Raw genomic sequence first — 61,680 nt, forward strand, 5'->3', positions numbered from 1 at the left:
CTGTCCTCACTGGGACCGTCTGACATCAGCACAGTTATAATTATCAGCCATCCTCATCTGAGCCAGGCAGGGCACGGAATGTGTTATAGGAACCGCCTGTAACAACATATGAACTCATGGCCTTTTCACACAACTAAATACATGTGCACACACATACGCACACTCATCTAATCACACAGACAGATGCGCATTGCGCGCACACTCACTCACTCTCTCTCTCTCTCTCTCTCTCACAATCACTCATAAACAGAAACACATTCTGGCTAAATAAGATACACAAAAGACAAAAGCCAGAAGTGATCGTGAAGACATTGTGACGGCATGAGTTATACCTGTTCAAAGGGCCTGTTATTGCTGCTTGCAGCTATATAATTTTGTACAATTTGTTTGTTTGTACAAACTTCTCTTCAACTGGGATTTCAGATAATGGTCCATAGATTGTGTGTAAAAACTTTCACGCAAATTGCTCAAAAAAACCTTTTTTTTCAAAGTGCTGAAAATGTCGGAAACTCTGAGGGCGGAGCTTATTGGTCAAAGTGCCATGTATTTTGGCCAAACGAGGCATGAGTTATGCCTGTTTGCATGCTGGTTTCAGTGCTATTTGGCATTGCCCTCTACCATACTGTAAAGTTTCATACACATGTGATGCTGCTGAATGTATGTATTTATTTTCATAAAACTGCTATTTTCATTGGCTCATAAAACCTTCATTTTTTCACTTAAAAAAATGCATTCCCGATTTTTTGTCTGTACAGGTCCAAAGTTCATGTGTAGAAAATTCCGTGCATTTTGATCAATGATCAAAGCGGGAGGAGATATATTTTTTACTTTTTTTCCCAATAATTTAAAATGGTGGGTGATCTAAAGGTCAGAGGTCAAAAGTCAGAACACGAAAGTTGTTCGGCATGAGGAGACAAGTTGTATTGCCAAGTTACGGTTCAGCCAGAACTGCTATTTGTGGCGGGAGGAGGCCAGAAAAAACAGTGAAAAACAATAAGGGAGCAAGAAGTCCCTTCAGGCTTGGTCCTTTAATTAATTCATCCAAATGGCTAGGTTACACAGACACCACTGCTTCTAGTCAGTTTTCATGAACATTAATGCTAATGGTGATTTCATAGTAAAAGCACATCCTGGAGCCATGGTTGGGACCAAACCTCTTTGCACTTTTGAAATCATGTTCAACACAGACACAGTAGGAAATGTCCACAACAGCACAGTGATAATTTTATATCTTTGGCCTGGAAAGCTCCCTGTTTGTAACCTCGCATCACCAGGCTTTCCACCGCCTCGGAGGAAAGCCTGGTCTCTGTTCCAAAAGTCCGTATGCCGGATGATATGCCTACGTCACGTTGTATGCAGCTTCCCAAACAGGATGTACCCAAAATAATCCCCCCTCCCCCGCGATCAAAATGTTAGTTCCTACCAATTAATATGCTTCTGATGCGGCGTACTTTAGTTTCGTTGAATTTTAAAATACAAAATAAATATAAATGTGAGTGTGCTTTTTAGAGATTATTTAGCGTCTTTGCTATCCCTTTGTTATACGTTTTGTTTAGTTTGTTATCCCACGAGGAAATTCTATTCTCATCGGCTACGAGAGAGAGTCACTCATGCACAAGTAATTGAGTTACTTACAGGTTATATGCGGGTCCTCCTGTTGTCGATCTATTTACCTCTTAGAGTATACTCCAAGATTTACCTCTAAAGAAAAGATATAGAAATGGCATCGCAAAAAACCCCGACCAAAAATGTCAAAGGAGACCCAACAAGACGGAAAAGATGCGGAAAGGAATTGGTTCGTTCACCACATGTACTTTTTGGAGAAGATTCGCCCTTGGAGGTTGAATTAACGGTAATGTAACATACTTTAAACTGCGTGTATAATGTCATATTAATGCATTAAGCTTGGACATTATAGGCATAATTGGAAACATTATAAAATACTGTGTACTACATTTAAATGCCATATGACTTTCTAAAATCCCAATCATGACAAAATTGATTTAATAGGCTACTATAGTCCAACTTTTTCCCCTTTTTCTCATTTTCAGTTTTTATTTCATATTGCTCACAAATGAGAGGCCTACATCAGAATCAGCTTTGTAACATCAAGGTTTACATAATTGAAAACATGGGTGACATTGTGTGAAATGTTTTGTGCATAATTTACATCGTAGCCTACGTGTTGTTATTTACATGTTAGTACATAGAAAAAAATGGAAGAAGGGGGTTGGTCAATGAAAAAATAAAAGCAAAGAAAACATTGATAGGCCTATAACATATACATGTCGACAGTTAATGCAATACAATAACAACAATGTACAGAAAATTCCAGAGGTGATCTGGTATGGCTATAATATACGATCCCTTACTGTAATTTTTTTATGGAGGGTCCCCTCCCCCATGCTCTCTCTCTCTCTCTCTCTCTCTCTCTCTCTCTCTACCTTTACTTTCACATTCTTTATCGTTTTCGAAAACGAGATTATGTTCTTTTTGCATTTTATATTATATTCTTAATTTCTGATGTTTGTTTTTATGTGTATATTATTATGTTTAAAGAATGAAAACATTTATGGAATTGGGCAAGACCAATGGACCTGGATAGAAAGTTGTCATTCTATATAAAAGTTATAGTTTATTTTATGCAGTCATGCAGTTGTGAATGAAACTGATGTCTTGACTTTAGTCCAATTCATTTTATTTTTCAATACATGCTTGAATGTATGTTTAGAAATGAAGTGTGTAAAAGTAAGCACCCAAATATGAATGATATAACGTGACAGGATTTTGAGGTTTGCATATTTATATTCGTCAGGTGAACCATTGTGGAAAACACAATTTTGAATAAGGGTTTTTGTAGCACATCTCTCCAGTAGTCGTTTCCAACAAAAAGTTCAGGTGAGCCAAATACAATAGAGAACTCTCCCTTTGCTATTCTCTCGTCAATGTCCATTTGTTTTCCTGCACGCGCCGCAGATATGCCTTTGGAGTTCAGTAGCTGGACTTGATCCTCCATGATCGAGATAAGCAGACAGATAACTAGCACAATTCCATCATTGGGCCATTTGACCGAAAACTTTCCTAGAAGATTGCATACCGTTGGCCACGATTGAAATATAAGACTTTTACCGAAAGAAGTCGGTAAGCAAGCAAGAACGTCTCTGTTGTCAATTAAACTTCTAATGCAAAGCCGCTGTAGTGGCTTAAAATCAGGAATTTTATGAATCCGACAAGTTTCTTGAATTACTTCTTTGAATAGTTCGTTTGGTATATCCATATTGCAATCCAACTCGTAGCGAGAGTGCGGCACAATGGCAACTGGCGAGTAAAGTCGGGGGGGGAACCTTAATACTCTATGGGGGGAACTAACATTTTGATCGCGGGGGAGGGGGGATTATTTTGGGTACATCCTGTTTGGGAAGCTGCATACAACGTGACGTAGGCATATCATCCGGGCTCATACCGAAATGAAATGGTGCCCAGGCTACCCTGTTTGATATTCTGTGAGGTTGTGACTCGGGGGAGAACACACAGTGGAATGTGCAGTTCTAGTTAACTTACTGTGTCTATAGTAGCAAGTTCACCATGACTCAAATAATTAACTAGATAAACGGCACCTTGCTCCACACTAAACCAAAAACCAAACAATTCTTCTGCCTAATCACACATCGTACAGATCAAGGACTTTATTTTCCAGTTGTTTCTGCTGCAGCAGAAAGCTAGAATTCACACATTCACAGTATTGAACAAACTTTCCAATATCAAGGAAAACATCTGTTTTAGGGTGGACTTCCCAAATAATAATAATTTAAAAATATATAGTAATAATACAAAGGGAAAGATATATCACACTGATATATCTGATATACTGATATATATATGGATGCTGCACATCCATACACAAGTACAGTACATAACACTGGGGTCATACTTGTGTGTGAGCATCACATCAGAGAGTAATGAAATGACTTGTGACCAACTGGGCTGCAGGGAGTGAAATAAGAGATAATCATTCTACTGTACCAACAGTAGAATGATATTACAGATAACCTGCATTGTTAGTCTACACTTCACAGTTTAGAGTTTACAGAACTCTAGTTTGAGATTAAGAACGTTAAGCCCTATACTTTGTCAAATGCTAAATACAGCTAAAATGGCCTACAGTATTTTTGTTGCAATTGATAGGCTATCCAATATTAAAATTGCCTAATGGGAGGACCACAGCCACAGCACTCATCACCTGATATGCCCATATAATTTATATATAGGCATGTCACTATGTGCATATAGGGGACTAACCAACCAACTTCAAATTTGGTGCGCACATCGACAAAGACCTGAGCAATGTCGTACGTGGTGCCCGTTAATGCGGTTGTCCAGTTGTATCCATAGTGGATAGAGTGAGGCTGTATGATAATCAGAAGGTCACCGATTCGCCTCTCAACCCGGGCCTATGCGTCAAAGTGTCCCTGCGAGTCTTCACTTAACTTCTAACTGCCCCCCACTCCTGCCCAAGTGCACATCATATGCAATGCATCTGAAGCTGAAACTGAATTTCCCCCGGGTAGGACTAACAAATGTCTCTTTAATTTCAGATTCAAGATTGGATGAATTTGGTGTCCTTGACCTGAAAATGCATTTTTTGAGGGGCGCTAGCCCCTCCTATATACAGGTTTAATGTTTGTTTTTAAAACACCATTGACAATGAAGGGAAAATGTACGTCATATTGTCCCTCATTACATCATATTGTCTCTTTATTGTTAATGGCATTTAATGTTTGTGTTGCACCGTTTGTTACATCACCTAATCAACATGAGTTGGACTTTAATATATTAGCGCCCCTCACTTAACACAGGTGTGATTTTTCTGTTGTTAAACAGCTGGAGAGATGGGGAGACCCCTACTGAACAATCGGAATATAGAGGTAATGAACAATTAACAATGTTGTTATTAGTTACAAAAGTTATAGATTCCTGTGAAAGGACAAAAAAGGCCCTAATTTAACCAATATCCTTTTGCTTTTGCATAGCAAGATGCTGACTATTAATAAGACTGACCCACTGTACGAGTAAGGCAAGACAAACTTGGCTGACCAAGCATGGTGGAGGACAGAAATTCTGTTCCTGTTATCCATGGCAACTAAACCAACTCCAGAGTGTATCGAATCTGTAAGGTTTCACCATTGAGAGACACACACACACACACACACACACACACACACACACACACACACACACACACACACACACACACACACACACACACACACACACACACACACACACCCCTCTGAGGTTAAAAGTAGTAATTAACAGTGTTGGCTGACAATGCTAAATACCACCTTCAGGTCTAAAGGGCAAGAGAGACAAGCAGTTACATCACTCACAGACAGTGACAGGGGTGCTTGTGCGTGCCTCTCTGTGTGTGTGTGCGTGCGTGCGTGCGTGCGTGCGTGTGTGTGTGTGTGTGCGTGCGATAGAAAGAGGGAGAGAGCGCAAGCATTTGTATTTTCAAATGCATTGTGTCACTGTCTCCATTGATGGAACTAAATACTCCTTTGTACTGAAGCTAAAGCCTGATATACGCCTCGTCTCTCAATGTTGTCGCTCACCGAAAATAGCTGTAGCTGATATTGGCATTTTCTATTTTAAACCTGCAATACAATGAAACACAAATTAAGCTAAATTCATTCACAGCCTTCTAATAATGCTAATATTCTCACGCAGGAAGAAAGAAGAGACATGCAGCAATGATGACAGATGAAAGTTGTTGTAAGGGTTGAGAATGTTCTGTGGTCACAAGAGCGGAAGTGCTGACCAGATGTAACTCTTTGCAGAGTAAAGTCTTGACTAAAGATTTAAATATGGACAAGTTAAAGATAAGCTTAGTTTTAAGGCTTAGGTTTATATTCTCATACAGACTAGATTGAAGTTTATAATCCGACAGAGAATGGTTCTGGCAAGATGCCTTATAAAGGGTGGGGATGACATAACGACTAGGTAGATGACGTAACAACTAGGTAGTCGTGACGTCAACCCTGACAGTTGTACTGTAAGTAAGACTACTGTTGATATGACTCTGAGACAGGTCCATTTTTCACACTCAAAATGAACTAAAAGAATACAGAGAATTGTACTGTACTGTATTTACTTCCAGGGTTCCATTTACATCCCTCTGGCATGTCTTGCAGCCCCCTGTTCATTTCCCAGCCCCTCCCCTCCCCACATTCCACCCATACCAGCTGGACATTCCTCCAATACCACATCCCACACACACACTGGGAAATTGTCCGTGCTCATTTAACTGGTGGTTGAAACCATTAAGGTTACATTTGTACATGCACTCTCTGACACACAGAGACATTTGCATAATGTACTTTTCTGACACCACAAATAATGCTAGGGTATGGTAGATGATTGAATGACAGTCTGAAACAGACAGACGTGCCATGGACACTACACTGTAAGATCCTCAGGCGAGAGGGAATCCCCGCTTGTCCAGGAGCGGGTTTGGGGCCTATGAGCTTCAGGCGGGTTTACTTGTCATCCAGGTGGTGTCCTACCTGACCATGGTCTAAATGGATCAATGGACGAGTAGGGAGACCACCTCCAACCACTGCAGATGTGCTATAATATGTACTAACTACTATAATATTCTACCTACCATACTGATTGGGTCAAATGATTCCTTAAGTTCTTGATTGTAGATTTAACTCAATTAAATTGACCCATTGATTCAAATTAAACTCAAATTAAGTTGATTACGTTTGTATACACTCTCAGAGTTATACATTTATACAATTAACACTATGGATTTTAGTCTATAGCCGTCTCACCTGTTTGGGATTCAGTGGCCTGTACGTGGTCTGTATTTCATCGAATAGATAGGAGGAACACCCATCCTCCTTCTCGACGTGTGAAACGTCACATCATGGAGGCTCCAGTTCAGGCCAAACAGGTGAACATGAGGTCATGTTTCGAGTTTTCATGTTATACGTTGCTCAACAAAACAATCACAGGCGAAGCTGCAGACAGTAACGATACCCATGACACTGATACACAAGTGCAAGCGCACTGCACATACCACACGTGCATAAGCATTATATGTGGATGGTAGGGAGACCAGAGGAGAGGAGAGAGAAGGGGGGAGAGGGAGAGATGCTGTGATGGATGGAGGATGGCGGCATGGTGGTGTGTCATACAGCGCGAGAGAGAGAGAGAGAGAGGGCTGTTCTCACCTGATGGAGGAGAGAGAGATAGAGGAGCAATCAACTGTCAACGGGAAGCAGCCGATCTTCTCCGGAGGGAGAGACATCCAACATTAAAGGCCGACATCGCAATAAGAGCCAAGAGGAAATACCACAAACAGAAAGAGAGGGGCAGGAAGAGACAAGCAGCAGCAGCAGTTCGACGCATGTACAATATGTGTATCTGTGTGCGATCGTGATTGGGATGTTGAATGCACGTATGTGTGGAGAAAGAGAGGGTGGCAATTTGTGATCGAGAGACAGAGGGAGATTGTAATAAGCTGATTGGCCAGAGTGAAAATGGGAGGGGGGAATTTAACTGACCAATAGCAAGACAGATGAGCAGAGGGAGACGGAGATGGCAACAAAGAGAGAATTTTCATTCCATTATTCCTCCCTTGAGTCTCTCTCTCTGTCTGTCTGTGTGCGTGTGTGTATCTCATGCCAATAAAGCCCTTTGAATTGAATTGAATTGTGTATCTGTGCGTGTGTGTGTGCGTGCGTGCGTGCGTGTGGGCATGTTAAGAGAGGAGAGGAAAAGCAAGCGGTCAGAGTGTATGTGTGTGTGTGTGTGTGTGTGCGCGTGCGCGCACGCGTGTCTACGTGTGTAGAGCGAGAAAATCCTGCTGGGAATTCCAATATTTGAAGGAGACAGAGTGACAAATGTGAACCCTAAGAGAAAAGGAGGGGCAAGAAGAAGGATATGGAATGATACAGAGAGAGAGGGACAGAGGGAATGATACAGAGAGAGAGAGGGACAGAGGGAATGATACAGAGGGAATGATACAGAGAGAGGGACAGAGGGAATGATACAGAGAGAGAGGGACAGAGGGGATGATACAGAGAGAGAGGGACAGAGGGAATGATACAGAGAGAGAGGGACAGAGGGGATGATACAGAGATAGGGACAGAGGGAATGATACAGAGAGAGAGGGACAGAGGGAATCATACGAAGAGAGGGACAGAGGGAATGATACAGAGAGAGGGACAGAGGGAATGATACAGAGATAGGGACAGAGGAATCATACGAAGAGAGAGGGACAGAGGGAATGATACAGAGAGAGAGGGACAGAGGGAATGATACAGAGAGAGAGGGACAGAGGGAATGATACAGAGAGAGAGGGACAGAGGGAATGATACAGAGAGAGAGGGACAGAGGGAATGATACAGAGAGAGAGGGACAGAGGGAATGATACAGAGAGAGGGACAGAGGGAATGATACAGAGAGAGAGGGACAGAGGGAATGATACAGAGAGAGAGGGACAGAGGGAATGATACAGAGAGAGGGACAGAGGGGATGATACAGAGATAGGGACAGAGGAATCATACGAAGAGAGAGGGACAGAGGGAATGATACAGAGAGAGAGGGACAGAGGGAATGATACAGAGAGAGAGGGACAGAGGGAATGATACAGAGAGAGGGACAGAGGGAATGATACAGAGAGAGAGGGACAGAGGGAATGATACAGAGAGAGAGGGACAGAGGGAATGATACAGAGAGAGAGGGACAGAGGGAATGATACAGAGAGAGAGGGACAGAGGGAATGATACAGAGAGAGGGACAGAGGGAATGATACAGAGAGAGAGGGACAGAGGGAATGATACAGAGAGAGGGACAGAGGGAATGATACAGAGAGAGAGGGACAGAGGGAATGATACAGAGAGAGAGGGACAGAGGAATCATACGAAGAGAGAGGGACAGAGGGAATGATACAGAGAGAGAGGGACAGAGGGAATGATACAGAGAGAGAGGGACAGAGGGGATGATACAGAGAGAGGGACAGAGGGAATGATACAGAGAGAGAGGGACAGAGGGGATGATACAGAGATAGGGACAGAGGGACAGAGGGAATCATACGAAGAGAGAGGGACAGAGGGAATGATAGAGAGATAGGGACAGAGGAATCATACGAAGAGAGAGGGACAGAGGGAATGATACAGAGAGAGGGACAGAGGGAATGATACAGAGAGAGAGGGACAGAGGGAATGATACAGAGAGAGAGGGACAGAGGGAATGATACAGAGAGAGAGGGACAGAGGGAATGATACAGAGAGAGAGGGACAGAGGGAATGATACAGAGAGAGAGGGACAGAGGGAGAAAGGGAATTAAGAGAGACACAGGTGAATGGGAAACAGGACAGATTTTGTGTGTGATCAATGGATATATACAGTAGAATGCATATATATATATATATATATATACGAATAATTATATAATGCAATAATATAGCCAATAAACATTTAATTTATTTATATGCCTTTAAATTAGACGGGTGTGTGTGTGTGTGTGTGTGTGTGTGTGTGTGTGTGTGTGTGTGTGTGTGTGTGTGTGTAATCTGTGCATGCGTGCCAGCGTGAGAGAGAGAGAGAGAGAGAGAGAGAGAGAGAGAGAGAGAGAGAGAGAGAGAGAGCATGAGAGCGAGAGAGCATTGTGCATGAGCGTGGGGGGTTGGGGGCTAGTTCAACTTGCTAATTCTACTGCGGGAGCACTATGTTGCCATGGAGACTGCATCCGTTGCAGCAGAACACACAGATGGCTGCTCTCTCTCTCTCTCTCTCTCTCCTCTGCACTTTATATGTCTCTCTATCATCAACCACCTCCCCTTCTTTCTCTCAGACTCTCTCAGTGGCGCTAGCCTCTTAGCAGCAGCATGAACACTGCTACCCTGACCTGTGGATAAGATAAGCTCACAGTATCCTCCAGGTACAGACAGTCCTGTGACTCAGCAACTGTCATTGTTTTTCATTTATGTCAGAAGTGAATCCTCATTCCACATTTCTTGTATGTATGTACCGCCTGCGTGTATGTGCCCCTACACTACAGGTATGTGGCTCCATGTGGTCCATGTGGCTATGGACCACAGACACAGCTATGGACGTAAGTATATAAAGATTTCCCCAATCAGAATCAGTTATGTTCAGGCAAATGGAACAATGCATATTTATTTCCCCCACTAGAACATGTACCGTAATTTCCGGACTATAAGCCGCTACTTTTTCCCATGCTTTGAACCCTATACAACGATGCGGCCGCTAATCTATGGATTGTTACAGCTAACGGCCACTAGGGGACCTTCTAAATCTATCTCTATGGCCGGCTATGGCCTCTATGCGGTTTATAGACCATCTGTAATCCACCAAGTCTCTGTAATCCACGTAACTCGAGAACCGTTCGCCCCACCGACTTCAACACACGACACACGCGTTCCACCCCACCACAGGGGGTGCAGTGCCCGTTGTCGAGTCGGACAGAGTGACAGACCCACTGTTGACCAGAACCGCCCTCTGTTCTAAATGTGCCTTATGATCTGGTCGGGAGCGGATGACATCATTACGTCATGTTGTAGTATTGTTTTGTAGTCATCAGGCAGGAACAATCAAATGGAACTTCCTTTTCCCTCAAACCGGAAGAATAACAATAAAAGCTCTCGTAGCCTGTAGCTTTAATTGAGAAAAATCGTTTTTGAGGGAAAAGGAAGTTCCGGAAGATTGACGACTACAAAACAATACTACAACATGATGTAGCGATATCATCCGCTCCCGACCGGTTCATGAACCCGAAATGGAATGGTGCCCAGGATAGTTCTGACATAATTCTGACGGCTGCATAGACTCCATATTTGGGCATGCCTGACAAAGAACTCAAAATCTGTGCATAAAAGGGACACAGACATAATATCTGGATGGGGCATGTATTTCCAACTTGCATCGTTCCAAGTAGGCCAGAGCCCAACGGGCACTGCTCTAGTCTAGCACTCATTAAAGCATTTCAACTTTCTGCCTCACTGCGTCTTAGATGCTTTCAAAACGTCTGTGAATGCAGGTAAACGGGTATTGGTTGAGCTAGAATAGACAGCATACTGTGAGGTCACGACACAGCTTTGCCTGTGTGAAGTGCCCATGTGAAGTGAGGGGCGCTCTTGTCGTCGTCCAGTAAAAAATTAAGTCAGTGTTGGGTTTTTTCAGGAGAGGTTGAACAACTGCATGCTTGAAGCAGTTGGGAACTGTGCCAGTGGCCAGGGAGCTATTTATTATTGCCAGGATGCTGGGACCAGTCCAGCGGTGTTGGCAACCTCTTTCAGGAGGGCAGAGGGGACAATATCAAGATGACAGGCGGCAGGCTTCATGGTGGAAATTATCTTGATGAGGGTGGGGAGTGTGGTGGGAAGGTAGCTGTGTAATGTGGAGGTGCATGCCGATGGGGTCGATAGGTCAGATGTGGCATGTGGGTGGGGGGAATATTCTGTCTGATGTTATTTACTTTGGTGATTAAAAATTGAAGGAACTCGTTACATTTTGCAGCAGAGATGTCCATATTATCGCTAGGGGGAGGGTGGATAGCTGAGTTTATGGTTTTGAAGAGGATCTGTGGATTATGGGAGTTGTTAGAAATGAGGTATGGATAGACAAACGGACGGATGAACGGATCTTTATTGATCCCACAAGGGAAATTAAGTTGTCATGTCAGCACCGCAGTGTCAGACAGGACAGATACAGGACAGCATACTGTAAGTCTACAAACGTGTGTGTCATGCTGGTACCAGAGGACCTAGCAAGATAACAATCTCAGCAATCAGAGACAGTGTGCTAAGTGGCTGTGCAATACAGTTCATACATTTTCACAAACATGAAATAATTATATTAAGTGCATTGTATGCCCCAACCCACCTCACCCCTGTCCATTTAGACAGGCTGGAATGTCCAGAGTACCAGAGTACAGCATCTTGGGTCTGGTCTACAAGATTCGCTACACCACTAAGACTTGTCTAAATACTTCCTTAAGGTCAACGAACTCCACACTCGCAACACCAGAGGGAGTTCAACAAACCATGTGCAACCTAGATTCAGCTCAAACAAGTGACTAAATTAATTTCGCTCCTATGACGCTCAAAATATGGAACACCCTACCAATAGCCATTAAGACATGTGAATCCCTTGACTCCTTCAAAACCGCTCTCAAAGGGCACCTACGGACGGCTGCAATTTAAAATTGGCCCCCCGTCTGAGTCCGCCCACCCACAGACACCCCCTTTTCCCCATACCGTAAATGATTTCCCCTTTTTACTTTCTTTATATGATGATTTCCTGATTTTTTTTAAATAGAAGTGTATGTCTCAAAATATTCAGATGAATTGAAAATGGTGGACCCTGTTGTAAACAAGTGTAAATGCTTTATCATGGTTCGTCCACAAGTAACAGTTTTTGTATTGACTTGTGCTTTCATTTGAAATGTACCCATTCTACATACTGTGAAATAAAAATGTCAATCAATCAATATTTCAACAGTGCAAACCAAGTCCAACATATTCCCTGTCTTTCATTAGCTAATCGCTTTAAACTCCACCCCATCCACTAATATCAGTTACAGCAGCCTAGGGTGTTCAAATATAACTTCAGTTCTGGTTTGGTCATTTTAGTAATGAAGGGGGGGGGGAATACAGACTAGTACATTTGTAGAATGTAGTTCCACACACACACACACACACACACACACACACACACACACACACACACACACACACACACACACACACACACACACACACACACACACACTTACCTATCCATCTTGCTGTGAGAAACGTTGGTCCGTGGGACTTTTCCAAATGCTCCTCGTTTCCTGATCGGAAAAACAGCTTGGATTAATAATATACATTAGATCTGAACAGTCAAAAAACATTTTACTATTTTAAGAATATATGTTTGTGAAACACTGCTCTCTTCCCCCATCTTGTGACTGACAATAGTAACAATCAAATAATGGACCATCAATGGAGAGATGAGTGCATGTTAGAACATCATTGTGTAGAGGAGACCGGAGTGGTTTCAGGTTTAGATTGAAAAACAACACTCCACCAGGTGTTGTGAAAAAGGTGTACAAATGTATGTATTATACAGGAAACCTGACACATTTAAGAGCCTTTTTATATATACCATTGAGCTAATAGAGCCGAGCTGCTTGCTCAGGTAATACATTTAATCTGGTAAACATTTGTCAGATCCTGTCTAAGTGAGACATGACCTGGCTTTGACATGACCTAAATGTTTCAATAGAAGAGCAGGGAGACGAAATACAACCACCCCAATTGTATCAATTATATTGTATTAATAATACTCAAAATTACATTTTATTTACAAAATAAAGTTACATAGTGTGAGGCTTTAAAAACATAGCAATTCTTTAATATTATTATCATCTCATTATCTAAGAAAACACCTTAAAATGGAGTGCATAACAAATACAATACAACAATACAGTGCAGTACAATACTACATTACAAAGAGGCATTTGAATGCACTTTGAAAACTAAACAACTGGTTTCCAGGGAGAGAGCAGTAATCTCCCTAGATATTTGTAATGTCTTTTAGTCTTTACATTACACTGAGCAGAGTAAAGTGCAGGTGTTGTGGTCTTTTTTGGATAAAGGCTTAATGGTGTGTAAATGCTAATGAGAGAACAATGTCTCCCACAAAAGACACACACTTGAGAACAGGACTCCATGATGGTGTCAGTATTACTCAACATTCGACAATTAATATCAATACCATAATATCAATAAATGATATGATATACTTAATAATATATATTTATCATCTTAACACATTTGTTTTGTCAAAACTTCTGACATTATATCATTCTTATTACAGTTCATACATTGTAGTATTGCGATAATAAAATGGTGCCCAGCATATACGTTAAATCATCTCATCATACTGCTTTTATTACAGGGGGGTCTATAAAAATAATGAACTACTGTCAGAGGACATCACGTTGCATCACAAGAGTGGTTTATTCACTCAAGTCTATTTTAACCTCAAATCCAATTGCAACACTCACAAACATAGCGTAATGTTATTACTTTATGGTGTGTACTGTGTACACAGTTAAAGTGCAAACCACCACAGTCTTTGGACAATGTGATCTTGTGTCTGCCTTCTGAGAAGCATTGGGATTGGATTTCAGAGCGGATTGGTTTCACTTTTTCTCCACAGAGTTCCCAGGGTATACAATAGTTTTACAATTTAAGCTTCCAATTACAAAATCTTACATTGCAATACAGTGGTACATTCCACACAAAAGGTTATATTGATTTCTTGTTGAGTGCCAAACAGATATTTCTGATTATTTCTTTTAGATGTGAAGTACATTTGCAGTAGGCCTACTGTATATTCAATATAAACAAATGAGAAAAAAAAAGGATACCGTGTCAGTTTCAGGCAGCCAGCAGTTCAGATTTAACAGTTATCCAGTCGTCAACATACAGTATTTTTCTCCACTCTTGCTGTTTAGAAACATCTTAAGTCAATGGCTTCTTCCCCTCATCCCTGCCTCTGATTCTCTGCTCTGGTTAAATGCACCGGCACAATACAACTTTATTTCCCCTTGTTTCTGGGCTGGGCTCTGTACCAAGCCCCCCCTCCACTTAATCCCACCCTCACCCACTACCCCTTTTCATGCCACTCTGAGCTCAGTCTGTGTACTCGCCTTTCACTTGGACACACACACACACACGCACGCACGCACGCACGCACGCACGCACGCACGCACACACGCACACACACACACGCACCTACAGAATACACATGCACAGGGACAGGGATAACTAATAGACTAGTCTCTCTAGACAGACTGTTGCCTCGCATTAACTAAGGAAAAGAGGGTGCTGTTTCTCCTATATTTGCAGACAGGTTCTCAGGTTGCTAATAGACAGAGCGCAAGTACTGTTTTCGGCCAATCAGGGTTTTGTGTATTTTTGGTGGCCCCAAATATTATTTGCCCATTTGCCAAAGAAGCTTGCTATTTACAATGGGAAAGAGAATATACATAATATACATCCTCACACTTTGGACATTCTTGACACCCCTGGTCTATTCTAGACCATGGTCTAGAATAGACCAGGGGTGTCAAACTGGTGGCAGAAGGAGGGGACGGACGGTAAGTTGACAAGAGTCTGCAGAGGTAAGTTGCGCGCACAAGTAGGCCATTCATGGCCAACTTGTGTGCAAAGTGCAAGTTGGCAGCTCGACAGAGTGCATTTCTAGTTTAGATCAGTGGAACCCATCTCAAGTCCTCATGAGACTCTGCACTGCAGTGCTCAGCATTATGACCATCACAATGGCCTAATTGTATTGTGACTCTCACTTTACTTCGCATGCATCATGATTCATGACACATGCCATTTTTCTCGCCTATGTGAAGTGCAAGTCTATGCTTTATATGGAATTTATTTATTTAGTTTACATTGGCTACACGATTGTCACACTGAAAATGAAATGTTTAATAAATAATCAAGACTGACCAGATATTTTATGAGTTGTTCATTCCTTCTTGATGATTCTTCTATTTCCAAACTTCCCCCTTTGCCAGGCTATTCATCAGACCCCTTCTTTTGAAATACAGATGTCAGCCATTGTCTCCACTGAACTGGCTGCCAAAAAAGAAGGGATGGAGGGAGGGATTGAACACAGCACCTAGAAAGGAGCCTATGTGGGGCAGTTCGTTCCAGAGGGTATGATTTCACTGCGACACCAGCCAAACAAACTGGTTGTAAACAAACACCGTTACCCTAGCAACAAAGCCTCTATCCTCTGCCTGTCCTGAAGACAAGAGCTACAGACAAACTACATGCAGTTGGGACATTTAGGGCAATCTGACATTTAGAATTTTAGGCAGTGTACTGAGTCTACTGAGTCTACAAAGCAAACATAACATAGACAAAAGACTTACCCACTGTAAAATACTCAAAATACATGTAATAATAATCTGTTTGATTATTTTATATTAGGGATGTTACGAAGACCGAAGACAAATGCACATTTCATTCATTGGTGCAAAAACTCTGGGTTACTTTAGTAACCTCAGTTTATTAATCGAATGGAGCCATGAGGATCGCCAATGATTAAATAAACGTGGTAAAAAGCGATATGGTCAGAACATTTTCTCGCTTGCCGAGGTCAAGCATTCATGCCTGTCTGACTCATCTGACCGTCAGATGAGTCAGACAGACAGACAGACAGGCATGAATGCTTAACAGGCACATTGCCTTCCCACTGCCGAGGTCAAGCATTCATGCCTGTCTGACTCATGTCAGACAGTCAGACAGGCATGAATGCTTGACCTCGGCAGTGGGAAGGCAATGTACCTGTTAAGGTAACTGTCTGCAAATCTACAGTATCTTGTTATTGTGGATCATCATGCCGCACCATTTCACTACTCACATTTGTATGAGATCTACATTATGGACAGACATGTTGACATGTTACTTTGACAGCACCATAATTATTTAAAAAGAATAGCACATCTACAAGCTCAAAACACGTCGAACTGCAACACGTTTTGAGCATGTACATTTTTTGCACATTTTGTGTGACATAATGTCGAAGCATTAATTACAAGAAAAGAAAAGTTAAAATACTGCCCGACAGTACAGGTGTAACAAACATCAAAGATCCTTTGCTACAAGCAGAATAGAGCTACTTACAGGTGGTAATCCTTGGTGGCAGGATGGTCTAAGCATTGCGACTACCAGCTGTCAGGGTCATGAGCTTGGAGCCATCCTTTACTGATGTTTCGCCACCTTTCATCCCAGAACATCTCTGGATGGTGGGCCCCACGGTCAGCGACGTCTCCCTGTCGCTCTCTGCAGCTGGACTCAGGACTATGCATGGCAGGGGCGTCCTACTCCCTGAGCCAGGTCTGAACCTGGCTGCATACCTTCTGCTTCTTGACTGGGAGCCGTCAGTGAGGCCAAGATTCACCTGCTCCAGCCTCCAGGGTTCTAACTGCAGGCTCTCATAAGCCATATCCATCTTGATTTAGGCTACAGTATATGCAATGCAATGTGGCCTGGGAAATATACGTGGCCCTCGTCTCCATCATATATATATATATATACACACACACACACACACACACACACACACAATACATATATACATTACACAGAGCAAAATGTACACAAGGCTGGCATAGCCATATGACATATCCTAAATAAATATTGCATATTTAAAGTCTACACTTTACTCCCACGGTCTACTCTATACTATAGGATACATTTACTTACATTTATACATTATATTTGTACAGTCATTCACTCCAGGAGTAGGCTACGTATATGTGGCAGTGTTTGAACTGAACAGAAAGAAATCTTTAAATAGTGACTATAGCACCACTAGGATGTTATGTCTAGTTTTTAACCATTAACATTTACTGTCCCATAACGAGCAGGGTATTTTCTACTGACTTCTTAATTTACCGATTACCTGTCTCAACTCATTTTGCAAATTCTTTCATGAACGTGAAGTAGCCTACTGTAAAGTGCACAGAAAACCATGCACTTTACGGCACAAGCAAGTACTTTGTCATGCAGAGAAATATACCGGTATGTTTAAACCTCAAACACCGTGCCCAACCCTCACAGAAACTTTGCCTAAACACACGTAAATATGGGCGAAACACCAGTAAATGAGAGTGCCTATTTTACCAGTGGTTGTAGACCACCTATGGCAAGCCGTTTTAACATCGAACCACACTCCTATCTGTAATTAAATTGTACTACATACATTTCTCCTACATAAAATTGTATTCTCTATTGAAAATGATAATAAATAATTGTATAACAAATGTATCCTATAAAAAGTAAATTTAAGATATATAGTTTTAAAGTGTCCATTTTAACATTTAGCTAGACTGGATAGCCTATGTATTCTAGATTAATTGAATTCTTCCTAGTCAAAAGTAACCTTTCACAATCCACAATAACATTTGTTGATTTTTTTTTACAATGGTGTGGGCAGATAACATTATGGACCTTTTAAGGCAATAGTAAATACCTGTTTAGATCAGTCATAGGACAATATTAGTTTAACAGTGCTGAAAAACACATTTTCACATGGTTTTAAAAGTTTATTAAAAATTGACATTGGGTAGAAATCCACCCTTTATTAAAACAGACAAAAATATTAAAAAAGCCAGCATAGACAAAAAGCCAGCATAGACAAAAAGTTAAATGAAGACGAAAGACAAACTCAAATAAAACTACAAGCTAATTCCTGTCTTAATTTCTATACTGGTAGTTTTACTCCTCCTGTACTCCTGGTCCGTGAACGTTTTGAAAACCAAGATAACCCAGAAGTGTGTTCCTCTGCACTGCGAATCAAGGAAGAGTCAGAGGAAACTCTAGCTCTCTCCACCTTCAAAGACTCTGTTGAGGTCGTTTTTTGATGTACGCCTCTCTTGAAAAGGTTCCCCAGCCAAGAGCCGTACCCCTTGTGGTCATCCAGGGAGATAGACCTTGGGATCGCACCTTGGGAGGCTACTCTCTGCAGAGCTGGGCAATCAGGAAGAGAAGCAGACTCCACCGATGCTTTTCTGGAAGACGCTGGACTGTCAGGGAAACAGGGTGGGTGATGGTCACCGCCACCACCACCATTTTGTCCGGCAGAGAGAGAGGACATGCGGGGGAAGGTGGGGGTGGTCGGGGTAGAGGTGGAGTATGGTGAGCCGGGATTTGGGGACAGCTGCCAAATTCCTTCATCCAAGTCGTCTCCGCTGGGCGGAGACAGGATTTTGTCGAGGCGGAGATTGCGTCTGTTGCGCTGCCGGGGAGTGTTCACCCGAGGGCAGGACAAGGGGCTGAGTATAGTCCAGGGGGAATTGCTACCGAGGGAGACCAAATCCCTGTTTCTGGGCTCCGGGGTACCTATGACGACAGGGGAATCGAGGGAAGCGTCCACTCTGCGTGGGCTGTCTGGGCCTTTGTGGCTGTGGCGGTGGCAGACCACCTTATGCATCTTCTCAGCCTTCTGCTCGTTCACCACAGCAGGTTTGGTCCCCTCTCCCTCCCCGTCTCCTTGCAGCTTGGGTTGTTTCTTCTCAGGGCTTCGCGCCTGGCCTCTGCCCGAGTCCTCTGGTTCTTCTGTCGACATGTCGATCAGGGAGAAGACCTCTACGGAGGATACTACTACCGGTACAGGGGATCCTGTGATCGGGGAAAGGGCACGTCTCCTGCTTCGGACACATCCCTCCCGAGATGTACTGAGGAAGCTGTGGAGGACATTCTCCAAGCTGGAAGCTACCATGGAAGACTGGGAATCGTCACTGGTTACAGATCGTGCGGAGCGACGTCTTGTAGAATTATTAAGGATCTCCCTATTAATGCTCTCCCTATTAATGCTCTCCCTCTGCTGGCGCCTGAGGTCTGCTGCCTCACGCACACGATTCTCCTGCAAAAGAGTTTGAATTTAAACCAGTCAGTGTGTTTTCTGTTTGTACAGCTTCATTTCGGGTACTATTATTAATTTGATTATACTAGCCCTTACCCGTTGTGAGATATTTGCCCCCCTCTTGTGGCCGTGGGGGGGTACTGCGCCCGGTGGGTTTTTAATTCACTAATAAATCTTGCATCCTTTGGTATTCTTCTCCTGATAAACTACACGGTTTGCACACATCTCACCATGCACAACGGCGACAGGTAGCCTGTCCACACATGGACCGCTACTTTGCATTCATATTCATGTCATATTGACAGTACAATACCCATTTTTGCATTTTTTAATCCACTAATAAATTCATTATAAATCATTAATGTGTCAAATTGGAAAAAGGGCTCCATTAAGACCTCCATATAATTATGGTCCATGCCTGTGTGAAAAGTGGGAGTGATTGGGCCAGCCAATGTTGAGATAAAGCGCTGTCAGGGACATTCAGACATTCAGACATTCGCTGAATTTTAGTATGATTTATTCAGGGACAGGGTACTAGGTTTACTAAGCCAATGTTGACCAATGAATGAATGAGGGTTAGGGGTTAAGTGCCTTGCTCAAGGGCACTTCAAATGTGGGCGTTGAAGGGGTTGGTCATTCACCCACCCAGGTTATTCCTGCTGGTCTGGGGAAACTCTTGGCCACAATAGCACATCACTAACATTTAGGCCACCATGACCTATACATTACCTTGTAACGCCATCAGTCTCACCTGTATGGCCACATCAAACTTCCTACAAAAGGAGCTGAAGATGGAGCAGCACTCCTCCAGTTTGAAGACAGAAGGGTCTTCACAGAAAAACTCTGCCACAGCACGACTCTGAGAGCCGAGCTCTTGGAGAGACAGTTCCACGTCAGACAGCATAGCGTCAGCCCTCTGCAGAATAAAAAGCAGTAAGAAGCAGTAAGAAGCATTTTAGCACAGACGATGGACAAAGGGAAATCTAAATGCAATATTAGTTTTCAATCAAATGTAAATTAGCATGACAGACTGAAACCTAAAGGCCTGCTGTGTTTCAGACTCACCAAGATAAACGTCTCAAGGTGTTGAAATAGATCAGGTTGTCTGCTGGCAAATAGTTTTACTTCCTTGATCTTCTGGACTTCTCTTTGGAAGTCCTTGTCAACCTCGTCTTTGGAACATCTACACAGTCACCAACATATAAACAATATAGGAAATGAAAGAGATCAAACATTTAAATGACTGACAAGTACGTGCTGTATCTGCCACCAACCTTAATGCTTTTCCAATATGCTCAAGCTGGCTGGAAAACGTCAGCAACACAGGGTCGATGACCTCTGCTTGCTGCAAGTTGGAGACAATAATCAGAGATAAGATGGCAGTGCCATGTCAGAGTTACCATATAAAGCTACGGTCACAGATATGCATTAGCTGCATCGGATGCACCAGCTTCCCTGTTCACTTCCGTGTTAGTGTAAGTGCTGGAGCACATGAACTCCGACACGAATAAAGCGTCGGGTTCAACACTGGTGAATCTTGACTGCGCACCAACCAATGGCAATGGGTCAGAAGCGCCGTGCGTTGGCACATTTACGAACTACACACCGGAACACCAGCACTTAATTTGGCCCATAGTGCCCTGACAAGCAATGCATAAGAAAAATAGAAAATACAAGAAAATCAAATAGAAAAAAAACTGGTAGGACAACAATAAGATACACTACATAAAGGGATATACAGTATTACTGCAATGTACTTGCAGAACATTATTGAAAAACTATTATTACAACTATATCCACAAGACAGCTGATATTTGTCTTTCATCGTAATTCATATTTAGTAGCAGGCAACCTTAAAAGAACGTATGATAATCAGTGTGGTGAGGAGTGATTGGTACATCCAACATCCCCACCCACTTCTCACCTTGGCAACAAAGTGCATCAGGTTCATGCCAGGCTTGTTGGCCTTTGTGTCTGCCAGCTTGAGGAGTGAGGCCATCCTGAAGCCAATGGCGTTGCCGCTGTAGCCACCCTGCACAATATACATTTGTGGTATTTGGCTGATAAACATATTGAGTGACTAATTATAAGCAAGCAAAACCCTAGTAATTCCTCAGTCATTAAACTGACAAAAAGACTGACACATTCTAATAATTTATAATAAATAGTATTGGGATTTAACGATGATAGCTGGAGTTGATAAAACTGTATAATTATGTACAGTAGGAAGAATACCCACAGAGTTCATGTAATTCCCAGCTTTCAACACCAGATGAATGACTGAGTGGAGATCATCACAGTCCAACAGCTCTGTAGGGGAGAGGGAGCGAGAGAGAGACAGAGAACAGTGTAGCCAAAGTCAAGTCTGCTGTACTCTCTGATTTTGAACGTCTTATCTATGCTTTTATCTCAACCCGACTCGGCTCCTGTAATGCACTTTTATGATGGCATTAGCCAAGCCTGCTTGTCACGACTACAGTTGGTCCAAAACGTGGCCATTTGCCTCTTAAAGGGTTGCAGACTGCAGAAGAGTGATCACATCTCCCCGATTCTTGCCTACAGTACCTAGCTACATTGGCTAGCTGTTCGTCTTTTAAGTCTTTAAATGGGTTGGCACCACTGTACATATCAGAGCTTCTAGCTCCCAATAACTCTACATGGGTCTTGAGGTCCAGTGAAATGACTGATATAGTGATGTTCTGTTCTTGCCGTTTTAATTGCGATCCGGACTCCTTTTAATTTGTTCTTGATCATGTATTTGATCTTGTTATATTCTGTCATCTTTCTTTTGTTGATCGTTTTTTTATGTAAAGCACTTTGGGCTACATTTTATTTTGATGTCATGAAAGGTGCATTACAAATAAAGTTTATTATTACCATCATTATTCTATATGTTGTCTTGTGTATTGCGTTTAGCTTTTCTTAACTCTTTGATCTGGTACTGCGTGATGTATGCATGTTACCTTTAGCTGCCTTGGTCAACACTGCAGTGGAGTTCTTCACCTCCTCCATAAGAGGAAAGAACTCCTCCCTGAGCACCAATGTTTTCAGCTGGTCCTCATAGCTAAAAGATAACAACACACCAATTAGTTTTAGTTTGCTTACACACACTCCCCAAGGTGGTGCTCCCCAATAGCAACATAGGAATGGGCAATATATCTGTTTCAATCTCTGCTCAATTGCCCAACCCTACAACAACTGTATTTCTCAAGTATAGTTTCGTGCAAATGATAATTTTGGAGGCTGTCTTTTTAGACAGTGGTGTGTGCTCATTTCAATTTAAAAGTAAAGCACCCAAACCATGACTTACCGTGGCACTTTTACCAGCTCCACCATAAACTGGTCAGCCTCGGGTAACTTGGCGAGATTTCCACTGTAGGACAGCAGCTGTCTCACCTGTACAATCACACAAACACTGGCTAATATGTTTTAATAACTCAAACTTATATAGTGCGTAGAGTACCTAAAGAGGAAGCAACAAATAAAAACAACTTTATTAGAGGAAGAAAATTAACACTAAAGGCTAAGGAATAAAATCATTAAAAACAGTGAAAAGAGGGTTTTGTATCACCAGGTTTTACATCAACTCTCTCTCTTACTCTCCTCACAATACGTCGTTCTGATTAAATATTGAACCGATGACAAGTAAGGAAGGAAGACAATTAAATGAGAACTCTAGAGTTGTAGCTACCTCACTTTCCTCTGGAAGCATTTTACACAGTTCTTTGAGTTTGCCTGATCCAAATCGGAGCCAGTTACCAAGACGAATGTCTTCAACCAGTTCCTTGACTGGCCTGTAGAGGGAGACAAAGGACAATTGAAATATTAAGTAAGCTGGTAGGTGAGCCCTAATATGTATGAATAACTAACAAGTAACTTCCTGATCCCATATGTGATCTTTAAATGTATTCAAGATTGCGTTTTAGATCTGTCTTATCTACTGTATATCTCTATTCTCTCAGACTCAAACATGGTGTGTGTGTGTGTGTGTGTGTGTGTGTGTGTGTGTGTGTGTGTTATTGCCTAGTAGCAATTTGATCAGACTGAGAACCGCGATTGTACAATGACTATATCAGATAAAAGGATTATTGCACAAACTGGTGGGCATGTATCCCCGGCTTGCATTGTTCCAGACTTGCGTGTTCAGTCGTCAGTCAGCTGTCTCCCGCTGGTCTAATAAGAATAACTTAAAACTATTTAAATGTTTTTGTAACCCCTACTCCTGCACCCCTCATCTCTTATGGTAGTTTCATTCTAATGACATCAGAGAATGAGGTGTTTACAATGAAGCTCTACCTGATAACACCACTCGAAGGCTGAAAATATGTTTTGAAATTGAAATATTATTCAAGGTTGTTACAACGCACACACTTGAGGTGCATTTGGTATTCAAATTGAGACCTGAAGCTGGAACTGAAAGTCAATATAATCAACATGATAAGGCTCATATACTGCACATAAAGTGGAACAGAACACTAGGTGAAACACTTCAGTTACACTGCACACTACCTTTAGTTCAAAATAACATCTCACAATGATGTCCACTCCAGACCCAAGATCAATTTCAACAAACAAATGTATGATATAAAATACACGACGCCACATCACCCTATAAAGTGTGGCAAATAGAGTTATTAGAAGATCAAGAATATAATATTACTTCAGCTAAACATATCATACAGTAAGTATCCTATATTGCGAGTAAGTAATAAGGAGGTACCTAGCTAAAATACTGGTCAAGATACAGATCCTCAGTCTAAACCATAAGAACTCCTCAAACGGAGCCTCTTACACAGCCCACTGACAGCTCCCTGCTAATACAAGAAATCGTCATTACAGTAATAATAAAATGACTCAAATAGAAGACTTGTTGACTTTCTTCTGACTCAACATCATTTGAGGGAAGTTAAAAGATCATTTGAATGTATTTGAATATGGAATAAGATACCCGGTAGAAGTCAAACTTAATTTCTGTCTGACAGTGTTTGGCATGAAGTTAAAGTACTCCTCTCTCTGCTGCTGTAACTCCTTTGGGTGGACTGTGAATCATAGAGTGAAGCCCCATTCTCTATGCTTACTCATGCTCCCCTGTGAGAGAAAATGTAGTGGCACTACAAATGGTAAATGGTGTATTTATTTATTTTTAAAAGAATTATCCCACGATTTTGTAACCCATTTTTCACCCCTGTGTCAATTATCTAATGTGATCCTGGGCTCTACACACCCTCCGCCAACCTAGTCCCCAAATCTGGGGGACATGCTGTCCAAGTTGCTCCTTTACACCTGACAGGGGGGAGTTTCCCTGGTTGGACGTAGCGCGTGGAAGGAACACGTTATTCCAACCAGTTCCTTTCCCCTCCATCAGGCGCCCGGGCTGGCCAGGAGGAGGCAGTTTAGAGACCAGGATTACTGCATGTTTTTTGTGAGGGTACCTAGTACCTACCCTAGGGGACACGGGGAGAACATGCAAACTCCACACAGAAAGGCCCTTTCGCCAACCAAGCCTCAAGCCTCACTGATGACGCGGAGGAGGAAACACGCCGCCAGCACCCACAGCATCCCGAGCGGGAATCGAACACAGGACCTTCTAGCTGAGTAGCTGTGAGGAGACAGCACTACCAACTGTGCCACCGTGCATTTATATAGTGCAAAAGAGCTTTACAATGTGCATTACTCTGTTTAACTTTAGCACCGGTTGAAAAACATGGCCATGTTTTTGACAAACAAGATAGAAATGCAGCTTAAAGCCGTAATCCAGGCCTGGGCCACCGGCGTGGTGGTCCGGGCACCCTAGACTGCAATGCCAGCCTGACAGCATGTCATAGGTTCGACCTTTGTTGCGTGTCTCTCCTCATCTCCATAAAACCCCAAAAATAATTATAAAAAAATAAAAGCAATCCAGAACTAATGTGAATTAATAAAATATTATTTTGAGTATAACTATGTATAACTACAATATAACTAGCACATCTGCAGTGGTTGAGGTGGTCTACCTACTCTTCTATTGAGATATTCAGACCCTGTGTTGGGTAGGACACGGACACAAGTAGTACAGTACTGCCTAAAGCTCATAAACACAACATCTCCCTGGACAAGCTGGGGATTGCCATCGAAATTAGGCATTTCATACGGGAGACCCAGGTTTGAATCCTAGGTGGGAGAAACGTTATGCTGTATACAAATTGCAGTTTCTCTCATACAGGAAAGTATGAGAGAAGAAAGGATTACATTTTGCAGCCTTCCACCCACAACGGCCCATTACCTCTTGAATTGTTTCAGGAAGATCGTAAGATTCATACTCTTCTTGGAGCTAAGAATTGACACCTAGAGAGAGAGAAACTGCTGATTATTACAGCAGGTCCAACCGTTCAAACAAACAAGCAAACACCGGAGACAATTCAGAGTTCAGCATGACATCTAGCATTGACTATGGGGAAGCAACATATTGTATCAGGTGTTGTTTAATTTATGACTGAACAAATCTTTGACCATGCACTTCCTCAATGATGAATAGGTTTCTATGAGAACTTCAACTCCTGGTGGTTAGGGTTAGGTGGTTGAAGCTAGCCAATTACCTGTGTCTGATGAGAAGGCAAGCCCTTGCTACCCAGACTGTGGGATTGCTGTTGTGGGGCCGATTTCTTCTCAGCAAAGCTGAACAGCTCCTCCATAATGTTGGTGTCAAGCACAAGATTCTTGTGCGACCGCACGTTCCACACGTTCAACTTCCCTATGACGCTCTGGTTGGGGATGGCATCCCAGTTCACCTTCTTCATGGAATGGCGCTGGGTACCCCGAGTAATTCCAGGTGGTTCCAGGAGTGGAGGTGGTGGGGGAGGTGGGGGAGGTGGAGGAGGAGGTGGTGGAGGAGCACAGGGTGTAAAGATGTTGGAGGGTGGGGAAGGTGAAGCATGCTGATCCAACACCCCCTGTGCGTTTGGATGAGAACGGACGTCCAGGGGAGGGGGAAATGCAATTGTTCCTTTCAGCAGCATCACGTTGTGTCACAGAACTCAGACCTGAGGGAACATAAGACAAAGTTGAATCATGGCCATTTTACAACCGCATACGAGCCCCCGCCCACCTGACACACTGATCACACATTCAAAGCCATATATAATCTACAGTACCTTTTTTAAAGCTCCAACAGACAATGTTATAGCACCTTTCGGAACCTTTTTGTATTTGGGATGTTATATTTGGGATGTCATCCCAAATACAAAAAAGGTATACAGCCTACAAGGTTCTGTAACAAGAGGCTAACAATGTTACTGAATTTCCAGTACCAACAATCAATGGCAATTGTGTTTAGAACATGTCGTGATGATTACAATTTTGCATTGCTTTTTTTTAAAGTCCAGAAGCCATGTTCTTAGGTAGCCGCAATTTGCAACTCTAGGTTTTTTTATATGGGATACCATTATAAAAAAATATCCTACTGTTTTTATTCATAACCCTAGTTCCTGGCACTCTTTCCTGCATGGTGTCCTGCTGCTGCTAAATGCTGCTGCTTGCAGGCCCAGCATGTTTACTAATCTCTCAAAAGTCAAAATAGATATTCATTAAATCATAACATTGGAAAAAGAGTAGGCCTACTGGTATTTTAACAGCCAATCAAGTAACCACGACTATTTCAACTGACAACGTGCAAGAGTAGAACATCGAGGCTATATTCATCAAACATTTTCATGCAAATATAAACAGTGTTCAGCATGATGTTCAAAATAGATTTGAGATTCAGCCAACATCAAATGTTTTATCCCTACCGAGAATTGGTATAAATTTTGGCGACCACAGAATCCAGCATAGAGGAGTAAACCACAGGTCAGGATGTACCGGTAATGTCAATAAACTACTGCAGCTGAGCTGAGGAGTGAGTCAGTGAGGAGGACGCCCCATTTTGATATTTCCTCCCATCTTTGACGTGCTACCGTGTACGCCCACACGCGCACACGGGCTCCGTCAGGCATCCATCGAGCCTACTAGCCATAGGCCCTTGGAAGCGCGGTTCCAGCCAGGTGGTCCGGATCCGAACCAGTCTATGGTCCGAACTCACTCAGGTACATGATGGAGAGTTGGTAACCAAATGGACCATCATAGATCTTTAACTCTTGAGAGCATAAGACATAGATCTTTATTTCATTTTACGCTCTCAAGAGCTAAATTGTTGTTAAAAAATGGTGGTCGATCCATGGCTCAAATGCCGAATAAATAATGGGCCTTGATATACTGGCCTAGGCTGGACGCTGGACAGGAGTCCGGACAGGACACTGACATTCTGATGGCACTGCCATAGCAGTGCTCAGCCGGGGCTTGGGTTGTATATTGCAAGTATACTGCAAGTGCAATGTGCAACCACCATGCCCATATAGTGTATTACAATTATGTAGGCATATCAGCCTATGTATCTACACCGGTAACTCTAACTCTAACAAACCGGGTAACAAAAAGGCAGTAGGCCTAGGTCTAGTCATTACTGCAATAGATAATCTCCTCAGATATTATGACGCAAACAAGGCAAACAGCGACATCCAGCGGCAGCGCCAGAAGCTCACAATGCACGCGCGCGCATGTACTGTACGTGGGTGGATTTTGCGGTGGATATTTTAATTACGTGATAAAGATATTTATTTCGTCATGTGATTATCTTGTCATAATTATTTTTGTCCACATGTTTAAAGATTAGCACAATGTCACTGCCTATAAAATACAGCTATAGCTGTAGGCCTATAAAGGATAGTAGCCTATTAACTATTTTTCAAGGTGTTTATTATCATTACTATATGATAAACACATTGAAAACGAGTTAATACTGTAGATTAGAAGAAAGAAGGAAAAAAGAACAGCACCAAAACAGAGTGATTGGAAAATGTGTAGTTTAATTCCCTTGGGAGGAGGGGCCACGTCTGAGTGAGGAATGAAGGCAAAATATCACTCAATATCATCCACATACTTTTACAGCAGGTACAATCATCCATACCATACAATAAACCATTGCACCTTAGAACACATTGTTTTTTGTGATTGTTCAACAAATGAAATCTCACTGCATAACCCTCATCTCCGTCTGCAACAATCTCATCTAATAGTTGAACAGTGACTTCATTCATGCCACACCTCACTTCCCTACAGTTGGTGAATAAATATATTTAGCTTCTACAAAGTACATAGATGCGGGCAAATTGGCAGGACAGGGTCACACTAGGTTCATATTGCTGTGCAGAAGTCAAAAGGATAATAACACCAACAGGTGCACAAACATCAAACGACTGCGTACTGATTTTCAACAGAAAATCAGTAATAAACCATGCTTACTTTGCACGATTCAGAGGAATGCACACTTCACAATTTGAGAGATGAGACCCCGAAGAAGTCATTGGGTCCACTTTGACATTTGCATGGGTTTGAAAAAAATAATCTCTTAAAAAAATATTCACAACCGTAAGAGCCGTGCTATTGAGCCAAAGTTGTTGATCTTGCTGTGGCCAGATTCAAGATTTAGATACCTGGAAGCATGGAGTTATGCCACTATATGTGCGAGCTGGCACATACAAAGGCCAAGCTTAAGAGTCACACATAGGTAACAAATAGAGTAGACCAACACCTACACGTTGTCTCATTGACTACCATGCAAATACACAAGAGACAAGCCATTTGGAGGACTAAAACCTGTGTAACCGGTAGAGCACTCACATAGATCTCTCACTTTATTACTTTTTTTATTGGGGTTTTAAAGTGGTTTAATGCAACATGGTATTCAAAATGAAACATCCTTCATACAGGCTAGTGCATTTTATGTCATAGACATAGAGCATCAGCACATAATATGCACCAGTTACAGAATACCCTTTGTATCCATTCAAAACCATTAGAACAGCTACATAATAATCAAACTGATGGATTAGATAAAGGGGGCTGATTTCATAATTTTACCCAACTTTAGTTGTCAGTATTGCAGTATGCTGATACCAAGACATTAAGATGAACACATTTTAATTCATAAATATATAGTCATGTAGCTATTTGAAAAAAATAAATACAAAAATCATACAATCTCAACATCATGCTCCTAGGTTGCGGTAAACCGATTTTTCATCTATTGAAGATTGTAGCCATTCTGTGTTCATACCATGAAAATGTTTTACTGGTAGTTAAAAAGGGATAGTTCACCCTAATCTAGCGATTACTCCCAACATGGAGACTTGAATCCATGGATACTTATTCGTTTTTGACGCATTTCTAAGCCAATCAATTGATGACCAGCTCCCGATATACCCTATGGAGACTATGGAAACGGCTGGTCATCAAATTATTGGCTTAGAAATGCGTCAAGAACAGAAGATATCCATGAATTCAAGTCTCTATGGGGAGAGTAATCGATTGGGGCGAATTTTAACTAGTTTTTCTAATAAAAAATGTCTTCTGCTTCTACTTCTGTTCTGTAAAGCGACTTTGGGTACGCAGAAAAGCGCTATATAAATCTTATATATTATGATGTACTTGTAGACATTTGTCTACAAATATTACTGGGAGTGTGCGCATTGAGGGGGCAACCCACTTCGACTGAAACACTCACAGGTTTGTCAGCTAGAAAAGTGGTTCCCAACCTTCTTTCATTGGAGCCCCCCCTTCTTACATCTGACACAAGCTGAGACCCTGTGGGCAGGCACAGGTTACAAAACAAAACATGTTAAGCACTTGAGCCCAATATACGCGATTAATCATAGCTGATCTATGAGCTCACAGTCAGTGTATTGCAATGCGATGAATTGTGACCTTGTAGATCTATTTTTGCTAAAGTTATGATTTTGTGCAACATTTTGGAACCACTTCCAAACAGACAAAGCCCCAGGTTGGAAAACACTGAGCTAGAACAGCAGAGTGTGATCACCTTACCTCAAGTGAAAGTCCAACTAGAAAGATGCATTCCAGATAATGCTCTAGAGTGCTGTGTTGTGACCCCTAGATGCACAGAAACCCATTTATAGAGGTGAAGATTACTGGTGTCGATATCCTGATCCCTCTGATTTTCTCAAAATTACCAATCAACAGTTAAATCATTGGGATTTGTCATATGATTATAGATAAACTTCAGTACGAAGAATGCAAACCAAAATGTATATTGGTACAGTTTGAGTGTACAGTAATTTCAAAAGTGTATTCAAAATAAATGTATATTGCAAACATAATTTGCATCCTTCTGATTAAAAAATAAAAAAACACTAAAAGTAACAAATTGCGCATTTCCAAACAAGTAGATAGTCCTTGAAAACAAATAAATACCGGTACTCAAAATTGCTACCCTTCAAGTTGGTGAGAGCATGACTTAGTGAATCCTTCATTTGACTCTAGTTAACTTATCTATCACACCGTCTTCATTCCTTGAGTGTACTCACTCATTCACACAGCTTTCCTACTCTCAGGCAAAATTACACTTTGTCACATTAACAAGCACATCAATTGTGATAAACGAGATCCAACCACATCTTTGTACTTGAAAACCGACTGACCAAGTGGCTTATATTAGCTGTGTTGTCACAGCCAGAAGATGCCTTTCAGAATCATCTGGTCAAAAGTCTCTCTGGGGAAAATGACCCAAATCAGTACATGTCATCATGTACCATTTGAAGTCAAATATTTCTGAGTTTACAGGTTACAATTTCAAATATGTAGTGCAGACAATAGTGTTTTTTATACTTATACTCCAAATGCCTGTGGACACCGCCTTTTCTTATGCACATATTATAAACTAGAAGTGATTTGATTACCGTAGCAAATATAAAGAGAACAGTCAAAAGTAAACAAAAGAACTAGGGTAAACACAACAATGTTTTGTGTTCCTAACTACAAACAATCATATATTTATCTCAAAGTGAAAGTACATAATTTGGAATGTACATTGATTTGAAACATCTGAACATTCCACTTCCAGTGTACCATACAAATCCTCTTTTAGTTTTTAAAACTGATGGCCACATGTTTATTCAACACATATTGGAGTGCATTGCTGTGGACCACCTTGCCTCGACTTAAGCAAAGGTCTGGAAGAGATTTGATGTGGTTGTCATCCATGTTTGAGGGTCTTTTTCCATCTGTCAAAACCAGCCACATGGTTTAAATGGTATAATTTGTACCATTCTCTGTCTTCTCGTGTTCGGATGGTGCGAGGTAGAGTCTTATCTCTGCAAACAGGGTAGCACTCAGGGTGTGCAGTAGTAGCAATTATATTGTCTAAGCAACAAACAACAAAGAAAGGAGTGGTGTGGCAAGCGGAACAAAGTCACTAGGGGTACAAACAGCAGGAAGATTATTTTAAGTGAAGACAGGGGTGGAGTGCAAGAGGCACTAGAAGCACCCTGATCAATCATTGAGTGTTATACAGGCCGCTGATCTCTCCTGCTGCCTTGATCCTACTCACTGAAATATCCTTTCATCCATCCATCCATCGTTCTAATAGTTTGCACATATCCGTTTGTCATTGACACTTTTCCCTCTGTAGTGTTCCTCTGGATAAAAGGATGGTAGAGAAGTAGATGTCCCCTCACTGTTCCTCTAACCAGGATGGCTTGTCGGCTCCCGGAGGCTTCAATATGATGTTGAATTGCTTCAGTGTCTGCTCCAGCTGTTGCTGGTTGCCAGCAAAATATGCAGAGATGGCGTTGTGGAAGAGGAGGAGTTGTTTGTGCATTACCTTTACCTGTGTCACAGCGATAGGAAGAGAGTGAGAGATGGTGGTTTCATGGTTATAGACCTACTAAATGTATTTTCCGTTGTATGACAAATACGCAAATAGCAGGTTTGATTGTGACCTAACATTACTATATATCATTTACTTGACACATGAAGTTCATATATGAAGTTGTTAACATTTTACTGCCGACCAGAATGTCCAGCATGATAGATAGATTGTAAATGTATTTATTTAATACAAATACTGAACATGGGAATGTCTTTAAAAGAAAATGCATTAGCATAGAACTAAGTGAACAGGATATCCCAATACAAGCCAAGTTAGGTGATAAACAATTAACCAAAGCCAGTATAGATAAACTAGATCCAATCACATCTTTCACACTACAGACATGGCACACCCTCGTCAAACAACTAAAAATAGAAAAGCAATCAAAAATACTGAGATGGGTTGCCTTTGATACGGCATTTAAGCCAGCGATACTAGATCAGAGGTTTAAGTTTTGGTTCTCCAATCATGACATCACATCCTACTATAAGCTTATGGAAGAAAACAGGTTACAGAGCTTTCAGAAACTGAGAGATACATATTTTCTAGAAAAGGAAGATTTCTTTAGATATCTCCAACTACGTCACTATTTCAATCAAGAAATTCAGAACCGTGAACCACAAACTAATCAAAGTAAACTTATTAATTTAATTACTCAGGCACATACGAAAGGAACAAAGAGAATAGTATCAAAATTATATAAAAGTATTTCAGACTCCAGAAAACATACAACCGATTACATCAAAGAGAAATGGGAGAAAGAACTGAATGCCCAAATCACAAGTGAACAATGGTTAAATATTTGCAGCACACAACACACAACTTCAAGTTCTAACACCTGGCGTGAATTCTGCTGGAAAAACACCTCCCGCTTTTTTATCACTCCAAAACTTAAATCAAAACAGCTTGGAATGTCCCAGTTGTGCTGGAGAAACTGTGGAGAGGTAGATGTAAACCACTATCATGTTTTCTGGGGTTGCTCTGAAATTCTCACCTTTTGGAAAAATGTCAGAGAAATTACAGGAGATTCTGGGCTTTCAAATATTAGATTCCTGTGTGATGCTGTATTTGGGAGATTTACCAGAAGAAATTATGGGAAGTGACAGGTATCTGATGAAAATCTTTCTGGCTGCAGCGATAAAAGCCATTACTCGGAAATGGCTACAGGTAGATCCTCCTTCCATAGACGAATGGTTCCAGATAGTCTCAGAAATATTCGACATGGAGAGAATGACTGCTAATTTAAGATTGAAGAGAGAGTCTTTTGAAAACAAATGGGAAAAATGGTTTGATTATACTGAACAACAGGTGAGCTAGGAACCAGAATGTTTGGCTTTTATTTTTTGCTTTGTTTTTTGTTATTTTTCTCTGAATGTAAACAAAATATATAATCCTTGACACAAATTCGGTACTCATGTTTATGATATGCTTATTTCTAGAGGGTGACCCCATAGATGGGACGGTAATCAATGTTATTTATTTTCTTTATATACGGTATTTTACTGTCTATTATTGTATGTGGGTGTATGTATGACTGTGAGGGTGTGTGGGGATGTATGCGTGAGTGTGAGTGTGAGTGTGTGTGTGTGTGTGTGTGTGTGTGTGTGTGTGTGTGTGTGTGTATGCACGAGTACGCTTACATAATGTTTTCATTTTATTATTATCCTGTCTATGTGTCATCTCCCACAAGCATTTATCTACTGTTTTTACTTTTTATTTACTGAGTTGGCAACACATATTGTAATGTTCGATTGTTTGTCTTTTTACTTTCTGTATGTCCTTGTATGTCATTTCTGTTCATGAAAAATGAATAAAATTTAAGTAATGCATTATCCTTAGGGAGATGGTCCCACACGCAATGTGTGGGACAATGTAAGGGCATGATTTTACAGTACCGGTATCGGTACAGTATTTTCAGAGAAAATATGACACACAAAACACCTAACTGATCAACACTGACCTTGTTCTCTTCCAGGAACTTGAGTTTAATGGTGACGTCCGAGCGCAGACGTTCATACTTGTCCTTTTGGAGCTGGTATTGTTCCTGGGCGGCATCTATGCGGGCCATGGCCACCGCATCTTTTGGACCCAGGCTCAGCTCCTCCAGGTCACACCGGTACGCATCAAACTCAAGTCTGTTCAACAGAGGGTTTTGACGATTACATTTTCTAGCTGCACTTTAGGGCTCTAATCAGTCATCCAATAGGTCAGTCGGTACATCCACTACATTGGTCCCAAACAACATATCTCTGAAGCCACTAGCTGTCATGGAATCTGCTGTGCATGTTCATGCTCCCCAGATGATGAACCCTAATGATATTGGTGACCCAAAGGTGTTTCCTCTATTACATACATGGGCAACTGTCAGCCTCCTGAATTTGAAATACACAATAAACGTGCTTCATCAACAGGCAGAAAGTAATTTATCTTATTGGCCAATTGTTTCACTACTATGACAACTAAGAGTAAAACCTCTGTGATGTTATTGCAACGCCATTAATTCACCACACCTGAAATTTAACAAAAAATGCAGCCAGTGTTTAAGCCCTGGATGCTGTCAAAAGCTTGTCGTCAGTCTTGCCACTGCTTAACATTCTAGCTGAACTTAAAGCAAAACCAGGTAACGCTAGTGTCCTCACCTTGCATTCTCGTACATCTTGATGGTCATCAAGGTGTCCTCCATGGTTTTGTTGACCAGCGTATTGATGCTGGACACAAAGAAGTTGATGGCACCCAGTAGAGTCTCCCCATTCTTACATAGCAACTTCTGAGTCTCTGCGTTGTAGCCAAACTCATCCTGGGATGCAATCAAAACATTTAGTCACTCACTTGGCTATTAGGAGGGTTTGTTCAGCACGTCAATAAATACCTGCACTCTCAAGAACAACTGAGCATATTTATTATTTTGCTCTAAGAGAAGGGTTTGTTCAACCTAGCAATATAATTCAGTGACTGACAGACAGAGAGACAAGACAGAGATCCCACAAGGGAAATTGATGTCACAGCATTAAACACAGTACAGATATACAGCTAAAAATACACCTATCTAATAGGCGGGCTGGCAGTGTTTCCTTACTTAGATTATTTGAAATATGATGCTTTTTCTTGTAAGGTCACGTAGATATTAACCTTCCAGTAATACACCAAGAGTGTAAATAAGTGGTATTTTACCGATATTTAAATTCTGGTCTGGCTTTCTGCACTTGGACTAATAGGGATTTGCAAAAATGACTTAAGGGGCTGTGTTCACCAGTGTCTTCCTGGCTGAGGTTCTCACCTAAAAACGCTTCCCACACAGAGTTGAAAATATTTAAACTTTCAGCAAGTAGATTAAAACATCAGACATGAACACACAGTGTGGAATAGACACTCAGCACCTCATTACGATATACCCACTTATTCAATATACTGTATTCCATATAGTGGATTGATACGGGATATGGGATGAGGAGTGTGTGGACATCTGACATGGAAGAAGACCTCAAGTTTGTAGCTACAGCTGGGGTGGAGACATGGACGCTCAAAGCACAGGGGGTAGATGTGGATGGCATCTACACAAGAATGCTACGAATGCCTTATACATTTTGGGGTGGTTTCATGGAGAACCACAGGTGTGTTACTCTTCCATTCATTGACGTGGCGTTTATTTGAGAGTGTGATGTGGGATAAGGTTTGTTGTTTGATTGTTCTCCTAATGCGAATATTGAAGTTAATATTAATGTTTTATTAATTAATTTGTTAATTTTGTTTCAGTTTGTGTGTCACTATCTTTCTCTTTCTTTGAAACAATTAAGAGATTTTAGAGGCCTTACCCGCAGTTCTGGAGACTTCTGACTGAGATCAGCGAAGGTGTCGCCCAGGGCGTGCTGCGTCTGCACCATGCTGTAGAAGTGGTTGGTCAGTGCTCTGGCCAGTTGGAGTAGGTTCTCATACTTCTTTTTGGTGTCCCTCAGGACCTCGATCTGAGCTTCCAGCTCCAGGTCCACCGTCCGCGAGCCTCGGCCAAAACGCTCCGAGAGCATCTGCTTCGTACACTGACGGCAGACAGCACAGGTCAGAAACAAAAACAACATCCGGATCAGGAACCTGAGTTGCAGGTCTTTCCCATTAACTTACTATCTCTTTTGTGCTGCCAGAGGGATGTGGGGGGGGGAAATATATGTCAATTGTTGAAAATACTTCTGTAATATAAAGAAAATGAATAAACATATGTTTATCTCTCCACTGTTGTTTCAAACTGCTCTTTCTATGATAAAAATCACACCCGTATGAAGTGAGGGGAGCTCTTATCATCATACATCATCATGACGTACGTAGCATGTCTTTTTGCTCAGACACTATAATGTAAAATTGTCCATTTATTGTCAATGGGAATTTAATATTTGTGTGGACGAAAATAGCCGATTTGCTCAGACACATGACGTAAATTCTCCATTCATTGTCAGTGGGAATTTAATGTTTGTGTAAGACGAAAATCTACACTAATAGCTGACTATAGGAGGGGCTAGCGCCCCTCAAAGAAATTAATAAAAACCTGCCCTACTGCATCAAATCAAAGCATGAGTGTGTTGTGAATTAATTAATGCTGGGCTAACAAGTTGGTGGGAATGATTAAATCAAGCAGCCTAATTACAGAACCAGAACCCAAACAAGTCTTTACATTTTGTGATATTTTTGTATTGTATGAACGTACAGGATGTAAAACCATCCACCAGCAACATACCTTGTAGGTGTTGAGGCCCCATTTCTTTACATACTCCAGTTTCTCTACAGCCACGCCTCGTGAGGCCTCCTCTGCTGTTATTGATGAGCTGCTGCTACTGTGGTGCATACTGGACCCTGAAGGAAAGAGAGACATTTTTGGCATGTCAATATAGGTGAAAATGCTTTAAAAAAAAGTGTAGGCCTATTTGGTTTTAATCGCGTCACACACATACAACTTATATACGTAACTAGTAATAAGTAATAGTATAAGTAATATAAGTAACTGACCAGTAAAACCAACTAAAGACATCAACTACAAGATCTAGGCAGCGTTACCATTTAGATAACTTATTTAAAAAAAATTGACTGAATGTTTAATTTGTGGAAATTACAGATAAAACTGAGGGTGATTTCTGACACAGACATCTTCTAGAATCTAGCCCATGCCCATCACTACTAGAATTTAAATCACAGCATAGTGACAACATGCACAACAAGTGAGTGTGGTTTGAGTGGAAACATGAAAGGGAAATATGATTGAGTGGAAATAGGATAAGAAAAGTAGTGAAAGTAAAAATCCATATCTTGGGGTTTAAACTTTATATAGATGTAGTGGCACCTTCTCCCCAACATATAGTTATAATGCTAATCCTGTTAGCATGGCAACATCTAGAATCCACTGAGGTTTGGAGCAATGCTCGAGCTTATGGACAACTTCTACCCCTTCAGCTTCTACATGTACCTCCCGGGGGGGCGGCTGGAGAGGTCTGGAAACCGAACAGTGGCCAGTTCAACCCTTGGCCTTCCTTGGTGCCCCTGTGCTAGACACAAGCCCCTAACAGCTCATCTCAGCAGCCATTTACAGGATGAACCCGTTTAAGTAAATTTCCCTCCCACGGGGACCGGAAAATACTCCCTTTACCTTTGCCTTCATGTGACTGGCTGGCTATGTGGCGGGTGAGAGAGCCGCCTTGAGGAGCGCTACCTCGCCTGGCCTTCATACGCAGGTCTGTGGTGGGTGGGTGGGTGATTGGGGAGGAGGGATCAATGGTGAAGGGGTAAGGGTTGGTATGGGTGGTATAGGGTGGGGCATGTGAATGCCATAGGTTTTGGTCAAATGCATTTTTTTGTAATGGCGGTTGAGTTATAAAATGCATAGAAATAACACAATATGTCATCGTATTGATGTATTGTAGATTAACAAAGTGGGGGGTTTGGATCAGGAGGAACATTTTATGGAATGCCAAGGGAAAGATAAGAGGAGGATGCCAGAGGAAGTATTCATGGGTAGGAGGGAATGATGACAAATGGAAGACAAAGATTGGCATGAAAAGAAGACAAAGACAATGTTTAGTGAGAATGCAGACAAAGACAGAGACCGTGTGGGTAAATGTTCAATTGTTTTGACAAGGCACACATGCCATGTTAAATGTTGTGATGGCTGAATGAAAATCTCCCTCCTGTCATTAAAGACACTAAAGAATAACAAGAGAAAATGCTTAGCAGATGGCAGACATTAAAGTCCTATTAAAAAAAGATATTCAGCTGAGATCCGGCCCAATAAAGTCTCCATTCATATACATGCCCCTGTTCCAGTATCAAAATATTTTCTCTCTGCACCAGAGATCACTCTGGTGAGTCACTCTAGTCTTAAATAAACCTCCCAAAAACAAAACAAGAAAAGCAAAGACAGATTATAAACAGCAGCTCCCTGGTCCCAAGAAAACCCAACCTATGAGCAGAGGAATAATATGGAAAAGAAAGGATTAAGTGTTAGAAAACATCCAAGGAAAAGACCAAGTGGACAGGGAGCTCCCATCACCTGGAAAAAGAGGACCGATTAATATGGAAAAGGGATAGAGGTGGAAGCTTCCCAGTGATTCTCACTCAGACTCCAAAATACACATTCAGAACAGAGCCAGAGGAATGAGAGGATTTATGAAGTGTTGTATTCCAAAATGACATATCTCCCATTTGAAAAACAAGTGACACCTACTCTGTCATCTGATGGACCATACTGCCATCAATACATCTCATAGTCTATTCACAGCTCCAGTCATATATCGTACACAAGCACAGACCATTCTACCATTTAGGTCGTTTATGTTTATATTTTGTGCGCTTTTTGATTTCCCCCTAGCCATTAAAATGTTACTGAACATAGTTGAATAACTGAATCAATGTTGGCTAAACATTATTGTGCACTTAAGATGTCATGAACGTTATTATGAATTAAATCAATATTTCCTCCAGGGACCATTTATTATTAGACATTTTAAATCAATCCGTCTTTTGAATGCAATAATGCTACAACAACATAATCTTGACAAAATAACTAAATAAGCAAGTTTCAGGTCTCTGCAAATGTTATAATCAAATAATTGTACAAGGCATTTGTATTTGTTGTTTGTACAGCCTGTAATGTAACCAATAGAGCATTTAACCACTTAAACAGTAAACACTTTAAACACGCCTTTAACTCGAGTTCGGCAGAGGTCTACAGATCTAGCATACTAGATCTGATCTAGTATAACTAGACCCAATGTTCGCCACAGGCTAGGGAGGCTAGGGTCCTGCTGGTTAAAAATCAGACTCTAGCCTAAAATCCATTCTGTTTCGAGTCCTCCCTTGCTGCATGTATGCTTTGGAATATAGTGGAGGAGTGAGCAGTAATGTCAAGTACTGTATACCAAGAATCATAGTCAAAGGGCTACACATGCCAGAACTCTTCTATGGTCATTTAACCTTTTCAACTATATGACACTTTCTGTCGACTGGAGTCTATCTTTTACTAATATTGAGAAACGTTGGTCTATATTGGATTATGTAGCCTTTTGGAAAGGATCTCTTCATGCGGAGGTAAGGTAATCATGACAAGAGAAAATGAAGTGCCACCTATTCCTGTTACTGTGATCCTTTTCTGAAACTCAGGATTGTAGCGTACACCAGGGCCTGACGGAGAACAAAAAGACATAGAAATGCATATGGTTAGTAGTTAGTTAGTAAAGAGCGTGATTGTCTACCCGTCAGAGAGGCATGAGAGAGCAATGTGGAAGCTAAAAAATAAAAAAAGTGTATACATTTAGAAGAAAATGCAGGATGTTTGCTGCTGTGCAGATTGCCAGTTGCTGTCTAGTCGCCAAGTGGAGGCTACCGTGTTGTCAGGTAGTTGAGAGGCTGTCCAACAGTTTCCGTTGAAATTTGTCATTGTCACATATTATCATAAAGAAATATAATAAAATAATAAATCACACCATAACTACAGGCGGTAGCAGGAGGAATCAAAAAGGCAGAGAACAGCATAAGACATTTAAAGCAGAAAAGACAGCGGGTGAGAGAGAACTCTACCTTTGATGGAGCTGGTGGGGATAATGCCCTCTGCTGTTCCACCGTACCCCCCCGACACAATGCTTGTCTCGTTGAGATTAGGACCTGATACCATCACCTGCTGCAGGTCCTGGAAGGTCAAGCAAACGCAGGGAAAGATGGAAAATAAAAGAGAGATGGGGGAGGGGACATATAGACACAAGACTGAGAGGGTTAGTCAAAGACAATAACATTTGAACAGCAAGCAGGTTTATTGAGACTGAGATAACTAGTTTTAGAGGTTATCCACTAGAGGGAGACAAACTATTACATTAGAACGGTTAGAGTTAGAAATGACACCATCAATATTTTTCTATATGTTTGGTTCCAAAATTAAATGTGTTTGAACATTAGACACTGGCGGCAATGTTGGATTTGACCTCTCACGATCCTTAGAGGTCAAAAACTCACTTCACTCCACAAAATTATGCCATTTATTTACTAAAACTATACTAGAAGTTTCATGCTTTTTTCATAAAATGCACATTTATAATACTGCATCTTTAGGTCACTAACTCTGTAACACTAACGCATATGTAGAAATATTCTCCTGAACATGGAAAATCATCCCACCACTAGCCAGTCAATGTTTAACCTGACTAATCTACTTTGTTGAGCCCTCTTCAACACGGCACTGTTAGGGAACAGGCAGACTAGTATAGGCATCTACAGCCCACCATGTTTGGAAGACAGAGCCAAATGTACTTTACTTACTTTACAAGCTTTCTACTGTCGGAGTCAGACCATAAATTTGTTTTGGAGCTATGAGCTCATTTTAGCTATATACGTATATGTGTAGCTCATTTTAGCTACGTATATGTGTACTGCAGTGCGGTAGCAAACTCAGACTGACTTGAAAGCCGAACTAAAGCGAAAATATTCACCGTCGTGTCAAGTTAGTCCTTAGCAGGGCATATGGTGTGACAGTTCCTGACAAAATGTTTAAGCTACTTGAAAAAAGCTGTGTTGGTTCTTAAAATGTGTCAAGAAGAAACTCTGGCGTTAACACGAGACTCATCAAGAAGGGGAAATAGGATGTCTATTTCCTGTTTATAAACAAACAAATGGACAAAGCCTCCCTTGAGTTTATAAAGGAGGGGTCCAGCATCAAAAATGTGTTGAAGATAAATATTCAAGAAACACTCCTCCGGATGTTAAATAAAGTAAGTTTTGGATTTGGATATATTGTGGCCACCTTAAGTAAAGGAGGGTCCAAAATATATTTGTTTGCAATGTTTTGTATATTTTAAGTTAAATGTCTTTATTGTACTACTATTATTGATGTCACACACAAAGTGAAGAGAGAGGAGTGTGGCTAAGACTAACGTTCGTCTAATACAATTATCCTGGTCATAATAACCTAACATGGGAGTTAGACCTGAGAGCATATTTAGTATGCAGAATTCAGTAACTACTTTCTCTACACAACCCAAAGCTATGTTAGACACACAGTGTACTACAGAGCACACCAACATGACATTTGTTATTCATACACCAGCATGTCCTGTCATCAAACAAAGACAAATTAATCATACACACGCTTACACAATACACAGAAATGTTCATTCCGGTACAAATGTTAAACCACCGTTGTGAATTAAACCAAAACAAAGATGAATGCTTGAGACTAAGGGTTAGGTGCCTTTTGTTAGGGAGAATGAGGCTGCGAGATGTCTCTTAAAAACAAGGAATTCAACATTAGTGTAAAGAGAGAACATGGTAAGCTATTTTTCCATTGTGTTTGAGAGACACGCTGCAGCTATTGGCTACTTTGACTAGTTAATAGCTAGGATTCAAGGAAACAGGGGTACCCAGTTCAGTCTGCACAATGGTTTGTAATATCCAGGAGTTTTACATGTTAATCACATGAACCCCAGTGTCCCTATATGGCATTTGGTGGGAAATGGAGCTGGCATAGTATATATATATAGAGCCCTGAGGAATACTGCATAACGGTCAACTATATAAGTATATGGCTTAAGTGGTTGTTTGAATACAAGCTCATTATAATCATAGAATGTCAAACCATTGAGCAAAACCGAACGATAAACATTAAAACGTGTGTGCGCGCACACACGCACGCACGGACACACACACCACACGCACACACACGCTGCCTGCTCACCCTGCCGTCTCTGGAGAGTCCTACCTTCTGATCTAAGCTCCACTGAAGCTTTGCAGCCTGTGTGGATTGATTGACACACAACGATTGACAAACAAAAGACAAACGGAGGGGAAAGGGGGGAGGAAAAAAGAAGAAATGAAATCAAGGACAAAATGAATAACTGAAAAATCATCCAAAACGGGACAGAAGACAGATGGAATATCATGAGGGGAATCAACACTGCTGTCAGAGAGCAGTGTGATGTGTGATGATGTCAGAGCAGTGATTTCACATCACAAGTGTCGACATATGGTGCGTTCACAGTCAGATGAAACGATGCAAAGGTGCACTGTGAGTTGATTTGGAGCAGCTACATGCATCATTGCGTCTTTGCAACATCATGTCGCTGGCATCCATTGACAATGAATGGTAGACTGCATCGTTTAATCTCCCTGCGTGAACGCAACATTAATTTTTAGGCATGGACTCGGGGTGAGCTGAAGACCACAGGAACATATCCTGCTTTTAATTTCACAGCGCCAACCCTGTGAACATGGTTTACATCCGTGCATAACGACAGGACAGTTTGTATTGATGCCCTTTAGAGGTTTAAAATGATCACAACAGGCCATTACTCTAGTAAGATAATAATCAACCCGATTTCAAAACAGCAAGGCATTAATTGTTTGTACTGTTGCGTAGTTGCCCTGTAACCCTCAATTTAACTACGACATTACACATTTGAAAACCTACATTACTACACACATTTTCTATATTGCGTTATAAATTAACTTAATTAAGTTAAAAAAATAAGGTTTTTGTTAGAATTCCTTTCAATAACAAGCCTACCATCTTTTGATTATGTGATGTCAAATCGTAATAATCGCTTCATGAAAATCCCTGGCCTGACTTGGAGCTTGGCTGTTCATGCATTATCTTTCCTGCTAGGACGTCCCAATCGTCTTGAATGCAACCAATGACACTCAACTGTAACTTTGGTCTTTCTTGCATGCTCAATGTTTGACTTCTTTAATGTCATCATCACATCACTGACTGAAAATAATGAAATTTGCAGACATGAACAGTGAACACCAAATAAACAACTTACTGAACCCCCCCCCCACGCACACAAACCACCACCATCCCCCCCCCCCCCCACACACACACACACACACACACACACACCTTCTTGCTTAGATCGATCTCTTATCTTGCATCAAAACGGGATTGGCATTATTAGACTCCAAAATCTGGAGCTCTACTCTTCACCCATATACAGTAGCTACGTGTGAACGCAGCAACACAGAACGTCATCAGCCTATTTAATCTCCCATTACAAAAAACAAATACCAAGAATCTTCTAATCCTGCCTGTGCAGTAGATGCCAGAACATTGTGACTCATCTGGTCTTTGTAGGCCTGCACAGTGAAATAGTCTCAAGTTAACCACTGTCTCAACTGATGGAGTGCTTCTTTCTAGTGTCTGTTCTGGCACTAAAGACATCGCCAGCACTTCTTTCTGTCTTTGTGTGCAGTCTTTGGGTCATCAATATGTCCATACACAGACAAATGTGTCCGTGGAAAAGACTTGCCCGTGTACGTGGCAAATTCTAGATTTGCTATCTTACATTGCTATGCAGGTCAAGCTTTCGCCACCTCAGAGCTGTCCATGTTATTTTGCATGGCTGTGTTGTTGAACATATATACGGCTTAACGTCGGGAAAGTTACACGACTGACCCACCCAGGTGAAGCAATAATACTAATGACCCTAGTCTTACCGTGCAACATGAAAACTCCTGTCGGGTGGTTGTTAAAAGTAGATTTCTCCCTCTGTCATTTCCTCGTATTTAAATAATGTCATGCAAATTTGTCGAGTGCATAGCCTACTGCAGGCCTGGTTGACTAGATATAGAAGACATGATGCTCTTGCTAGTGAAATGATCCATTATTTATATGGAGAAATCCCGCCATTTAACATGCCCATCTCTATGGGGGAGGAGGACAGCTTGCCCTGTCTCCTCGCTGCTAACGTGCGTTAGCCCTTCGGCTTTGCTGCAGGTAACCCCTCTCTGTCACACTTTATGTCTCCATCCAAATAAAGCAGAATGTATTAGGATAATCTAACACAAAAATAATAAGTGTAAAGGGGCACTCTTATCATCATACATCACATTACATGCTCAGCCAATCAAATAATCACAAATGTCATTCCAAATTTCCAGCCAATCACTTTTGGCGTCTTCAATTCTCTGCCCTCACTTTTTATCCTCAATATGTACTCAATCAAATCATCGCTAAGGGGTGATCAGCCAATCAAATCATCGTGTTTGTGTTCACAAAGCTGGGCATAGGAGCGCCCCTCAAAAAAAGGAAATAATGTGAGAAGACAGTAAGAAGTGTGTGTGTGTGTGTGTGTGTGTGTGTGTGTGTGTGTGTGTGTGTGTGTGTGAGTGTGTGAGTGTGAGAGACACTGTGTACAGAAGCTGCCTATCAGTGCGATCTGAGGGGACTAAAGCCCAAGGACAAAGCATGGCCAGCTGCAGATTAATTGCAGAGTTACTATGACAACTGGTTAATATCCAGTACTACAGTGCAGCTCAACACGCCTTGTTCATGATGAATACATTAAAAAATGAGATATCTGCTTCAAATGGCTGGTATGAAAGGTTGAAGACTTACTTTACTCAAGCACTGCGGGCACTCAAGCCTGGAGAGAGCATAGGATTTTTCCATTTACAACTCGGGTGCAGCACATAGTTTGGTTAGCAAATAACATGTTTAACTGCCACTGCTTGCTCCAGGATCTGGAGTCATTGATAAACTAAACTCTGTTTGCCGAACAAGGTGTGCCTTAGGCCATGCCAATACTTGAAACCTGTTCCAGAAACTCCCATTACTCCTCAACTAATTTGTTTGCAGAAACATACTGTTCAGTGTTCACATCCACATAATCAAACAAAGCATACGACAGAAATTACCCTCATTTACAGTATAGTTGTATTACCTTAAAGTGTCCATAATCTCATTTCAATATTAAAAAACTGTGACTTCTTCTGGATTTGAGACAAAGTACCCAGGGGTTTCTATTTATCGAGCACACCAGCAAACATATCTCTGTAACCCTGAAAAGCCACGTCAACAGTTCCCAGAAGCTGTGTTTCCCAGGGCGACCAAAGCACTCCAGCAGGTGATGTCCCTGTTGTCCCAGTGGGATGTGTTTTTTTAAGAGGTACATAGCTCAGCCATACTAGGCAGCCTGACAAGTATACTGTTGGTGCATAATTGAATGAGCCAAATACCAGTTGGTTAATCGGTTATTGTTTTGTGTTTGTGTGTGCGACTGTGCGTGTATTATTTGAGTTTTGCACAAAGACACACAGTACGGCAGATATACTAGTACTTGTAGATTGTAACAGAAAACCTATAATTGAATCACAAAGGAGTCAAAGGACTAATTTACCCACATTTGGCTATACTGGGTACCAAATAGGAGATGTTCTATAGCAGACTCACAACCACAAACTGGTGGTGGGTGTTAATTTGAGACCCTGATTGATGCATTTTAATCTCACCGGTCGAGGGGTGGTAAAAGGTCATGAAAATGTAAAACATTTCAAAACCCCTAACCCGTATATGCATGTCATGACCTACCAACACATTTTTGACTACTGGGTTGGCTAGATGATTACAATTCATACAGCATATCCAAATCACTATAATAAAATTATGATTTACATTAAGTAAACTGATTTGGAAAATACAATGAAAACTAACACCAAAAAGGAAAAACTATTTGCCAATTGAGCAATAAAATTTGTAAATAAACAGAAATACTTTTTGATACAAATCCAGTCCACTGGTCTATAGTAGGTAAAAAAAAAAAATCTCAAGAGTCTGTACACTGGAATTTGCTACCAGTCAGTTTATGTTTCCATCATCTCCTGTAAACTTTGGATATGTAACTTACATGATGTGCACCTCGCCTTTATCCGATACACACTATACACAGTACACATTCAAGTACTATTCAATAAAAGACAAGGTGGTCACCAAGTAGCAGCATACTTTAACCTATTTAACCTGTAACTAATATAACTTTTCATTCCGGGAACACCTTTTGGGGTTGTTATTGTAGCAACATTTTTTGTATTTTTTGAATAAAGTAAAGTTTTTCATAAATCTTAGGTCAGGATTCAGAAGGCGTATTTAGAATCGGCCTCAGGTCTAAGTGGATTAAGAGAAAGAACAGAAGCCATTTGTTAGAGCTTAAACCGCAACCCACCTGTTCCAGGCTGTCGTCCTCCGGTAGAGTCCCTGTGTCTCCATTACTATTGATGGGAATCTCCATGGTGGCTGCTTTGCTCATGATACTGTCTGTCATTCTGCACTGTGTCTGAGCGACAGGACAGAGGGAGAGAGAGAGAGACAAAACAGAAAAGGTGAGAGAGCGAAACGAAAGCAAGAGAGAGAGGGATAAACAATGAGGCCTCGATTCTGTGATAAAGAGCCCGAGACCCTCAAAGACCCGAGAGCCCGGAGGGTGCAAGCCAAACAACCGAGCTATCAGGCGGATGAGAATATAATTGGCACAAACAAGTACAGAGGTGGCATTTCAAAGAGCGTGGCTAGCACTCAGCCTGCGAACACCACCTATCAAAGCCTTGCGCACAGGAGCCGCCAGTACAATGAGCTGTCTTGTTCAAGTGGCCACTCCATTTTACAACTCCATTAGCGGTATAACTTTACCGCCTGCGGTAGTAGCCAGAGTGAGGTTTCAATGAAACACTGCTGTGGTAACAACACTGTATCCATCATTCTAGTAGCTTGTGTCCATTCAGTCGGCCACATAGTTACATTAATTATGAACGTGTGTTGTGTGTGCAACTGTGCATTACGTAAAAATAGATTTTGCTGAGAAAAGGCTGGATGTGCAATTTGGGCGCTAATTTTAGCTCAGCTGTGACAGCTGACAGCATATTCGCCAATACAAAAGCACAGATTGCGTGTGTCTCAGTGTCGAGCAAGGCCATAAAAGAATGCATGGACAGTTTGAGGTTCAACAGAGGGGAGAGAGAGAGAGACTTATCAGGGCGTTCATCTAGCAGGATGTACTGTATGTTAAATAGGTAAATGTCGTCACACCTAGATAAACCCCAGACATATAGGCCAATGCAAACACGCAAAGCACACAGCCTGTTAAATTAAGCAGTTAAGGATGGCTAAGGATGGTGGTTATTGGTGAAGGGGATAGATAGCTAACCACACCCGAGATGCACCCCACTATTCATACAGTAGATTGTGTTTAGGCCTATGCTGTATGTTATGAAGGTGTTTTTTTTTATGCTGTCGAGTGTCGACAACTCTCCTTGCTAGCTCTGGCCTGTCTAAAAAGACTGAGATTGAGAGCTGGTAAATTTTGATTTTGCAAAATGTAATGCATTGCCAGGTAGAAGACAGTTGTCCTTTCTGCCTTAACAAACAAAAAAATAAATAAATTATTTGGCAGGCAAAGCAATATACTGGATTAGGATTTAAGAATCCTCCAGTAATAATGAAAAGGGGTTTGGAGTTAGTTGGACTACTCCTCGGCTGTAGAAAATATTAAAGTTTCAAGCTGTCCTCTAATTAATATATACAGTAGGTTAGGTTGACAGGTTGAGCCGAATGTAATACGTCCTTGTGGCTCTCTTTGCACTCTCCAGTTGAGCTTGGGGGAAAGTTTAGCCAAGGTGAAATAGCAACCTCTTGGTTCTAACTGCCTGGGAGTTATGAGTCACTTCATAGTTTGGGTCTTTGGGAGGACACCATCAAGAGGAAAATTCCTGCTTCCTTAAGACGGCTGACCCAGCTTGAATGGTTCTACGGCAGATGAATACTGGGTCACTGCTGGTCAGAAATGATACAATGATTTCTATGTTCCATACTAGACTGTTCTCGGACTAAAGCACAGGCAGATGTATGGTTACTATTCAAGATAGTAGGAAAGTTGGAAAGCAGACTACAGTATAACGTAGATTCAGGGAACAAATCAAAATTTCAATCATTTCTAAAAATAGAACAAAACCAACGGTCGTCACACAGTGCATACTATGGCCTCAATAATGCCTTGCCTTAGCAAACTAATACACCAACTGAGTCGTTGGTTGCCACCTGGCAGGTAAATAAAACTTTGGGGCAGGTAGAGTTTGCTGTCTGAGAAGGGGGATGCAACCGCCTGTAAACACAACAAGATATCTATCTAAACACCTGTCCTGAACGTGGCCAGCCCAGGGGCTCTGTCTTCGGTCTGTGGAATGTAAATAAGAGCACTATAAGGTTCTGTTTTCACTGTCGCTACACTTAAATAGTGTGAAGTGTGAACCCATAGTCATATTCATAGCTATGTAGGTATTTGGCATACAAGATGAGGTATGACATATTTTATCACACAGCCCCAGAAAGTTAAAAAAAAACATTTAAATAAAAAGTAAAAATAAATTGAACAATTAGAACATGACCTGTATTTGCCCGACAGGCAAGTGCCTGAAACCTTATTGTCAACTGTCAACCCCCGTCGTAATAATATTAACCTATTAAGAGATCAAGATGTTTAAAAGGAAAATTCCCTGAAAAACAGCTGATCTACAAGCTCACAATGCTTCACACATTGTGAATAAGTATAAAGTATAAGTAATTATGTAAGATTTGAGGTATGAGTAATGTTGACCTGCATTTGTTCTGCTTGCCTAGTCGGCTGAGAGGGCTTTCCATCTCAGATATGCATTTGCGCCAGGCCCATGTCTATTTCTATAAAATGTCTCCAGTGACTTTTCCAAACTCTGTTTTCCCTGGCCCGCAGCAATATTTATGTTAGCCTTAAAAATTATAACAGAGCCATCTCAGAAGGCATGAATTTCAAACTGAAAACCCGCTCATGCAAGACTTTATCTAGCTTGAGGCCCAACAGCCCTGAACTTTCCTTTAATATCAGTAACTGAAGAAATGTAACGCTGACTAATGCCATTAACTGGCAATGTAGAGCACATTTAAATGTGGTGTGATAAACTTTAAAAGCGCTATATTATGATTAATCAATATGGGGAAAATACATTTTAGGTTTGCGAATGGGGATACCATTACCAATTTCAATCAGGAGAGAGTACTGTACTCATAAGTATATTAATACATTATTGTATATAAATGTATATAAATAGATTAGTACTTAATGGGTTAGATTTTGTTTTGTTGTTAAATATTACTAGTATATTATTTTTATCTACTTGATTGGGTTTTAATTTATACTATAGTGTTATTCTATTTGAATGAATGGGTTCTATCTCCCGAAATGGGTGACTCTAGTCTGGGAGACCTATGCTACTGAAAAAACCCTCAGACTCTAGAACTCTTAAAAACTTGTAGTTTAATCAATTCAAAACACATCACTTGCAGCACCTCCCTTTGAATACTACAACGTTTAAGCGTACAGTCAGGTTAAAGGAGAATTCCATGCTAGAATGCTTTCTTATCTTTCTTACCTTTCTTTGTAGTCGTTACGTCCCCACCAAAGAGGTCTTTTTTGTGCAAAAACTCCTTATGGGCTATTTTCCCTACCATAAGCCATCAATGAATTGCATTGCATTGAATGGGAATTGAATGGGGCTATGGGGTGTTATGCTAATTCGCTTATTTCCATCGAAAGAAGTAGTAAAGTGTGCCGCTTGGGATATTATTTACATTATGAAGAGAGGATATATACAAAGAAATTATAATTTTGAGCGATGGAAATAAGCGAATTAGCACAACACCCCATAGCCCCATTCAATTCCCATTCAATTCAATGCAATTCATTTAGGGCTTATGGTAGGGGAAATAGCCAATAAGGAGCTTTTGCACAAAATAACACCTGGACCTCTTTGGTGGGGACGTAACAACTACAAAGAAAGGTAAGAAAGCCTTTTAGTATGGAATTCTCCTTTAACTTGGCCCAAATCTAGGCTATTTTAGTAGAGACTAACAGCATCTCCCCATAGACCAAAATTATCTGTGTATCTGCTGAAACTACGGTCAGAAGAAATACTTGACCGACCCTTAAAAATCTAATCTTAATTAACTCGAGGAACATTTTGTCTGCTGGTTTGAGATGAAAAACACATGAGTCAGTGGAACGGTTAAATAATCTGAAGTAGCAATAGAGGGTATGCGCATGCTAAAGGTGAATGGCACATCGAGTGGAAAATCGAGTGGCAAAGCAACATGCAAAGTGAGTTTGACATTGTTTGACGTTGTTTAATGCAATCAAATAGGACTTTTCTGTTTGGATGTATGAGGCTGTCAAGGCCAGAAAGTAGTTTTTTGCCACTCAGTAGGCGTTCCTGCATAACTTCCGGGTTTGATGATGATGTCACACGCATATCTACATGTACTGTAGTTGGTGTCTCAACTTGATTTAACTCTTGACAAGAGTGCATTATCATTACCATTTTTTCAGCACATGTGATCCTACAGATACTACATGTGTCTCCTACTACATTATTATGTGGAAACTTTGAACTTACAATGAAAGCTTCTAGTCATAAAAAAATGTTGTTGGATCCTTAAAGACCAGGTTCCGTGCAAGTATACATGACTGAACGCAACAGTACTTTGGAACATAGTATACCGGGTACTTACTTAATTAGTCCTATTCTGAATTTAATGTGAAAAAGTTACTCTAGTCTAGACCATAAGATCAAGAAAAATGTTAAAAAGGATTTTGTTTTCTCTGAATGAGAAACCAATGGTGTCCCCATGACAACTGACCCAAGAATGCTCAGTTGGTCAAAGGGCATCAGATAAAGACCAAGGCCCTGGAAAATACCACCCTAATTAGCACAATGTACACATTTGACTGAATAACACAGTGATCTATTGTGTGATAACTTAAATTATATCCATGGGCTGGGCCACATTTGACGTATCATGTGTCATGAATCATGATACTGTGACAATTCAACAGTGTACAATACAATTCAACAATGTAATATAAAATAAGTGCAATTAGGTGCATGAGAAAAATAGAATAATAAATGTAACGGTAACACAACCCTGTTGTTCCCAAAACCAAAGAAATGTATTTCTGACAGTGACACCAATATGTGAACTTCATGAAAAGAAAGATGCAGCAGCTCAGAGCCTCAGAGGCGGCCTCTTGAACTATATATGGACCAGAGCTATAGTTCAACCCTAAACTAAATTAAACTATATGGAAATCATTGGCATATAAACATACTATTATACTAATAATACTACAATCATATCGCCCATCAAAATACAATTCGATACACTGCCTAGCCCTCCAGTCATACATACAGTAAATGCAAGCTGGGAACAGGTGCAGCGCAGAACAGGTGGATTCTTTCTGGCAGGTAAGTTACTAACGTCATGGAGAGTGGGGAGGAGGATTTGTCGGGCCTTCGCTGTACGACCTAGCGATGGTTTAGTCATGTCCCTGATTATTAGAGCCATGACGTCCACTGTACACAACATACAGTAGGCCTGCTTCCAATGCAATGTGGGTTGACTTGGAACCAATATTGCACGACTTCATTTCAAAATGTGCCAACACCTCACCGCGAAACATTGGTCATATGGTGCAGTTTTGAATCAGAGGAGCCATGTCAGGACAACATATCAATATCATTGTATACAAACATGGTTAAGTGTTCTCACTCAGACTCTTACCGGGATATTCTTGCGCTTGAAGCTCTTGGTAAAAAAGCTCCTTCCTCGTAGGCAGGCAGGCTAGCGGGCAAGCTAATAACAAGCTACCGTCACTCAGCGGCAGTGCATCCCAGCGAATGAGCCGACTGACTGGTGCTGTCTCTTTTGTCAGTCCAAAACAATCCACCGACGATGCAGTAGAATAATTCAGAATGCGGGTTTAAGAATACCGGTAAGTCAATGGCATTCTCGGTTACAAAACAAGACTACGCAGAGCACTGTTTTATCACCAGCTTCTTGGAAATAAATAATCCTCTAGCTCTCTCTCCTCATCGTCGCCGCGGCCGAAGGCTGGAACGCTGCACGGAACTGACGACATTTTTTGGTGGGTTCTCTTCTTCCAACGTTTGATTTCAAGCACGATCACGTCACCAGTCTTCCCGCAGTACCTTCGGAAATCGTTGTTTCAATTTACTGCTCGGTGATCTGATCCGGTCTAGAGCCCGCAATTTGCGCACACATACATCCACGCATTGTTTCCGTATCCGCTGTACGGGCCACACCGGATCAGCAACCTTCAAAGACCCGTTAGCTCGGCTCATAGGCAGCACGGCCGTGATGTGATTGGTTGACAACGCCAAAGCGAGGGACCCAATTATTGTGTAAATATAGTACAGTTGAGCTATTGGTGCCAATAATCAGAGGGGGCCTGTTTTGAAGAGGGAGATCTCGAAATGTATAGCAATGAACTCCAACATGAAGCAACTCTATTTTTTATTAAACTTATTTTATTTAGCTATGAGTTTATAGGCGTACAGACAGTCAACAATAATTATGTCAGAGAATTTCTATAAATATTGTCTCAATATTGACTAAAATGTACGCTGTAGTGTAGTTCATTTTAGCAGCCGACCTGTTTTTCTTTCAGAGCATTATGACTGCAGATGATAATCGGGTGAAAAGTGTCCCCTTGTGGTTGGAACTTGGAACTATTCACTGTCAAATTGCAACGGCGGCAGAGAGGCTGGTTTTGGCATTTCCTTCTCTTTTGTGGCTGTAGCACCCTGGGGTTGTTTTTACATTTGGCCAGTAAGTGTCGCTATTAACCTACATTTTAGAGAGTGACACAAGAGCCAAGAGGTGCAAAGATGGAAAGACAGTCAGAAAGATAGCAGGCTACCCCATAATGCATACGGCAACAACAAAAACAAGTATAAAGAAGTATCCTTTGGCACTAAAACATTCAATCTTGGTACCCATACCCAAGTAGAGGGCACTTGGTAAATCTGGACACCAAAACAGAGTTGGCACCAGGTCAGGAATACCATGGGCAACAAAACAGAGTGGGTAGTATCATGAATACTGCAGGGCACCGAAGCAGAGTGGGCACCTGAGAATAGTAATAGATAACTTACCATGTCAATGCTGGAAATATGACTATAGCAGCAACTTACTTGATCAAGATGTGGTCAATAATCCTTAATATGTCTATTGGTTTTAATTAAAGCTTTTAAAATGATCATTGGGTCCTCTTCTTTCCCTATGTTGACTAAACTTGAGACAATTTACCAAATGTGGGTTCAAGCTATCCTGGTTAACCACTCTCCCTTGAAAAGAGTAATATTTGAGGTCGAGTAATCTTAAAACTTCCATGCAGTTTACCACTTAGACCCTCAATACGTTATTATGAAATGGTTAGCAAGTATGTACTGCATTTTTTTCCCTCCCCTCCACATGAAGTTGTGTGCATGATTGGGAAAGTTAGCGAAATGTGTGGCAAATCTGCAAAAAAAAGAACAAGCTTACCCTAGCTTTCATAAAGGTCTATCATTTCTCATGATTCGGCCTATAGCCACTTGCCCAAATGTACCATCACATTTGTGAAGACGGCTATGGCTGTTTTTAGCAGAGTGTTTTTCGTGCAAAACTAATGCTTGCAATTGCTTCAGAATCATGAATAATCCCTAGTTTGATGTCACATGCTACTTAAAGCACAATTCAAAATTGAAATGTTTGCCTTACCGGTATATAGGTTTTCAATGGTACCCCAACGTTCAACCCCTGAACTTACCATGATCCACAATTTATACAATGTTTAATGTTATTTGGATGACCCTAAGGATCATAACAAACCTTTGACGATTACTATTGCAATTTCTTTTGGGTCAAATCTCAGATTGACTGGCCTATTTATGGGGCAGCAAAGGGTTTTCTTAGGATAATGCAGAAAACATCACAAGGTCCTATACAGAAACTCTTAAAAAAATGATTAAGCTTTTAAGCAGATACAGGCTGAGAAACCCATTCAAAGAGCCTATCCATGATACTCAGGCGTATGTGTAAACTGTATGTTGCGGCGTATGTTGGATGGATGGTCCACGTAAGTTTGCTCTCTATGCCCTAAACCTTAAACCTCCATCTGCTCGCTGAGCGTGATCTTGGTGGTCCCAAAGAAGAGATCCGGTCGAGATGGATTAATCTTTCTGGACAGAATTATAGCCTTGCACTTGCTGGGCTCGAAAGTGACCTTCCAGGCATGAGCCTGGAAGTTCTCCAGGTCTTTGTTCAGGGACACAGCCACCTCAGGCCCATTTCATGAAGTTATTGGTGCGAAGATGGTGGAGTCATCCGTATACAGGAAAATGTTGTTCTCGCACTGTTTCACATCATCAATGAAGATGGAAAATAACAATGGGCCCAGAATCAATACCCTGGGGTACAGATGCGTTGATTGGATGTTGTAATGAGGACTGACCAGAAAGCACAACTTTGATGGATCTTCCTTATGGAGGTAGTTCTGTATCCAAACATGCAATCTTCCGGTTACACCCTTTGAAGAGAGCTTTGCACAAAGGGTGGAAGGGTTATCATATATTAATTTACTTATATTGATCCTATAAACAATTTAATATAGGTATGGTTTTGCCCACTCAATTCATAATAAATGTTCCAATTTTGTTGGTCTGGCTCATGGACTAAAAACTGGTTCTGAACTGAACCGGTTCCCAACCGGTGTAAAAGGGGCCTCAGTGTGGTGAAGAGTGAACATGACTGATGTGGAAAATGCAGAGTTAGCGGTATGAGAGGTGGTGTTTTTTGTTTTGTGCAGTGGTAAAGAAAGTGAGTGAGGAAGTGCCCTTTGACCGCTATGTTAGTCAGCAACCACAAGGCCCACAATCCTGGCACAATAGTGGCCGGTTATCGGAACTGTGAGATCGTATCCACCTATCCGTGAGAAGCGTGCAGACTCTCACCTGCTGACTCACAGGCAAACTCACGGAAATCCAGGAACACTCACACACTCGAACACCCACCAACACATACCTATTCAGCAAAAGAAAAAGAAAGAAAGAAATTATGTATAGCAATATGACTCGTAATTTTGAATCAAATTCACTCATCAGTGTTCTGAGTTTGACTGTACCTGTCCTCATCCGTCCCAACAACACACACTTACTTTATAGCTACTGTGCTAGACTAATTACTCATTAGGAGCTGGAGCCTTGCATTGAATGAGAAATGCTTTCATTGACTCAATATGCCCTCACGATGGCACCAAACTACTATCTACTTCTACTACTAAATACTGTAGGTCCAGGTTTACGCTGGAATCACTTGCATGTACAGAACTGTACATAGACTAGAGCAGGGGACACTCATGTGAGCTGTTGCAGGCATACAGTAGGCCTATACTGTATGGCTGCATGCATACGTAAAAGCTAACATCATCAGGGAAACTCTGGTTCTTTGAATAACAGCCTTTTTCTTTTATTTTTCTTTTACATAATTTCATCCCTGTTAGGTGTGGCCAAGACGGTGATGACTACCCCACGTTTCCCAAATTCCCACAAAGATTCAGGATCTGTCCTGGACTCCTGGGTGACTAACACCATATGCAGAACCCTACATATGAAGTCAATTAACTAAATTCACTTTAGTGGAACAAAACAGTTTTGTCACTGATAATAAAGATTTGTAATGTGAGTGTGATAGGATCACTCACTGAAAGATGTCCTGTCACTGTTAGCGAGAATATACCTTGAGCATTGTTTACCAATGAAGATTTACCAAAATGATCATTGATTAACCGATGTCTACACAGCTGGGTAGAGTGAACCGACTAAGGCCTGACTCACACCTTCACAACAGATTGATGTATAGCTGATGCATGAGACTTATTGACTGATGCAAGCTCGCAATGCATTTCCAATGGAAGTCACATGGTTTGACACAACATTTTTGTTGTATGAGGGGGAGGGGGGCAGTCGAAACACAGCCGAAAGCTGTACAACAAAAATGTTGTGTCAAACCATGTGACTTCCATTGGAAATGCATTGGGAGCTTGCATCAGTAAACAAGTCTCATACATCTAGCATGCATCAATGTTGTATGCTAGATCGAAAGGTGTGAGTCAGGCCCTAAGGGATAGAAAGACAGTCACACACACACACACACACACACACACACACACACACACACACACACACACACACACACGATATGTGTGTATGACAAGTGTGCAATATCCGTGGTCAGACATTTCAGCTCACTGTGAAGTTTGTGTTGTTAACTACACATCTCATAAAGATGTCATTCTTTTCTGTAGTGCTACAGTAGCTACGTACAAAGAACACATTACTCTACCCTGAGGCTGTGGGGGCCTCTTTGGCTGTAAGTATGCTTTTCAGTAGAGTTACAGTAGGTAAACATTACAAGCCATTGGTAATTACCCTTCAAAGTGTTTTTCTTTTTGCTTGCAGGGTGCCACACACTGTTATTCTGTGTGTGTGTGTGTGTGTGTGTGTGTGTGTGTGTGTGTGTGTGTGTGTGTGTGTGTGTGTGTGTGTGTGTGTGCGTGCGTGCGTGCGTGCGTGCGTGCGTGCGTGCGTGCGTGCGTGTGTGTGTGTGCGCTCGTGCGTGCGTGCGTGCGTTATCGGGACGCTTCGGACGTTATCGTCTACAGAAACTTCCACGATTTAAGTTCAATTTAACATTTGAAGGTTTTAAGCTGCTCCCACATCATCCAAACATTGCCATCTGCTTCAGTGACAGTCCTGCTGAGGTGTTTCAACAGGTGTTGTTTTTGCTATGCACAACTTGCAAAGAATTTAAGCTGTGATGTTTCAGTGCCAGTTCACTTTCAACAGAAACCGGACACTTTTTTGGTGGTGACACCATCTTTATTCTAATAAAGATTCTCTCAAGATAGTATTGTCACCCTGGTTTCTACTTAAAGCCGAAGACATATGACCCATGATGACAAAATCTTCTGTTCATTCTTTGGCTATCTCTCACCATCGTCATTTGTCCTAACTTTTGCCCTGAGAGGTGTCCTATATAGGCCATATATTTTCTGGTTAATCCATTTACCAAATCCGAGTCCATAATGGAAGTGCCACAGAAAGTAATGTTTTAGATACTCCACTGTTTCAATTTGCATTTTTCTACTAAGAGAAACCCAAAGACACAGCACAGCCATATTTCATTCTCATGCAATGGTTACTTTTGCTCCAACATCCCCTATTACGTGAGGTCAGTGAACAGGGAATTTTACCACTAAAATGAATAAGTCACATTTTAGTAGTATGAGTATAAGTATGTTATATGACAACCCAATAACCACTACTTTTCCATTCCATATAGCTACAATTGGTCTATTGATAATATAGGTATCAATAATAGTATTCAATATTGATACATTTTTGCTGCACTGTTGCACGTTATTACGTGTAATGGCAGCAGCTGTGTTGCTCACACGTCATGCATGCAGTGTATAGCCCTTTGGATGGATTTTAGATGGCAGCAAACTTATGAAACAGTCACACAAGGAGCCTATGGTTTAGTTTTCCTTAAAAGACAGACAGCCAAACAGTCTGCGACACTGGAGCGCCACTGTGGCTCTCTGCTCTCAGCTGACAGCAAACCACACTACACTGCCACAATTATCCCTCAAGGGACAACGCATTTTACAATGTATTTTCAGTGGCACTGATCAACGAGTTGTGATGTTATAAATCAGCAGGCATTACATTCTGCATAAAAGTTTTGGTATTTAGATGATGCTGTAGCTTAACCTAGGTCAAACCTGAAACCTTTCATTTGTTAGAGAGAGTTAGTTAAAACTTAGGATTTTACTGGATAAAGACCAATAACAAAGGGTCATTCCACACTAATGCTCAGACAATTTTCCCATCAGATTATGGAGTTAGAAATCTACATATGGATCAAATAAGGGGGGCACTGTAAGCAATGGTGGAAGAAATATATATATACATAATAGTGATGCGAAGCCTTAGTGGATCAGCAAAAATGCTACTGTATGTGGTTAATGCAGGTTTGGTTTTGTATTAATAATCTAAATCTGCAAAGTAACTATAGTTACTAAAGCTGTTAAATAATTGTACTAGTAGTGTACTACTTGAATAAATATAGTTACTTTTCACCACTGACTGCAAGAAGGGGGACCAGGGAAGTGAGCGAGGAGAGGAGTTGGAAAGATTTTCAACTTAAATACAACTTTCTAATCCAAGTCGTGATTCTTTAATATTTCCTCGATTTCGCTGCGGGAGCCTGTGGTGTTTACTGACAAATTCCGACCAGACTGTCATATGATATAAAATAACATATATTACAACTTAGTATTCCCCTAAAACACCCTGTATATTAAGAGAGTGGAATCAGCAGGGGGTCACTGATATATAATACAGAGATCTGCATGGACCCAAACCCCCAGTGCAGGACTCTCCCACTGAGCCCAGGAAACCACTGGGAACTATAGCACTGGAGGGGGCTTAACAATCTGGAAGCCAAGTTCTGTGGAGCGGTGTCCATGCCAGAGATATTACTGCTTCCTGAGTTGATTTTGTTTTTCAAATCAGCTACCTGTACTTGGCACAGCAAAACAAGGATTGTTAAAACCACACATAAGCAACTTCCGTGCAAGTAATGAGATACACATTCTCTCTCTCTCTCTCTCTCTCTCTCTCTCTCTCTCTCTCTCTCTCTCTCACACACACAAACGCACATCGCACACATGCACACACACACACACACGCACGCGCGCGCACACACACACACACACACACACACACACACACACACACACACACACACACACACACACACACACACACACACACGTCCAGATGAGTAAGTGGTGAATGGACGCATTCCCTCCGGCTGCCAAGTTCTGAATTTTATGGCTGTATTTGTTGCAGAATCTGTTGCTTTATGGCACAGCGAGGGTCACGCACTCCATCTAAACATCATCAGAGTAATATGAGGCTATCACGGAGACCTGCACCCCGCCCCCCCTTCACACGCACGCACACACGCACACACACACACACACACACACACACACACACACACACACACACACACACACACACACACACACACACACACACACAGGCGTAAAATGCCCACACACATCCAGTGCATAGCCCACATCAAAGCCAGCACACAGAGCTCAACCAACAAACTATGGATCTCTGGGCCTAATCATTAAAGGAAAATAAGCACACATATGAAATAAAGAATGAATGAGAAAGCCTCCCACACACAAATCATGGCAGCTGTAGTCACTCAACGGCTAATGAGAGTCAAAATGACGTCTGCTATACTGTAGGCTTGACAAGCCCTCGAGGTTTCTGCAGTTTAAACCCCGTACAGTTCTCAAGGAAATTTCACTGCAAGGTTTCTTCAAAAGTATCTTTATAGATTTATTTGAAGAACTTTTAAAGGGCTTGGTCTACTATTTCCTTTGATAATAATGGGGAAACTATCATAGTGCAATTTGCAATTCCCTCTATAGTCAATTTAACATAATCCCTGTAAAGTAATGATGCCTTTACCAAACAGAGATTACGCAAAGTTACACCATTAGTCCAGATGTGCAAAACAACACACATTCTACATGAAATGGGCTTTGTGATGCACCGCACAAATTATTCCAAAATGGGAATTGTAAGATTCTTCAGAACTCTTTCAAGGCGGTTCAAAGACATTTATGGTACCAACTAAAGGCAGCTGTTTTAGTAAAGAATGGGACCACAGGTGGTTCTTCTTGGAGAAATTCAAGGGGCTATATGCAGTAAATTGATGGGAGGGATAGAAACTATATTATTTACTTCAAATGATATTATCTTCCCACCTATATTAGACTGTTAGCAGTTCCTATAGGGCAGGAAGACTTCTCAGAGAACAGTGTGTGCACATCTCTGTATTTAGTCCAGGTGCTGGACATCAAGGCATCAAGGAGAACAAGATGGAACATCCGCACACTTGTTTTTAGAGCTCCATGGACTTACTTTATTTTATTGGCAAAAATTCGCAACGATTCGACCGTTAGGTCATTTTCCGTCATTTTACTGACGGACTACAGAGCTTTGTCTTATTGCCTAGCAACCGAGAGCTAAACAGACAGTGGCGATCAGTGATCTCAAACAACATCAATAACTAGAACTGCACACTATCGAGTGCCTACTAGCTTGCGCATTGCACACAAGTAGGCCATTTATGGCCGCTAGTGCGCAAGCAGAGCGCACAAGTACTGTCGAGTGTCGACCGCTGCAAACTTTCAAATCCCAGCCTCTCTGTGAAATATTGGTTTCAGTGCTACGTACCTAGTCATTGGAGGTGGTTTTAATGCGTGGCCCCCAGACCCCCACCAAATGACCGGAACTAAAACCAGACCAGAAGCCCCACCACAGGACTCAGGCAATCTATTAATACCTTTGCAACCACTATTAAGTACTTAAGTATTACGCCCGCCTGCAGTACCAGCTTTGGCTTCAACGTTGACCAGCCGTTCTGGGGGCTTGGCCGGACCCTACTGCAGTTCAGAGTGAAAATATCAGCCAGTGCGACATTTTTAAATGTGGCGTTCTCCACCACTGAAAAGGCGAGTCAACAGTCTGTGTGTCACTTCGAACAAGCATGCACATTATCGTTGCAGCTCTGTGTGTGTGTGTGTGTGTGTGTGTGTGTGTGTGTGTGTGTGTGTGTGTGTGTGTGTGTGTGTGTGTGTGTGTGTGTGTGTGTGTGTGTGTGTGAGTGTGTGTGTGTGTGTGTGTGTGTGTGTGTGTGTGTGTGTGTGTGTGTGTGAGTGTGACTGTCACATATGTGATATATTTTGCATCACATAGGGTGGGCCTAATGGCCAAAAAAGGTGTCTATAAAATGTGCCTGAATGATGTACTATATGATTAACTATACAATATACATTGAAGGCGGGTGAATATTTTGTGGCAAGTTTGGAGGCAAGTAGTCTCTCGAGACAGACTGTTGACCTAGGGTTGTTGAAGGGTGCTGTTTTCCCTTTGTTTTGCAGATGGTTCCCTGATTGGGGGGCAAGTGGAGTGAACACCACGGTGTGGGCATTCTATTATAGGAGTAGGATCGAGAAGTGTTTTGGCATTGCAAAACTTCAGTGGTGTCAAAAATGTATCTTTAGACTTATTCTTGTATAATTAAAAAAACTCAACTCCGAGTAGGGGTATAGGGCTCAGTACAGTAACACACGTGTTGGGCAAGACACGGGCACATCTCAGGGTTAGCCTAGGGTTAATCAGCAGTCACCTGGTGGGTCTGTGGGAGAGCAGAACAACTGTTA

The 61,680-nt window shown here is 41.4% G+C and overlaps 2 protein-coding genes across 6 annotated transcripts in view; both read right to left on the bottom strand.

Moving 5' to 3' along the window:
* The window catches only part of trim3b (tripartite motif containing 3b), a 42,480-nt gene extending 35,119 nt beyond the window's left edge, over window positions 1-7,361 (bottom strand). The window contains exon 1 of the mRNA XM_080779560.1: window positions 7,239-7,361. The gene's annotated coding sequence lies outside the window, so the exon portion shown is untranslated. The remainder of the gene's footprint in view (window positions 1-7,238) is intronic.
* A 20,994-nt stretch (window positions 7,362-28,355) lies between these two features.
* arfip2b (ADP-ribosylation factor interacting protein 2b) lies at window positions 28,356-52,453 on the bottom strand. 5 transcript variants are annotated; one of them, XM_080779437.1, is made up of 9 exons: window positions 52,086-52,453; window positions 46,669-46,779; window positions 42,432-42,464; window positions 40,265-40,373; window positions 36,936-37,051; window positions 36,025-36,246; window positions 34,852-35,009; window positions 34,173-34,347; window positions 28,356-32,170 (listed from the first exon to the last, which is right to left on the bottom strand). In XM_080779437.1, exons 2-9 carry the CDS (start codon window positions 46,765-46,767, stop codon window positions 32,015-32,017), a joined length of 1,068 nt encoding a protein of 355 aa, XP_080635563.1. In that variant the 5' UTR covers window positions 46,768-46,779; window positions 52,086-52,453; the 3' UTR covers window positions 28,356-32,014. The 5 variants fall into 5 exon arrangements, with proteins under 5 accessions (XP_080635563.1, XP_080635562.1, XP_080635565.1 ...); XM_080779436.1 differs by having other exon boundaries at window positions 42,408-42,464; XM_080779439.1 differs by lacking the exon at window positions 42,432-42,464.
* Between the last annotated feature and the right edge of the window lie 9,227 nt (window positions 52,454-61,680).

This window comes from Protomyctophum bolini (genome assembly GCF_963924005.1).
Source record: "Protomyctophum bolini genome assembly, chromosome: 13".
NCBI classification, from domain to species: Eukaryota; Metazoa; Chordata; class Actinopteri; order Myctophiformes; family Myctophidae; genus Protomyctophum; species Protomyctophum bolini.

Excerpts from the sequence above, each read along its gene's own strand:
- arfip2b (XM_080779436.1), bottom strand. The coding sequence starts at position 46,767 with ATGACAGACAGTATCATGAGCAAAGCAGCCACCATGGAGATTCCCATC. Across the intron at positions 42,465-46,668 it reads AGGACGACAGCCTGGAACAG|GCTGCAAAGCTTCAGTGGAG; the intron begins GTGGGTTGCGGT and ends CAATCCACACAG. Across the intron at positions 35,010-36,024 it reads AGAAGTCTCCAGAACTGCGG|GATGAGTTTGGCTACAACGC; the intron begins GTAAGGCCTCTA and ends ATTGCATCCCAG.